Here is a 71,003-nt window from a genome sequence, read left to right as displayed (position 1 = left end):
CTTGTTGTTGTGAAGTTGTGGGTCAAGAATCTCCTCACAAGGCGCCTTTATTTCCCAGCCAGGACTGAGGAAAAAGTCTGCTGAGCCAGACAAAAGGGGGGAGGGGGGCAAATAAAACCTGCATAAGGCAGGAGCTGTTGCATCCATGTTGTGCTAAATGCTGTTGCTCTTCCATCCCTAAAGGTTATTGTCAAAACTTCGCTGAGCAGATGTTTAGATAAAGAAATCCAAAGATGGAAAGAAGACAAGGAACCAGAGAAGCTAAATGGGCATTTTCAGAGTGAGCTACTGGGAATATTTGTTATCCAGGTAATACAGAGCTATGTTAAAAATAAACAGTTGCATCCTTTACCTACTTAGGATTTGAGACCAAGAGTGGTCAATGCAGAAGAGAAAAAGGCTGAGTCACTTGTGTAGAATGGTAGCAGAGGTGGGTGGTACAGGGAGGCCCAAAACCATGGTCTGTCTTGGGCCTGCTGTACCATGTGATGGAGGCAAACCTCTATAAGCAAAGTGAGAAAGAAAACTGCCTTCATTCTCCCTGTGCAGTCTCTTCTGCATCCCCAGCAGCAGAGAGACAGGAGACAGACTCATTTGATTGAGAAATGGGGAGTCTGTTTCTTCCTCCCAGGGCAGAGCTGCCCCTTTCCACATTTAGCTCTCTCTCTCCTCTGGCTGCAGAGGATTAGTGGAGTTTATTTTTAAAAAATAAACCTCTCATATGTTGAGGTTGTTGTGATTAGATTGTTTATTTAAATGCAATCTAATGACATTCCAAAAAAAAGAAAAAAGGAAAAAAGAGACAAAACCAAGTGTCAAATTGCCTACTTTCTCAGCTGTTTTCTAGATTTTCTTCATGCTTCTTTTGAACCTACCAAATAAGTAGAGGTGCTTTGTATGGTTCCTGGTTCAGTTGCAGGGGGAGATGTGGGAGAGCTGAGTGCAGTTACCTCAGTAAAGGATCTGCAGCCTCGTCATCCAGTGAACCTGACCCTTTTGGAGCAGGTGACATTTAAAATTTTCTCGCTTGTTTGTTAGAGTATCTACAGTGGCCAGAAGCGAGCTGAGGACATCAGCAAAGCCATGGGTGAGGAGCTGTCCCGTCGGCTGCTGAAGGAGCTGCCAGCCTTCCTGAGGAGGTGAGGTGGTGAGGGGCTGTGGGCAGCGGGGCTGGCACAGCGCCTGGACAACCACTCACCCACCTCTCCTCTTCCTGTCTCCCCTCCAGCTACAGGGATGCCTTTGAAGACTTCAAGGAGAAAAGCAAGAAGCACACATACTACAAGCCTATACTGATTGCAAATATTAACAACTGCTGGAATTTTAGGTAAGGGTCCAAAAGAAAAGGTTTTGTTCCTTTCTCTGGAGGCAAGGTATAATAGTGTAATAGAGGGGAGGTGCTCCAGAATGAGCAGAGGTAGGTCCATCTGCCTGCAAAAGGGTTGGAGACCTCTAGATTTCTCTCTCTCTCCTCTGAGGATAGACTATTCTGACCTGGCTGATTTTTCCTTGCAGAGAATACACGGAGAAATACACGGCAGAAAAGGACGACAGTAAAGCCGATATCCTCAGCACTCTCACTGATATTGAAAACAGTGGCTTTGATGTGCTGCTTCAACAGCTCTTTGGCCAGCTGAAGGTACCATATCTGTGCCCCACACCCTCCTGCCCCATGGTTCAGCTGATGACAGGGCAGGGCATGTTGCCTGCAGTGCTATCTACTGCTCTGATTCAAATCAGCCAAGTTCAGAAGGGGCCAGGTCACAGGATCGGTCCTAACCCACGCTGCTGCCAGAAAACTCCCACTAAGCTCTCCTTGAGCAGTTCCTCAAGCCTGCAGGCAAAATGGGTGCAGTGACATAGGCATGAGTCTGCAGGTGAACATAAAACCTGCTGATGGCATCTGAGACAATGGCTGCAGCAGGGAGAGTTTCAACCTGCAGCTGTTTACTCTCCACACTGTAGGAAGCCATCACTAATGGCATAAACTGCAATTACGCAGCTTTTGGCTTCGTAAAGGTGACCTGAAGGGCATTTTTGCACTTTTGGCTTCCTTTTTTTTTTTTTGGGGGGGTTTTTTGTGGGGTTTTTTTTTTTGGGTTTGTTTTTTTTTTGTTGTTTATATATATAACACAGTCTTTTTAAATTAAGCAATTTTGGTGGAGGAGAAGGAAGCGTAGGAGTCAGGAATGTTCAGCTACAATCTCTCCTGCTTTCTCTGTTGAGCTTTTTGGAAGGCATGAGAGAACAAGGGTGGGATTTTTTTTCATTTTCATATTTATTTACTGTGGCTGAGAAAAATTATGATTGAAAACATCTTATAATGACTCATTTTTTTCCCCTGATGGTTCCATAATTCTCTAATCAGACAAGACAGTGAGGAAAGAAAAACGCAGAAATAATAAAAACATCTCAAATTTGAACCTTTCAAGTCCTTGGTCTTCTCCACCGTGAGGAACCATGAAGGGGACACAGCCCCTTGTTCCCCTGTCTGTGTAAGGCATCACCACACATCCCTGCACAGTACTACATGCCATGCTCTCACTACATAGGATACTCTACATGTAGAAATGACAAATATACATGTGCATAGAATTTGTTTGAAGTAGCTTAGCAGATTTTCCCTTTTTTTCAGCCAATGTACAAGAAGTTTACAGAGAATAAGTGGGACTCCAGCAATGAAATTATGAATGAGATCATTAAAACCACCAGCAAACATATTTCAGACTTCCAGACCTTAAAGGACCCATTTTACCATGTAAGTCCGAGAGAAATATTGGAGGGATTCTGAGATGCTGAGGCTGCATTTTCAGCTCTGATCCTCGATGGCTTGAGTTGCTTTGACCTCTGTTGAGCTGGTGAGCTGGCCCAGCATCAGGAAGCCTCTCAGACAGGGTTTCCATCAGCATGCAGTTTACTCAGATTAAGCACATAAATCTCACCCTTCTCTGACAGAAGCAGACTCCTGCAGCTCTGCTGCACTGTTTGCAGAGCAAACCACCCCTGATGTAGAGAAAGTGCTTTAGAGACCACCCAACACATGGCTTTATTTACAGATTTGGTTTAGCAATCTTGAAACAGACACAGTTGCATGGTTCAGTCTCATTGCTCCTTTGATTGCCCTAGGGACTGGAGGAGGTGGATGCAACTGGAATAAATCCCAGAGAACTGAGCCAGAACCATGTCTTCACTGGTGCTGGAGTATATATGAAATATCATAAAACAGTATTTGATTTCCTGCCTTTGTCTTTTTAGTAGCTGAGACAAATGATGATGTTTTGTGTGTTAGAGAGAAGAACAGGAAGGGCAGCATGAATTCCTGTTTCTCTGGAATACTGTTACTCCTCTAACACATGAAAATCTTTTCTGCGCTTTAAACACTTCCCAGAAGGAAACAACATTTGGAAATTCCCATACTTATTAGAGCACAAAGGAATTCTCAGCATCCAGGATGTGGAGTAACCAGTCTTGGGAAGCTGGCAACCAGGGCTGTTCTGCTGTGTAATCAGCAGCAGGCATTGGTGGGGCATGTCTCACAGCACCCAGGATGGTTTTTTCCTCCATCTGCACACATGGTTTGTTGTGTCCCCAAGCAAAAGAGAGATGGATGATGATTCCCTCCTCTCCTTCCCAACAGGCTATTGTTGAGAAGATCCACGCCCGTTTGGTTAAAGAGTACATCGTGAGGCTGCTGAAGAGGAAGGTCAGCCTGAAAACTCCAGCACAGCAGCAAACTCTGGCCCAACACATCTCCAAGAATGCTGCTGACTTAGAAGCCTTCTGCACCAGTAATGTACGTGAGTGCTTGCCGCGAACATGTCAGCACAGGGCACAGACACACTGAAAAACAGGAAGATAATTCTGGGAACTCTTGTTAACCTTTTCAACTCAGCTTAATTTCCTGGAAGGCAGGACCTTAGGCAGAAAGAGGTCTCTAAGTCCCTGTAGGCAGAAAGGCTCTCCTGTCAGCAACCTGCCCCTCCCTGCTTGAAGACACATGATTTCATCCTCCTTTGTCCCACAGGCAGTTTCCTTTTGAAGGTTTATATTAATAGGGTCAGAAGACTTAGATAGCCTTTTCCAGTTTCAGTACAGCTTCCATGAAGTCTGGGTTTCCTCTCACCCTTGATTTCCCTCACACTGCAGCTTTTAGGTCAGCCAGGTGCTAAAGCAGGCAGTGTGGGGTCTGTGGTATGCAAGGAATTCCTCCATGAGAGCCACAGCTGGACCACCCCTCTCTGTCCTTTGAGATCATCTCCCTCCTCCCATGCCTCTAATTTTGCCTGCAAAAAAAGCTAACAGCTAAGCCAAAACCTGTCCTCCACCACCCCATGCACGTTTGACTGGAGCAGGAACAAGCCTGAGTTTCACACAGTGTGGGTGGGAGGTCAGGCAGCTGCACCTTGGGAATTCCAATGGCAAGGAAAAAGTTCCAGCTGAGGCTTCTACCCGATTCTGGCAATACCTGGAGATGCTAAAGGCAGGGCTGTGTTTGGAGCTGGAGCAGAGCAGCACATGGCAGTGATTTACCTGGTCCATCAGACCTTGTACACACACCAGGCAGTACAGAAACCCAAGGAAAGGGAAATGAGCAGAGAGAATCTGCTGAGGTGGATGTGGAAGTCTCAGTCTTATGGCAAACTGTACACCATTTGTGTAAAAGGATTAAAAACCATCAAAAAGCTAATCCAATTTTTCCAAGGCTGCCTCAGGCAGAAACGTCACTGAAAACAATGAGGCACCTAAAATCACTGATGTGTCCTTTCCCCTCTCCAGGAAACAGCCTCAGGAGCCAGCTCCTGGGGTGGGGGGAGGTTTGCACCCCCATGATGTCCTGCTAACCACTTTCTCTTTTCACAGGGCTCTCAAGCTACGTGGCTGAATTCAGCACTCCCTAAACTGGCCGAAATAATCCGACTTCAGGATTTAGGTGCTATTAAAATTGAAGTTGCAACACTCGCCACTTCATACCCAGATATCCGGTAAGAGATGCTGAAACAGATTTGCTAATGCTCATATGAAATTTTAATTGAGCCAGGAATCAGTCAAATATGAATGTAGGCGAGGTCCGTATAGCCTGAGTCTATAAACCTGGGTGGGGTCTGCCTGCCAGGCTGTGACAATCCCAGTGCTATCAGAAAGCCAAGGAGATATGAATAAAAGCTTATTGATACATTCCAAATTCTGGCCTGATTTTCTCCTTTACCTTGGAGATTCCCTTCCCTACCCCAAACATCCCAGGGCAGTGTAGGGTCTTGTGGAGGACTGCCAGATGCTGAGCTGGCACCCACAGGGGCGTCAGCGCACGCCATAGGGAGGGGGCCACATCCTGGTGCATTGACCTTGGCACATGGAGGTGTGTGGGAGGAAATAACATCTGCCCATTTCTCTTCCTCAGTAAAAGGCACCTGGAAGCCTTCCTGCACATCAAAGCCAATTTGTCACGCAGTGAACTCAAAAGCATCCTGGGCTACTTGGCAGACAGCACCGCATCCACACAGCCCAGGGCCCCGCTCTTCTCCAACATAAACGTGTCCTAGACCAAGGCATCCCTTGGCACCACCCTGTGCTGGACTGTAGGGTGAGCTGGAGATGGAGACCATCCCCTGGAGCGATGCACGGCACACACTGCCACCTTTTCGTATGGAAAGTGCTTTGTCCCAGTCTGGTGCTCAGCATCTCCATGGGAATCATTGTCCTCTCTGTGGGGCTGGGCACAGGGTGCACCCATGGGAGCTGCAGTGCCCTCAAAGACCAGGGCTGCTCCTCACACCGGTCATGGATTCCCCCCAAGGTCTCCTTGGTGCCACCATGTTCTCTGCCTGGACACTGCCTTGGTGCTCTGAGCTCCACCTACCTCTCAGGGTGCCTCAAAGACCACATCTGCCAGCCCAGACCAAGCAGGTACCACCTGTGTAGCTTTTTGTCTTCTAAGGAAATAAAGGGAAACAAAAACTGAAACCAAAATTCAGAGATGTTGGAAAAGTCCCATGTGAGCATGGTTGTGATCTGCCTGCCTTTCTCGGAGCTGGGCAGGGCAGCTGTGTTAGGCTGGTGGGAGGAGGCACAAGGTTTGTGGTGAGGAGAAGCTGCAGCTCAGCTGTGGTGGGCCTCCTGCCAGCCCCCTTGGAGCAGCTGCAGGCTCTGACCCAGAGCAGAGGGGCTGCCCAGGGCCTTGGGGTTTCTGATGGAGAACTGGCCCTAGAGAGCGTGTGTTTCCTTCACCTCTGTGAGGTGGGAGCACCTGGGCCCTGGCAGCCAGCCCCTCTGCAGTGACCCCATCCCGTGCATCTGCACAGAGGGACCCCTGCTACCAGAGGCTAAGAGCGAGCTATCTATTGCAATGTGTTGTGTGGGCTAAGCCAGCATCTAGTGAAGCACTTTGGATATTACTGAAGCCCTCCTTTTCAAGGAGAGGACTTTTGCAGACCCCATTAACAACACAGGCTTTGAATGGGGTGTAGATCTGGTCTCCAATGTCATCAGTATGTACTGAGCACCCTGTATGTGTCACTGTTCTCTTGCTCGCTCTTTCCCCTCTTGCTGTGAGGTAGATACTATGTGAAAACACAAATGGGTCTCTTGTGAAACTGTGTTTTGTTTCTTACAGCCCAGTTTTTTTGGGAACTTAATCACTTACCAAAACAGCCCTGTGTATATTTGGAGACCTTTCCCTTCTGTTTTCCTCTATTTCAACTTTGGTATCAGTCTGTGGAAAGTCAGTCCGGAAGGAAGACACCTGATGACTGTGCAAACTACATAATGTATTTATATGTATATGCAGTATACCACCGGTGTATTTTTGCATCCAGTTTTATTTTTTCTCAGTTAGAGATACTAATTTGCAATGTTTATAATAAACAGTGTTCAAATATGCTAGCAAAGTGACTCATTTATTCCATCTCTGGCTGTTGTTTACTGTGTTGCCACATCTGTGTCCTCCTTCAAAGGGTCAATCCTTCCACTTCTCCCAGCCTGCTTTGGTGAATATCACCCACTGGTTCCAAGGCTGGACTACAGACAGGCTGGAAAAGCATTGCTGCTGCCCTGTAAGACATTCACTGAGCACAGTGGGCTGCTCACTAGCAGTGAGCCAGTGGCACACACTCACAGGAGTCCTCTGCCAGCAAGTCCTGTGGCAAAATTGTGCCCTGAGTGAAAAACAGTGCTTCTGCTTTAGTCTGCTGCCTGGCCACAGGCAGTACAAATCACCCTCTCCTTCCTTAAGCACACTCACACAAAACTCATATAGACACATGGTTTAAAAAATTATTATTTGAACACTTGTCTCAGCTACACTTTAAAGGCAAATGCCAAAATGACTTCTGACTGTGCTGAGCACTCACGGCAACTGTCACCTATTGGGTAACATTTTCTTTCCCAATTAGTGAAAGGTCATTTTATTGCTATAAAAATATGTATTTTGATTTAGAGATCTGTTAAAGGCTGACAGAAATGCATCATACAAGTGATTGTGATGATCTTTTAAAAATAAAAAAAAAAGATTCCAGCTACGCAAGTGCCCAAAGGAAAACAGGGTATCTATTTATATATCATAATTAGCATGGGTAGGGGAAAATGGTTTTCATACACATTTCATAAGCCATATGGAAGTGCATTGTGCAATTCTCTTCATCCTGCTATTAAACCCCAGCTTTCATCTCTAATGAGCCCAGGAAGCTAATTTATTTATCTTCCCGTATGATTCGACATTTACAATGGCATTTATTTATAGGTGGCATATTACACATAGCCAGGTAGTTTCAGGAGGTTGCACAAATGTCTTCTGATAACAGTGTTAGTTCAATATGATAAATAGAACCTCTAAAAACTAAGTAAATAAAATTTTCTGAGGTCAGTGTGGCTCGATTTTCTTTATCACGCAATCTCTGCTGATGCTGATGCCTGCCCCTCCTTGGAGGCAGAGCAGGTAGCCAAGATTAAAAAAATAAGATCAATTTTACAGAACAGTTAAGAAAGCTGGTTCCTGGGCACAGCTGCTGTGGCATTACCAGCTCTGCCTGTTTGCTGTCATCGGTGTCTCCAGCACATCCACCCACAACAGCCACCACACTGGGCAGAGGCTGAGCTCAGACATACACTCACACACACTCCTGGCTCCCTACCCATCCGTCCCACCTGGCACTTCCATCACTTGACAGATGACTTGCAATTTGCAGTGCAAAAGACACAAGGACACAAACCACAGCATAGCAGAGGTGGTCTGAGGCATTATTCCCTCCTCTGCTCCTGCAGGAGCCACCTGTGCTGTGCCAAGTCCCCAGGGACACCTGGGGAACCTCTGCCCTTGCTGCAGGGGAAACCAAAACCTCCAGAGAGCTAGCAGACTCTCCCCAAGTGTGAGTATGATGGAAAAAAAGCAGGAATGTTTTGTTGTAGCCTGCTGAGAAATTTTGGGATCTGCTGACCTGGAAATGAAGGGCTAAGAAGAGAATGCCTGCAATTCATTCTCTTTGAGCCTAGATCCTCTCTCTAAAATCCTCTGAGAAATGACAGCACTGGATTAAAGGCCACAGGACTTGCTGATGTGCTGATTTTAAGAAGGAGATGCACTAGAGCAAAGTGGTTTGGTAGGTGGGCTTTTCCAGGTGGAAGTCCTGGCTTCAGTGGTGTGCCTGGGTAACACAGTTCCTCACCTACTAGTTGCTGTAAAGCAGGAAATGTACATACAATTACATCTTCACCAAGGATGTGGCAACAATTTGCCAACATGCATTTTCAATTCTTGTATTTAGCTTAGCTAATATGAACTTTATTAGAAGAAAACCTGGAAACCCCAATCCAATGGGAAGAGACCTGAAGCCTGGCAATGCATCCCACCCCTGCAGTGAGTGGGATGGCAGAGCCTCCTTCCCAACAGGAATTAGGGCACTCAGGCTGCAGGTCCTGCATCTCCCAGGATGGTTTCACTTGCTGCCCCATCACGTGTCTCCACTTTGTGCAGCTTGGGTCAAAAGCCAGTACTGGGCACCAAATGGGCAGGAGCCAGCATCACTGAGCATCAGGAAGGAAGGATATTTTGGGAACGGGCTAGCGGTAAGTGAGCTTGAGTGTGGCACTAGCAAAATCATGCTTTCCTCTGCTGTAGATTGAAAGCCATGAGAATAATTGCTGCTTTCCTGCATGACTTAAAAGAGGATGTGGCCACACCACTACACTGATATCCTTGAAACACAAAACAGCTTTACTGTAGCCACAATAATAGAGATGGCAGCTAATGTCAGGGGATTTCAAGAATTACTCATCAGGAACTCATGCAGGAACTATGGATTCCTACCCTAGCAAAGAAGCAAATCCACGCTGATGGGAAGAGAAGTGAATCCCACTTCCTAGGGGGAAACCAGAGGAAATGCAATGGAGCAGACATACACATCAGGAGCATGTTACAGAGGAAAAGTGAACTGTGTCTTTTAAAGCAATATGAAGTCTTTAAGGTTACTGTGAAGTGAATGTTCGCACCTGCTGGACGTCATTTCTCCTTGCTACTAGGGGCTTTCTCCTCTGGAAATCAGGTTTTTTAAAAACCCTTTTGAACTGACCAGCTTGGAACCTTCCCTACAGAGACGTTTTTCATCTCTTCTCTGAGTCTTTTCCTCAGGTATTCAGTTCCTTCTTTCACCTCTCCACAACTCTCCTGATGTCTCCCAGCATTACCCAGTGAGGCCCTGGGACCACATTCTCTCAATTCTCTCAACCTTCCAGCAGATGGGACACACCAGGTCACATTATGTACCAGCGCCCAGAAAAACCATCATTTGAGGTTGAGGAGTTCAGTACTATTTATCCAAACAGTTTTTATCCAAACAGGACAGAGCACTTGAGCTGCAATGACTCTCATAATGGACTAATGAAAGAGGAAAACTTGTTATTTAGCAGAAAAGCTGAGCTCTCAAAAGTACTCCTTTCAAAAGGGACGAGGTTATAATAAGCCCTTAGGTAGAACAATATTGGTCCTGGAGTCTTCAAGAGATTTTGAGCCCTATCCCAAAGGCTTGAGGCCAACCCCCAAGTCCCACTGGCAAGAGCAGTGTAGCTGAGAGCTCAACCAAGTGCACGGTTTAGAGACAATAGCAGGATAAAGTTAACAGTGCAATGTCCTAGTTAACAGAGGGCTGTTTCTGCTCTTTGGTTTCATTGCAACCCCCTTTAATCTACACCAAGGCTGTAAGAAGTGGTGAAAACCCTCTGAGCTGTGGGACAGGACTGCCATCTTCATGCTCCTGCACAGCAGACCCCTTGACTCGGGCAAGGTCCCAACCTCACCTTCACTCATTGTGACACAGTCCCTTCACAATCTGCACAGAGCTATACAGAACCAAAAATTTTGGTTGAAGCTACCTCCTCCCCCTGTTCAACATGTGGGGAGTGACAGAGGTATTTCCAATGCCCCAAGAGAGGCATTCAGCCCTGCAGGACCCTGGCAGCCACCTGCTTGTGACAAGCTTATGCAGACTCTCCTGGACCACACCAGCTTTGAGGCAAGTGGGTGTGAAGGGAATGTCACCTGCAGGAGTCACACAGCATTCAGGGGTGTCATTGTCGTCCCGCCTGGGCACAGGTGGTTTGCAGAAAGGAGCTCTGAGCAGCATTGTGTCCCTCCTCTAGGATGCAAAAAGACCCCTAAGATTTACTGAAAAAGAATTACTGAAAAAGGGGAGGAAACTCTTGCACATGCCAGGTGAGCTAGACCTGCTCATGAACAAGCCTTGGCAGCTTGTGAAGATATCACAGGTCAGACCAAGGAGCTGACAAAGAACGCCAGCATGAGTAGTAATCCAGATAACCTTTGCTGTATGTCAGTAAGGGAAACTTAGGAGGCTGCAGAAGTAGAGACTGAGGTGGGAGAGCAACCTTCAAGTATCTGCCATGCCTCTGGCCATGTTCAAAAATCTTCTGTAGGTCTTTGTTTAACTGTCCAGCTCAGCATCCCATTCAGATCCATTAAAAATATCACCAAGACTAAAGTATTACTGTGGAATGCATGAACTGCTCAAGCTCCCATTTCTGTTTGATTTGATTTCTCTATGAAACCTCTCTTAAAGAGCTCAAATTGCATTTACTTGGGGAGGATTTTGTCAGATCAGCACGTACAGCATGAAATCAATAGCAGCTTTTGAAGAAAGACCAGATTCATGCATTGTCCAGAACAACCTCTTCAGCCAGCTTTCCTTGGGTGGAAACCACATTTAAGAAAAGGACAAGTTCTACCTTCCTTCCACCTACCTCAAAACCCTCCCCTCAATGTTCCCTGTGGACAACAGGCAAAACCCCATCTCCCCATGTAATATTATCTCTGTATAAAAACCTATTTCTGTACAAAATAACACTGCATCTATCCAGATATGATGTTATTCTTTCCAGTGTAATATTCTAATATCTCTTATGAACAACTCTATACTGCAAGCTTCAGCTTATTGTTCAAAATTATACTAATTGCCTATTTTCATACATTTAAATATAACTTAACTTGGAAAGCAAATTCCTGTTTTCAGTAGCACATGAGCAGTGCTTCCATGTTAACGTGCAAATTATCATGAAAAGAATCAACACACAGCAGATTTCTGCAAACTGTTTACCTCTCTAAATACAGAAATACCCTCTATAGGGGTGCTTTCCAGGCAGAAATGGAGGCAATACAATCTATAGGTTTTTGAGAGCAGATAACTGGAGTTGTGATGAATACACAGATCATTTCTTAGTCAAAGGCTCACGTATCACACATGCACACAGTGCCCCCACACAGATGCTACTACCATAACAACTGTTTTTCTTACAGACACTGTATGCAGCCTTTTGCCCAGTTTCAGCCCTTCAAAGAACAGTTTTCTGGAAATTCAACGCCTTTCCTCCACAGAAAGTGGGCAAATTCAGGTATTTTGTTTGGCAAATCAAACCGTGAAGTCTGGGACTCAAGAACTGGTTGTGCTGATGTGTGAAATCCCCCTTCTCTTCCCATGCTCTGCCACAGTGTGGGCTTAGATGAGTCCCAGCATGGGTTTTGGTCATATTCCTTCTGCTGACTTTCTCTGCAAGGAAAACATCAGAAAATTCAGGCCATGAAAGCTCACAGTGTTGTAGGAGCTTTAACATATTATGACAGAAATACAAACAACATGCAGAGGACTTCTCTGTCCTGTCCAGGTCCGTGAGCCATCAAGAACCTCAGCATTCCTGTTGTGCAGCTCCCACCTAATGTAAAAAAATAATTCAATAATCAGAAAACACGCTATCATCTTACAATCTCTACTATGTCTTCTTCCAGTACTCAGGACTGTCAAATGGGAAGTCCTGAAATTCTGAATTCTCTGCATTCTGAAGCTTTTGCTGTACAAATATATGCCGGGTACGCCCAAAAGGACAAGGTGGATGTCAGTCGCTCAGAGGGTGATGTGCCTGCTCTCTTGAGCCAGTGATGAGCTACGTGGTTTGTTTCTTAGGTGTTTCACCTGTGTGTCATCGGGGCAGCCTGTGAGCTCTGGTGCAAGAGGTGTTCTTCTTTAGGACAGACTGAGAAGTCACCAGGGCCAGGGGCAATGTCACCCCTCCTGGCAGCAGCAGAGCTGTTTGTCAGACAGCTGCTGAAGGAGGGAAATCCCTGCCTACACACATAAGATGGGAAACAACCAGCACTGCAATCAAGTGGTTCTCCATCTCCTTGATAAGGAGGGAACAGGAGGAGTTCCCAGGAGAGAGGTGATACATGTCTGGACATCCTGGGATGATGGCAGAGGAGGATGGCTGTGCTGTGGAAGAGAAGGGTGACATAGCACCAGGAAGGGAACCCAGAGCTGTCCTCTGAGCAAAGCTCTTTAAATACTGCCTCTGCCAGAGGATCCTCATGGGCACAAACCACTGTCTTGGGATGACTTTATGATGTGTATCCCATATTGGTGCCCTATGCCCAGAAACAAATTCTTGTGCCTTTCTATGCCTTTAAACTGAGCCTGAGAGGGGGGAGGAAAAACTGAGCAAAACTTTTTCAAAGCAGTTTGCAGCTTGTTCAAGGTCACACAGAGATAGAGACTTTTTTTTTCAGCTGCGGCAGGAGAGCAGGAAGGAAGGGAAGCACCCGGCTTGCTTTTCTTTCCAGTCAGCTTTTGGCAATTTTTTTCCTCAGCTCCTTTTTCTCTGGAGAGTTGAATTTTTGTTTGCCTGGGACTTCGTTTTTTTCCTTTTCTCTCTGCTGGACTGTTTCAACATCAGAATACATTGGGAGGACTTTCTACCAAGGCCTCGGCCCTGGAGGTGGGCCCACCACCCCGTCCCAGCTCCAAGGAGGGAGAGAGAGGTCTACGGAAGGACTCTGAATTTTCCCAGGTTTCTCTCAGCAGAGCAGGAGGTTTTATCATTTAGCATTATTATCCTTTTCCTGTATGTTTGTTAAATAAATAGTTTTTATCTCTTTCACTTTCCTTTGAGGAAAATTTATTTTTTCCTGAACCTGGTGGGGGAGGGGTGGTTGTAGCCTGCCTTCTCTCAGAGGATATATTTCTAGGTTTGGCCAAACTAGAACACCACAGCACAGGAGCAGGAAGAGGTAAGAAGCCCCTCTGGTGGAGCATTTGTGCAGGTGGTGACACTGGCATGCCTTTTGTGCCTTCATTTGCATCTCTCATGAGTACAAGCCATGGAGTTCTCAAGTGCAAGAACAGATTATGAACACCTGGCTGTGCTTGTGCTCTTACTTTCACCTGGATTGGGCAACTGCATCATGAGGTGACTGGGTAGCAATGGGCTATCCCAAACAGACCATGGCATTCCATCTCCAAAGATAAAACAAAACCACATTCAGGGATGGAGCACTGTAACACACTGGCCCACCTTCCTCAGATACTCCTAGCCAAGGGCACGACACATGAGGTCAGCAAAGGCATCTCCTGGGGGCCTGGGGTGGGTCTCCAGTACACAGCACAAGCTGGGGGCAAGTGTCTGGGCACAGGCAGAGCCACAGCAGGGACATCAGAACTGTGAGGGAAAGCCAGGGAGACACAGTCTTCAAGGTCAGACGATGACCAGCCTAGGATATATGGCTCTATATTCGGCAGTGATGCAATCAGCTGGAAGCATACACTCATTTTCCCTTGAACCGTAGGCAGGGCAACGGCTGCCAGATTTAACATGAGCACCGTCAGTGACAGATGATATGTTGTCAATGTTCAGACCATCTGACTCTCCTGTGTTTCTGTGTATTCCACAGTTCTTTAATGCATTTTCGTTTCTCTTGGAAAAACACAGGGGGAGAGTGGGTTATTTCCTTCCCCCTATATAATACCAAGCATGGCAAGAAATGGTGTGGTGTATCCACAAACTGAGGCAGAGGCTTCCTTTTCCAGAAGGGATTTCTTCATCAACCTGCAAAGCTTTGGTGCTGTCAGCTGCAGCTGTGCTGCACACAGAAGCCAGTCTGAGGCCAGAATTCTATCGAGGGTGAAGATTCAGGTAACAGTGTCTGACAAGCCAAAGCTGAGCTACATAGCAGGAGAACATGGAGAAAGGGGTGCCCTACCCTGCCCTCCACTGCCCCTCTGCCACAGGAACCACAGCCCTGCAGACACACCTTCACCAGTCTGTAAGTGATCAGTTCTACAAACAGCATCTTGTCCTAAACTCAACCCTGCCTTCAGTCACAGCATCCAGAAAACAGATGCCCTTCTTGAGCTGCTTGGCCAGAGCTCTTTCGTAGCCCTGATTTTAGCTGCCATCTACCCAGATCAAAGCATTTCCTTTAAGACAGAGGCGTGTGTTTCTCAGCATATGACTGCTCTCCCATCTGTCCTTAATGCAGTCAAATTAAGATAATGCCACTAATGAAGGTCATCAAGCATCACTTATCACCTCTTATAGCCAAACCAAACTGTCTAAATGCTGCACATTATGAAGATCAGTTGAGGGGGGAGCAAGAAGGAGACGGCCACAGAACAAGAGAGTGTTCACATGCAGTGCATAATGCTGGGACAGAAATGTCTCTGACTTACACCAAACCAGAAATATGCAGAATTGTGTCTGCTGGGGTCCCAAGGCATCACTCCCAGTGGGCATTGATCCTGCTGGCACAGGATCAGCTGATGGACTGGAGATCATGGGGATCAGCAGCCTCCATCCCCACAGGGTCCTGATGGATGTTTCTACCTTGCTTACCTCTGCAACCACCCACCTAAGTCATGAGGGAAATGGAGGAATGAACTGTGTTGGTGCAGCGTGGAGAGTTGGCCATGGGGAGCTTGGAGAGTGTCCTGTTGAGGTCTGGGACCTACTGCAAGAAGAAGTGAGCACCAAGCTTCCTCTTGAAGCCAGTGTCAGGGATACACAATGCTTGTCTCAGAGGGGACCTGGTAGCTCTGGAAAGCAGAGTGAACTTTCTCATTTATCACATGGAGGAAACAGGTAATCATCAGTAGTGTGAACTTTTGAAATCCCTAATGTGGCTGCTCAGCTGTGAAGAGGAGGAAACCTGTGCAGCCAGAGCCCAGGTAGCAATTGCACATTTGGTTAAAAACTTCTCCCAAGAAATATCTAGAGAGATGATGGTGAACAAACAGAGCACAGAGGTGCATAGGGAGCCCATGGCAGCTGAACATCCCTCAGACCAGCAGCTGCACAATTGCTGTCCTCAGCCTCCTTGGCATCGTGGGCATTGTGTTTACCCTGCAGAGAACCAAGACAGATGGCAATTTCATCAGCCCAGGAATGCACATGCCCTCTCAGCCCTTAGTCTCATGTTTCCTCTGCTCTTTCACTTTCCTTTCCTGTCCAACATGCTCTCTAGCCTGTATCTCTGTGGGGAAGAGGACATCTCTGTGGGGAAGAGGCCATTTGGGTCCCCAGCCAAGCCATGTTTCCAAGCACAAGCAGAGCTGTCCAGTGTCTCCGGCAGAGCAGTACACACATATATCATTGTGCCCCAGTCCAGCTGACATCACAATGTGTGTGCAATAGGTCAGCCCACATCAAGACAAAAATAAGGACCTAAGCATTATTTTTATTGGCCTTCCTCCACACAGTTGAATTGTGTTTGCCTCACTTCGTGTTTATTTGCTTTAACTTAACCCTCATTACAGGAAAGCATTGGCAAGAGAACTTTGAGCAATCTCAAGTCTCCTTAACAATGGCTGGGAGAAATCAGATGCAAACAGCCTGTGTCTGTTTTAGACTGCAGTCTAAAACCTGCAAGTTGGCTCAATATGATACAATCCATATTTCTATACTTATACTTGGTTTTAGCTTCACAAGTGATTTTGAGTCATTCTTTTCTGCATAGATTTAAGCACATAGATAATCTGGACAGGACTGGCTTTACAAATCTTTGCTATAAGGTGCTGCCTGCTTTGTATCTCCAGTGCAAAGCACTTGTCTGGTACCACTGAAACATGCTTCAGCTGACAATGTAAATGGAATCAAGCCAAGCCAAAAGATTCTTCAAGAAGTGGACTACACTTTTTTTCAGACCACATGCACAGCAATAGCCCTGCAGAATCCCACAGTGTTCCCACCAACTCAAACCCCACTGCTGTTTCAGTGGGAGAAGAGGTTCTTGCCCTTGTCCCTCCATGGAACAACCATCTATTTAGATGGTCCCTTGTGCCCAGGATCAAAGCTCGGTGACAACTTTATTCCCTCTGTGCACTGGGAAAAAGGGCTGATCTGCATTTTACAGACCACGAGATGAAACACAGATGTGCCTGGCCCTGGGACTCATGTTGTGGTCTCGCAGCTGGTTTTTGAGCCCGGGCCCAAAGGTACCTGGGCACTCTTTGGCCACCAGACCAGCTTACATTTTCAATCAGGCTAAGGCAATGAGTTTGGCAGTGGAGAAAACTAGCCCACCGCCCTCCCTCCTGATATCTACTGTGCAATACTTGGGGCATTGTGGTGCAAAAGGCGCCAGCAAGGAGATGCGAGATGTGACTTGGAAAGTCCCAGTAGTGCATGCTGCTGGGGCCTGGACAGAGATGACAGAGAGCATCCCTGTGGGACTTCTGGGTCTTGCATTCCTTCCCTGACCACCATGAATGGCTGGGTTTTGTTTTCTTTTTTTAACTGTTGCAAAACTGATGTGGCAAGGACATGAGGAATGGACAGCTCATGAACTGTGCAAATTAGTCTAATCACACTTCATGGGTGGTTTCAGTTGTACTGGACCATAGCCATTCTCATCAGGACTCCCATCAGATGATGCTGTTACCATATGTTGCCACCATTCTTGTTTATCTCCTCTCCTCCAGCACCTTTATCATCATCCATGCTGGAATCTGTGTGAAAAAGGAAAAGTCAACCTGGAAGAGCTATTCCTGCTCCAGCATGATGAAACACACCTCACCACCCTTGCAGTAGGACCAACAGATAATATTTTCCTGCTGCTCTTGCTGCCCCACACCCCTCTGCTGCCTACCTGGTGCCAGTCTTCACCCTTAAAAACAGTCATATCCAGGGAATAACAGAAATGATGGACACAGGAATCAGAGAAGATGTAAAGATCCTGCAATATCTTGGTGCAGCAAGACCACAGCTCTGCCACAGCAGGTCACTTCTCCCGTATGTTCCCTGTGTCACTAGTTGCTCAGTGGATAACTCCCATTTTTCTCTTTGTTGCATGGTCCAGTTTCACTTCTTTATCTGAAAGTTTCCAACCTCAAACAAAGTCAGTGAATTCTTACCACAGGATTTTACATCAAATTTTCCATTGTCCCTGATCATGTCTGTTCATGTTGAGCTGGGATGGCTGTGGTACTCCCTGGGCTGCCAGACACATACTGAACCTGCATCTCAATCAACCCAGGTTAATTGGTCAGAAAACACCAGGCAGCTATTTATGCTGGGAAAAGACCAGGATGTGGAAGGACATTAGGTCTTGAAACACTGTCTTTTCCCACAGAAGGATAGCTCCAGGAAGTTAATGCTTTGAGGCAGAATTTTCTTCCCGGAGCTCCTTGGTGTATTCCAGAAAGGGGTTGGTCTTGCTGAAGGATGAGTGTCACAGCCCTAGAGGTTTTATTTCTTTTGTAAATCAGCTTTTGCAGACTGGAACAAGCAAGTTTTTAACTACCCTACAGAAAGCAGGGACATAGAGAGGTTATTGTGTCCTTGGCCAAGGAGAGCAACCCAGCCAAACCAGGCTGGAGGGAATAACCCAAATTCCACCCCATGCCCCAGGGCAGCTGCCCACCTCCACACTATCTCAGGGTCTCAGGACCTGCCTAAAGAAACTCTACAGCTTTGGAACAATTTTGTTTCTGGGGGCTCCTGGAAATCTGGCAATTTATATCACTTTCCTGTATTCAAAGTTGTCTGTATCTCGCTCTGGAACCCATGGGCTTTGCACTGCTGTAAGCCAACAGCAGAGGCCAGCCCCACATGGGACCCACCATGTGAGGGTGACTGTCACATGAACAGCATCCCTAAACACATGCACTCCCTCCCACTCACAAATGGGTCATTTCCCCACCACAAAAAAAATTACTGTTTTTACCATTAAGTAACCCCAGAAAATCATCTGTTTACCTCAGCTATCATCTGTGTGTCCTTTCCACAGACACCATTACTCTCTGTCACAATGATCCTGTCACATATTGACTTTCCACTTTGAAAAAAGACATCTACAAGATCTAAAGCTGAGGACCCTCTCTGTACTCACAGTTTTAGCTTCAAAGCATGTCTGCTTGAAACTGAGTGAACAACTTCCAGGATGATCAGAAGCAAGGAGGAATGCCATTGTTATGGGTGCTGTGGATTGTCCCCATAGGATGTCTTCCAGACCACATCTGGGACACCCCTGGTGTAAGGCAGCAGTCTCACCAGCAAGTCCCCATCTGCCTCTCTACGATTCTTGTGAAACAAAATTCAAAATGCTGGGGACAACACAGAGGAAACCATCTGCCCTGGGATGCAAAACTCAAATGTAGTGTGTGGAAGGAGAAAGGGTAGGTCTGTGATATGCTTGGACAGACAGGTGGAAAGCCTTAGGAAACCTGGCAGATCTGTCTCCTTTGCAGCAGATTCAAGTGCAAAGAGCATAAAACTGTTGGGTGAGCCTTGGAGGAGCACAAAGCATCAGTAACCCCATTGCAGTGTGGCCCAATGCCCAGGAAGTGTCCTTCACTGGAGCAGGGACCAGCAAGCTCCCTCCAGATCAGGATCTGCAGGGCAGCAGGCACAGACCTTGCAGCAAAGGCAGCCCTTGGATGTCTTCAAATAACCTGGAGGATACCCACCAAGTGTGGGCCCCTGTGTCAGGTGTCACCAGCACCTGGCCAGCACCCCTCTGGCCTGTCTCATAGTGATTCACCAGGGAAGAACCAGCCCAGCCTGGCACCTCACCAACCCACAGGGGTTCAGGGATGGGGAGCAAGGGAGCACAGGGGAGAGGCTGTAGCTGAATGAGGTTTCCAAAAGGCACTTGGAAAGCTCTCGCCATAGGCTTGGAGAGAAACTGGGGAGCAACAGGTGAGTGAGAGGTTCTCACAAGGACAAGTAACAGCAAAGATGGGAAATAAGGTGAAATTTTCATACTGGAGGGCTGTTCTTCTATGTAAGGTTGTGCTGGGATCTCTGCAGAAACCTGGGCTAGGTGGACAGGCAGGTGACAGCTGTTGCAGATGACACCAAATGGCTCATGGCAGTAAAGGTGACCTTATGATGCTTAGCAAACAGGTGTTCAAGTGGCGGAGGAGATTATGCAAAGGGAAGCAAATTCTCATTTTACATACAAAACAGGGGAGCCAAATGAGACCCTGGGCAGATAGCACTGTGGAAATGTTACCTATGAAAGGAAGAGAGAAGAAACTTCAAATTCAATGTGAGGAGTTACTAAGAGAGGGGGGGGAAAGTGAACAAATCAGGAGCAGGAAATCATGTCATAACAAAAACTCATGGCAGCCCCAGCTCAAGAACTGGTCCAGTTTGGATCCCTCCACCTTAAAGAGGTGCTAGCAGAGGAGAAGGTCCAGAGCAAAGACATGGCAGAGCTTCTGGATGAGCAGGATAGGACTATTCAGGCTGGAAATGGGCCAGCTGAGGATGGGAGTCTGCAGAATAGTGGAAGGCTAAATAGGGTGGAAAGAGGAAAACTGTCTCTTCCCACACAAGTGGTATCAGATGAAGGCAGTAGGTACATAACCCAAAACCAGAAAACTGAAGCTTTTTTTGCACAAGGTGTAATTAGGCTGCAGCAGCTCCTGCTGCAGGATGCTGTGGTTACTAAAAGCTCAGCTGAAAGCAGGAAACAGTCCTGGAGAAGGGGCAGGAAGAACAAAACAGCATTGAGGGCTCTCAAACACAGACACTGCTCTGGCTCAAGAAATGTGTAAGCTGAAAAGTGTTGGGGTATGGGAGAATACAAGGGAGTGGTTCATGCCTCTCCCACCACTCCAGCTATCCCTGGGCATCTATTCTTGACACTGGCATGTAGAGGATGCTGGGATGGAGAGATGTTTGGCTTGAGCCATGCTGCCATCCTGCACCCGCTCCCAGATGCCCCAGATGTTTGAGGTTTGTGCATTGGGTCATTTGGCTCCATACTACCCAAAATTTGTGTTTATTTTAATAATTTTGGTGTAGTGCCCAGAGGTTCAAGAGAAGCAGTGAGTGACACTGTGAAAGGTCACCCTCAGACACTGCCAAACCTCATTTTCAATTCCAAAGGCAGTGTAAGTCAGATTGGTAAATCAGTCTTCTCATATTTCTTCACAAAAATCATCTTCTCTTCTCTTTCTTCTTGTCACCAGTAGAAAAACAAACCAAAGATGATGCTATGTAAAATATAGAAGATGTCTTTACAAGAGACCATTTATAAATTCCATAAATTGCATTTATTAATTCCAGTCAACTTTACCTCATAAAAAACTCCCAAATCTTTTTACTCTGGACTTAAAGGGAGCCTGGAGCTCTGCCTCATGTCCTCGCATGCAGCTGGGACATGTGTTTATGCTTCAGTCATGTCAACAAGAACAAACATTCCAAGCAAGCACCACTTCTTGGTTCAATTACTTGAGAAAGCAGGGCCTTGTGGGAAATTCCAACCTTGCCACAGCCTCTTGGGAGGCCTTGCTTCCCAGGAAGCAATACAAAAATGTAGGTCCTTGATGGCAACATGCTTCAGACTGGGAAGGATCATCCAGTGACACAGGGAAATTCCTGTCCTTCTATTCTGCTCTTATCTGGTCCCTGGTAGGGACTTTGTCTGTCCCACATAGTGTGGGGTGAAGAAGAAGACTCCTGCCTTTGAGGAGATGCAAACCCCTATAGTCTATTATGTTTCCCCTCTCTTTGTTTGTCCTTTCTCTTAGTACAATAGGTCAGTGTTGTAAAATTACAGATGTGTCCTTCACCAGCCCTCTGCTCCATCTACCTCCCTTGTTGCATCAAACTTGCCAAAGCCCACAGAGCTCTCATTTCCTGTTTATTTTCAGGCAGGTGAGAAGACATGCTCCATTACACATAAGCACTCACACAAGCTGTAAGTCAGTTTGGCCTGGCCACAGGGCTCAGAGCTGGAAGTGGGCTCTGGAGGCTCCACTCCACCTTCCACTCAAAGCAGGACCATTGCCAATACTAGCTCAGGTCATCCTATGGTTTTGCCTAGAGAAGTCTTGAACAACCTTCAAGTGGCAAGTCTGCCACCTCTCTGGGCTGCATCATCTCCTAGGGAAGAAGTTTTCCCTTGATGTTGAACCTGAACTTTCCAAACTACAACCTGTGCCCATTTTCCCTTGGTGTGTCACCTGCTGACACTGAGAAAATTTTGACTCTGTCACCATTGTAACCACCCTTCATGTGAGTTGATGTTAAATTATCCTTTGTCTTCCTTTTTGCCAGGTTAAGCAAGTCCAGCTTGTTCATGGTCTAGACCCATCCGCTGAACCCTCTGCTGACCACACATCCATTACTGGGACATGTCTCTCCTGCACGCAGGCATGGAGTAGAGACTTCAGTGGAGATCCTCCTGGCCAACAACAAAACTTTCCTTTCCAAAACTAGTGGCTGTTAGAGGACAGGCTGCTACCCTTGTGTCCAAGCCCCCTGACATCAGCTCTAAGCACAGCCCGGGGGTGATGCTGGAGGTGTCAGCTCAGGCTGGGGAACAGCCTTTGCTCTTGGTATCGAACTCTCAGCACCGCAGTGGCACAGCAGTGCTGCCCTGCCTGTGCTGGCAGAGCCTGGCAGTCCCAGGAGAACCTGGCCAGCACAGGAATTGTCTCCAGCCCTCACTTATGGCCGGGAGAAAGGCACCCATCTGCATCCTATCTGAGGTGAAAGGCGAATTTCATCAGTGCTGAAACCAAAGGAGCCCAGCATTGTGCAAAACATTGGAGGCTAACATAAACATCTCTGTTTTTATGAAAATGGAAATCAGATGGCACCTAAATGAACTCAGAGTGCTGTTCCTGCAGTGCAGTGTTCTGTCATTTGTCCACAAATGGAAGAACTGGGATCTTAGTAATTTGGATTTTCCAGCCAAATTACTCAGGACACGCTCTGCCTTTGTTGGTAGCTACAGCCTTGCTTTGACACAGTGCTTAAAGCATGCTGAAATATGAGCTTGTGTCATGTCTGGCAGCCTGGACAGTTTCAAAATCCTTGGAGGGACATGTGATTTACCAGAATCACTTCTTTTCCTGCATCCTTACAGCCTTTAAATAAAGCCCCAGCATTCTGCTGGTATAGGAAAGGGACAGCCCTAAACACACACCTTAACCCGGGGGGTTTGGCAGCTCAGACTCTGCTGAAGACCAGGACACAAATGAGCCAGACACCAGCCCAGGTTTGCCTGCAGGGCCTTGCAGTGAGACAGGACAGACAAACCCCCTGCACCTTCCCACAGCTGGGACACGCCTGACAAAACACGACAGGACATGCAGCAGCAGCACTGCAGCTTTAGAATGGAAACTAAGGCACAGCACTGATGTGTGATAGTTATGCCCAGGGCCGTGTGCCTTAGTGTCCCCAGGGATCCTACAGACTTTTCAGCCTGAAGCTCAGCTGCAGAAGTGGTTAATCTGGAGTTCACCCACTCAGGGTAGCTCCCATTTCCAAAAGAGCCCTGTGCTGAGCAGATGCTGTCAGCATTGGAGGCACCCATGGGGGTGCGGCATGGCTGCCCTCAGCCTCTGGGCTATCCCCCTCCTCAGACCTCTAATATCCCCCAGTCTGCTGTTTTGGAGAGACCACACTTTCCTTCCAGGATCCCCTGCTCTGCTGCTGTCTCCCCGACTCCTTCCAGAGAAGCTCCATTTAGCTGTACCTGGGGGCTGCCAGCTTCAACTCTAAGGATGCCCCTTGTGAGCCTGAGCCTCCACTGATGCCCTGGGAAGTGCTCCTCACCCCTGCATTGAGTACACAGGGTTCAGTACTGCTTTTCTGATCCCCCTCTTCATGGGTGGGAGAAAGGATCCAGCTCTGGGCAGAGGAAAACAGGACCAGGCATGGGAGGACCAGAGTAATGTCAATTCTCAGGATGGAAGGAACTGGAAAAATGAAGTAAGTGAGAGCAGGTAACAGACACAGATAAAACAGGAGAGACCCTGGGGCAGGTTGGTCTAAGAGGAAAGAGGAATTTAGAGGAGCAAGCAGCTCCTCAGGACATAATATTAAAGGCATGAAGAAACCTCCCAATCCAGTAGGAGGATGTGCAGCATGTTGGGAATTCAGCTGAATCATAAATTCCTTAATCCCTTGAAGTTCAAGAAGGAATTATGCAAAGAAAACAAGCTGTTCAAATTCCAGATGAATGTAAAACTGTGGCACAGGCATCTGGGGAGCAACTGGAAAGCTGAAGCACAGATGCCAGTACCGAGGGTTGAGAAACACCACAGGAATACAATTTTAAGTGGTCAGAGGTGAACCTGCTCCAGCAGAAGCCTTGGCCTCTGTCATCCCCCTCACCACTTGCCCAGCCCCCAAGAGCTGCACTAGCACAGGGGAGGTCACACATGCAGAGGGGGCTGCTTATGCCAATGATGCTGGCAAAAAGTCAGTGAAGTAAGATAATGCTAACAAATTGTCCACCCACTGCAGCCTAAATAAACCAGAGGCTTCCAGAGGTGGATTTCATCCACCCAACTTGTCCCAGCACAGCATATTTGGAAAAGCCCTCCTGCAGCCGGTCATCCACCTCAATGGCCAAGAGGGAGGTCACTCTCTGGGCAAGAGCAAGCAGTGCTGATCTTAAAAGACATTTCCTAGAAAAATATCAGTAGAATTAAAGAGTTTTCAGCATGAGAATAATACCAAGACAATACACCAAGACTGTTTTAATCAAATTTGCTCTGCCTAAATCTATTTGCTTTCCCTCCAGGGCAGGAGTTTCACTTGCCTGAAAGCAGAGCAGCTGCTGATCGCAGAATCGTGGAATGGGTAATGTTGGAAGGCACCACTGAAGGTCATCCAGTTGTTGGGGTTTTAGGAGTTCTCCTTCTGTTTTCTTTTTCTCTTAAAGAATTTTCCCCATACATGTTGCCAGGGGGACAAATTACTGGGTGCTTAAAAAAAACAAAAGACCAGGCCACAGGGGGAGAGGTCCAGCTGTACTACTCTCTTTCACCTGGGCTTGTGGGCGGTGAGTTCTCAGCATTTTGGATGGAGAGGGAGGCTGGAAGGAATTCGTCAGCACTGCAGACTTCTGCTTTTCCGGCTGCCTTCCTTCTGCCGGAGAAACCCCAGGATTCCCAAGCCCGCCTTTCCCTGCCCCGCTGGGAACCGGGCTGTGGCCGCCCTGCCCCCGCCGTTGCTTTGAGCCTTCACTACTCTGTAGCCCCGCTCGCCCTGCCTGCCCAGACCTCCGGGGGTTCCCGCCGCAGCTCCGGAGTTCGATACACCTCGTCTGCCACCCGGGATTTGTGCTCGTCCCTGCCGTTCCAGCCTGCTGTTCCAGTCTGCTGTTCCCGAGGGTCCGGCCGGACACTGGGATCGGCTGCCCAGGGGTTTGTGAAGCTCCTTTGTTCCATCCCTTCCCGGGATCCCAGGGCACCAGAGCCGCGGGTTTCCCGAGCTCGCTCCGGAGCGCCCCCTGCAGCCGCGGGGGAACCATCGCACCTGCCCTGCTCACCGGGAGCCGCCAGCGCCCCTGCCGGCTGCGAGCGGAACTGCACCCGAGGGGAAAGGGCCTGACAGCCGAGAAGGCTGGCACTGGGTTTGTGATTGTTTGCTGTTACTGCCATAGCTATTGTTGTTTGTTTGACTGGTTATACACATACAGATATATAATAGTAAAGAACTGTTATTCTTGTTCCTCATATCTTTGCCTGAAAGCCCCTTAATTTCAAAATCATAATAATTCGGAGGGAAGGCGGTTGCAATTCTTTTTTTCCATTTCAAGGGAGACTCCTGCCTTCCTTGGCAGACACCTGTCTTTCAAACCAAGACACCAATCCAACCTACTTGCTCAAGCAGGGTCCCCTGGACCATGTTACTCAGGATTGTGCCCAAGCTCCTTTTGAAAATCAGTGCTTAGTCACCCTCGCAGCAAAGAAGTTCTTATTCATGTTCAGGTGGGATGGTTGGGGCTGTTGACTTTAACAAGATTTTTAACGTTGTCTCAAGTACCATTCATGTAAATAAATGAGGGAGAGACGACTTCTGACCGTGGCTTGTCACAGGCCTAGGAAGCACCACACCTTTCTCTGGACATACAGACCTCGGGCTGGGAGTCCACTCTTGCAGAGGTTCTGGGAGGCAGACACAAAACTGGATAGAGATCCATGATCTGAGCAAAACCACAGGGGGTATTGACTGCAAGTCCACAGGATCCTCATCTGAGCCAGATTCATTAATGATTTGAATGCTGAAATGCAGAGAATGCTTACGAGAGATTCAGGGACTGCAAGCATGGTGGCCAGAGACAGGGGACAGAATCTCATCTCAGAATTATCCAGGAAAATTAAAAAACCAATAGAATGCAGTTCAAACACAACAAGAACAGCATATGGCAATGCAACAGAAGTAAACAACTGTACAAACACTGAGAGGAAATTACCCATTCAGTAATAACTCCGCAAAAATTCAAACACTCCGGACTAATGACAGGTCACGAACAGGCTGTGCCAGCACATTGCTGTGAGAAAGGAAATCTCTAGCTAGGAAATGCAAAAAGGAGTGACACTAGGACAACACGGAAAGAAACTCCCCTACTCCAGCTGTCATTGTCATAGCTTGGCTACTGTGCAGTGTCCGCTCTTGGCACTTCAGCTTCCAAAAGGCAAGAGGGAGAATGACTGACAGACCAGAAATGTGACATCTGAGTAAGCACTGAAGGAACCAACACAGCTTAATTTAAAGAAGAAAGTAGGCCTAGACAGGACGTTGGCCCTCAAAGAGGTAAAAATTGCTTCTAGAAAGAAGTGCAATAGCAGGATGGGAAGCCACGACAAAGCAGGGAAGGCAAAGCAGTCTTCAGGGAAATTCAGCTTCACAATGGTTTGATACAAAGCCCTGGTCGTGTGATGGCAGTTCTTCCCTGATCAGTCTCAGGAAACCACTCATTCAACTCTTCCTCATATGTTGTGAATGCCTAAGGTTCACTGGCAGCTCCACATTCCTCCAGGGTACTATATTTTAGGTAGGCAGTAGGGAAGATGATGACAGAGCTCTGTTTCTTGAGCCTCAGTCTGCCTCACAGGAAATGGGCACTTGGCTCCTGCAGTCATTGCCACTTCTCCTCCCTCCCTGCAGCAAGTGTTGGGTACACAGAGACATTTCCCACTGTGCTCACAATAATCCCAGTCCATCTGGCTATCAGGCACTCTTGGGGAAAACATTTCAGGCATGACTATTTTTGATTATGATATTGTGGTCTGAGTTCCACCAGCCTGGCCTTGTTTGGTTTAAGAAGGAGCCAAGAAAGTGCTGCTGACAGTTATCAATGACCATGCAGGACATGAAACAGCAGGAGGCTCCCTGTTACATCCCCACTGGCCCAGGACAACCTTTATAAAGAAACCACCACAGGTTTGAGCTATGACACAGCGCACCCTGTTCCTCATGGCATTCTCCCCTTGCAGCACAAAGTCCTGCCACAGGACTCCCCAGAACACCTGTTGTCCTCTGGGCACAGGCCTGAGCCAGGGCCAGCCAGGACAGCTGCAGCAGCCCCGGGGTGAGCAAACCCCATTGAGGCAGTGGAGCTTGGCTGCAGGGCTTTCCTCAGGGCAGGCAAGGAGGCAAAGCAAGGATGGGCACAGCTTTTTTGCCAGGGCTGACATTCCAGGGAGGAAAGACGAGTGAGTTGGTGGCGATTTTATGGGAGACCTAAGTGTAAACAGGAGAAGGGAGCCCCTCGAGACTGAGGGACCAAGGAGCCACCCCAGGGCTCAGATGAGTGTTAGGACAGGGCTGAAGCCCGTATCGGTCTTACGGTGGTCCGAAGAGGAGGCAGATTTGTCTCTGCAAATGAGCCCAACTCCACTGCCCTGAGTTTTAAAGCTGACAGTCGGTGGGACAGGGCTCAGGAACATCAGCTACCAGTTGCCAATGGGCGACAGTCGGCACTGGCGCTGGGCCCGTGTCTCGCAGGAGAAAGCCTCCCGTGCGAACCCTGAGGGGCATCCCCCGCCCCGCGCCCCCACGCGTGGGCCCGGCTGTTCCCGCAGGTTTTACTCCCATCTAGTGGCGGATCCCGGCTCCACACGGGCGCTCGGCAGCCGGGAGAAGGCAGCCGGGGGTCCGCTGGGACTGGGGCAGTCAGACCCTCGCTTTGGAGGGGACGAAGTGACACAGGCAGGGCAGGGCTGGGGGCTGCCCTGAGCGCGGCCCCTCTGCCAGGGGACCTGCTGGTGCCGGGCTGAGGGGTCATCCCTCAGCTGTGCTCAGGAGGGTTCTCCCCCCTCTTCCACAGATCTCTCAATAAAAAGCTCATGCTTAACATCTACCCCAGCTTCTCCCTGAGCCGCAACACCTCAGCATGGGTTATTCTTCCCCTTCCCAGACCCTCCTCTCCCTCCAAAGTTTGGATCGTGCTGGATGAGACCCCAGCATGGGCAAAATGGGCCACGGACCATGCGGCACCATCAGCAGGAGCTGCAGCAAGCGTCTGGGAATGAAGATTTGAATCTTTCTCAGCACTGGGCAGCCTGGAAGGGAATAAAATGACATCATTCCTCATAGCACAAGCTCATTTTGTCCGGCACAAAAGATCAGTGTGAAGAAGTTCAGAGGGTAGAATCCAGTGAAGAAAAAATCTCACACTCATCTGTTAACCAAGATTGACTTTACAATTTTTCCAAACCCCTGCAAGGGTATATGATTTAACAAACAGCTCCAGATAGTCTGCTCTTGCTAGTACTTTGTCCCAGCCCTGAAACACAGGTGTTTTCCCGGCATCTGCTTTAAACTCAGTCCATTTTTTTTAGCTGGCAGACTGGCACCCCTTTTAGAACAGCCCATTGTGGCAATATGCTATGGCCCCATACAGGCTGTGTGAGCCAAGCTGGACAGGACAGGTAACCACAGCTCCTGGGGGGGCAGCTCAGGAAGGGCAGCTGGGACCAGGTTGAAAACCAGGATAGCAATAGGAGACAGGAGAGTTAGCGGGTGTGAAGCTGGCAGCTGGAGCTCCGAGAGATGTAACCAGAGCTCCTGAAAAGCAAATAGGAGAGGCAAACCCATGCACAACTATTTATTTTGGCTGCTAATTTGCTGTCTCAGAAGTGGAGCCACACGATAGGGTGGTGAGGAGGCACGCAGGGGTGAGGGCAGAAACCTGTGGCCTTAGGTTGGATTAAGGCAACTAAAACCTTATCCTAAAGTCCTTTAATGCAGCAGGAAGCCTGGCTGCTGTGGAGTGGGAAGAAATCAGGTCCTTGGGTCCTGGCTCTGCAGCACTGCCTCCTAACCTCTCCTCTACACACTCACAAGCTCCAGCTGTTTCTCTAAAGCACAGGACACATCCCAACTATCCTGCTCATCACTGTCTTTTCCAATCTTCCCATAAACCTGCTGGTTATTTTGCAGGCAGAGACATCTAAGTTCTCTGTGCACCCTACTTTACAGCAAAGTTCCCAGCGTTTTGTTATCCTGCAAGTCTCACATTCTGGTAAGGGGCCACTCCCAGCCCACACAATTGATATTTCACGTAGGCATATTTCCCTGTAATGCCCCACAATAATAACGCAAATAATAAACATTAAAGAGCCACGGCCCTTTTTATGTTCCAGTGCCACTAGATGGCACCAGGAGTGTACCCTTCCCAGTCCGGGTGTCCACAGGGCCGCTGGGGGAACTGGGGGAATCCAGCCCAGCCCTTGCTGCAGAGCCAGAGACCTCAGCCCACGCCAGTGCCTCCTCCTCGTCTTTTCCTCGTGGACAGTAGGGTGCTGCGGTAAAGACAGGCATTTCAGCCTTAAAATCCAGCCTTTAGTGATGTGCTCGGGGGGAATAGCCTGTGGTGGCTTTTGCCATGCTGCCCATCACACTCACACCCCTTTCCCCACCCATGGACCAGGCATCACTCCCAGCTGGGTGCTGGAGAAGAAAGCCTCAAAGGTGGGTGCAAGTTATTCTGATTAATAGTGGGATTAACGTATGAGTTTCTTCCTGGGAGGGAAGGGAATAAAACACAATTTACTATATAACTTTTCAATCAGAAGGTTTGCCTTCTCTGAGTTCTCACAGTTTTAGAGATTGATTCTCCTCATGTACATTTGATATTCAACAGAGCTCAGCATGTACTAGAGTATTACCTGTGTTTTTCACTATCAAGCCCTCCATTCTCTGTCACATCCTTGGCAAAGCCACTAAGTAAACCAGGGAAGCACAGGTGGCGCCTCAGCAAATGTCAGGCCTTTCCTCAGATCTTGCAGCGTAATTAAGGAGCATCTGCTTTCCACTGTCCTCAGCATCAAGCACTGAAGGTGACCCTCGGAGACAAGAGCTCAAATGAGGGGACTGGCTGGCAAGCAGCACTTCAAAGAAGGCAGCCAGACCCTGGCCTCGAGCTGTGTGGGGGACTCGGGTGACAAATCATTGCTCATCACACAACCCTTCTGCCCAGTGCAGAGCTGGAGAGGTGATGGAGCACAGCTTCCAAAAGAGCCAGAGCAGCTTGTCACTCCTTCCTGCCCACATCCCAAGCCTGGCAGGTCTGGGTGATGGGTGAACACGGCAGTGGCACAACCCTTGTGCCGAGGGGATCCCAGTGAAGCCTTGGGTGCAAAGGGAGTGGGAGAGGGACTTTGTGCAGGGAACCTCTGAGGGATCCTGTCCTGCTTGCAGAGGTGGAGTCACTGGATGCAAGGCCAAATGGGAGATGCACAGCACAGCTCTGTGGTGGCGCTGGCAGGCTGGTGGCAATGGCAGGGCTGTCCCTGCCCACATCCCAAGGCCACAAGGTAATCCTGCAGAAGGATCCTGAGTGTGACCCTGCTTCCAGCCCTCTGCAGAGAGTGGTGCAAATCCCACACAAGTGCTTTAACCCCAGGTTAGGGTGAAGGCTAGAAAGAAGGAGGCTGGATCACTTGGGAAGTTCAGGTCACACAACAGAGTGGATTAAAATCCCTTATCCATTCCATCAAACAAGGAAAATCCCACATTCTCCTTCCCTGCAGCCTCTCCTCCCCTCCCTGATCACCTCAAACAGTCCTAGGGAGTGACCCAGCATTATCCCTGCCACTGCCTCTCCTCCTGGGGAGCCACGAGGAGCCTCCCCACACACCATCTGCTCTCCGCAGGTCACTTGCGGGTGCCCAAGGACATCCCACCCACACCATCTGCCTCCACACCAGGCCGCCTCTCCCCATCACCCCCCCTGCCCACTTCAGCCCACATCCCTGGGCCCTCTGTCTCTGGAAAACTTCACTTGTGCCAACAACACTAAACTTCATGGACAAACTCAAGTCTTTATTTGGTCTCTCCATGACTGGATGCTTCACACAGAGTGCAGAAACTTGCTGCTACAAAACCTCATTGATGCGCACACAGCAATGGCAAGCCTGGCATCCCTCGGGGCTCCCAGCTGCTGATTCCAAGCAGAACACACCCTTGTCTGGCTGCGGATGTCAAACGGCACAGACACACACAGACACTGCCGTGTGTGTGGCCAGAGCTGTCCGCATGCGGAAGGATTATTTTTAGCCCGACAGTGATCGAAATGTCAGAGAGGGTTCTATTTATTTTCTCTGGAAGGCTTGTTGCTTGAAATCCCTATTGGCAGAGGCTGACGCTGACCCTGCTGTCACAATAGGGCCTGCCATCCAGGTCTCTCATCCCTTCCCACCCTTAAAGAAATGTGCAGTTTGGCAGGAGGGGAGGGTGACTGGCCCAGAGTGCCTGGCAGGGCTGGCAACCTTCAGAAGGCAGGTGCTCATCCAGCTCTGCATCCCAACCCATGCCCACCCAGCCAGGCTGCAGCTCCCCCAGATTCCCCAGCCTTCCCACATCCCAGGGAAGGTCTCACTGAAGCCACAATGGATAGCTATAAAATGTGAGGAACACCAGCGCTGGCTTTTGGAGCAGCTGTGCAGTCAGGAGGAGCAGGCAGGCCACAGGCTCCTCTCACTGCCCTTCAGTGATGTGAAGGACGAAGTGTAACAGTGCCAAGGTCTCCTGGTGCCCTGAAAGTACACAGAGGACTCCCTGGAGGTGGAGCAACCTGTTTCTTCCTGCTCCTCTGACACTCACCCCACACTCAGCACTGCGCCAGGAGCAAAGCTAATGACAATTACAAACCTGCCCTGGCTCCTGTCCAGCTCACAGAACCCTGTCTGCATGCAGAGCTCTAGGATGGGACACCTGTTCCCTGGGGTGATGGCACAGCACTGCAGAATGTGGCAGCACCCAGCTGGGTCTGCATTTCCCAGGGTATGACACATCACGCATAGACATTTTATGCACAAATTTTCCCTTTTCTTGTTAGGGAAGCAGACTTGAGGGAGAATGGCTGCTCAGAAAAGCACTGGCACATCTGAGGTAGAGTTTGTTTGCTTGCTAATGGTGTCAGAGAGGAGCAGTCATGGCCTATATTCACACAACAGTGAAGGAGGGCCTTGAACTACACCCAGCTCAGGGACTGTGACCAGTCCATAGATAACCAGGAAGAAAAGTCAGTGTTTTCCCTTTGGAACTGCCTATTTACATCTGAAAACTAGCAGAGACCTTGCCCAGAGGCTGGGACAAACAGCTCCTTTTACTGCCTGCTTCCCATGAGGCTTTCCCCTCCCTCTCCAAGAGGAAATTTCCAGAAACTGAGGTATAAAAATTAATGCAAGACTATGCTCCAGAGCCAGCTGTAAAACTCATACAGGAGGAGTTTCCCATCCCACACCTCACCATGGCAGGCTGCCCACAAAGCAGGTCACAGCCTTCATGAGAGAGAGAAGAGGCATCTCTGCACCCTCCTTGTGCAGATCAGGCTTTGGGGGGTAGACCAAGGTGCCCGGACCTGCAGGAATTTCCAGCACAATGCGCCAGGCAAGATTCCCTAACAGAGGTCTTGGATCCCTCAGGAGGTTGCAATGCTGGGACACCATGTGGTGCAGCAGTCCATGGTTTCATTAGAGATTTCATGGAACGAGGGATGGAAACAGAGAGGAATTTGGTGAGGGGAAACCTTCTTCCTCCTCCACACTTGCCACCATGCCACAACCTGGGAATAACCACTAGGACTCAGCTGAGTGGCAATCTTTAAGAAATTTTGAAGAAATGTCTTTCTGCCATATCCCATTCATCCTTCTCCTGGAATTTACATATAAGAATAGGATTTGTGCCACATGGTTTTCCTGCAAATGTGCAGGAATTGTCTTCCATGGCTGACGGGCTTCTGCATGCATCCAGCTGTGTGTGAAGCTTTCAAGGAGCTGTGATTGCGTATTCTGGCACAGCGGACCAAGGCCTCATGTTTCTCCCAGCAGGCCTGAGGGAAAGCAAGAAAAAAGCTGGGTAATTAAATAGCACTCATCAGAACATGTGCAAGAGTCAAACAGCAGAAACATCCCTCCTGTGCACACTCTTGTATGAAGCTGTATCGACACTTACCTGCTGAAATCCTCCACTTCCTGGGCTAAGCAATCCATGGGCCCACAGCCTGGAGCAGCACCCCTGCTGCTGCCTGCCCTCCCTAGCCAATTCTCACTCCTCTTCTGGAAGGACGTTTCGTGCTAACATGAAACAACCAAAACCAGTGCTTTTCCAAAGTCCTGCCACCTCCATAAGCAGGAGGAACAAATGTATTCCTGGCTAGGAAAAAGTAGCTGATTTCCAGAGTGCCCACAGGTCACACCCCAGAGCATGGCAGCAAAATCACAGGGCTGGGATGGAAGGAGGAAGGTGGCACATCCCAGAACTAATTTCACCTTCACTGGTACCTCTGAGCTCAGATAAGGCCACCAAACTGTGCTAGACATGTGTGTCCAACACACTGCAGACTCAGCCAGGTCTGCTGGGATTTGGGAGCCTGTTTACCCAGGGGATTTCAGCAAATAGGAGATTAAGTGACTTACAATGCTTTAAAATCATGTTCCTCGATATCTTTACTAAAGCAAAAGTGAAGCTATGGGTAATTTCTTTAAAGGAGGGTATAAACGTGGGTGGCTGACAGCCAGTTCATTATATCAGAATCAGTTTTCATTAGCAGAGGAAGCTTGTGTGCTTATTAATTGTTTCTCTAATTGCTTTCTCTCCCTGCTACCAGGGCAGCCTGCTGCCTGTCTGTGCCTGGAGGGCAGAGTCCTGCATAACTCATCCCTGATCTGCTAACATGGGTAACTATAAATAAATGGTGACATCTGAGAGTGGAGGAGGAAAGGGACTGTGCTTCTCAACCTGAGATAGTCTAGTCAGCTTATGCAACAGAAGGTGACTGGTGACAATCTGTAGTTATTAACTGAGCAGGACTATTTCTGATCGCTGAGGGCTCTGACCTGGCTGACATAAAACAAAATTCCCCATCTCTGAGCTGGAGCTGGATAAACTTGGACTAACAAGAAGTTGCTAATTATTTAAAGTGAAGAAAATAGCTGTATGTTCTCCACTAAGTATTTTAAAACCATGAGGAGCTGCTTAACTTCAATATCTGCGGCAACTTACTCGCCCCAAAAATAAAAATGCCCATTTGTGACTACAAAGGAGTCCCTTGGGAGACTGAAAGGCAATTGCAAGTGCTCCAAATGAGCCTTGGCAATTCTTGCCATTGGATTTAACACCTTACAGTCACAGTCATCTCTCTGATTTTAACCCTCCTCCCTTCTGCCACCAGCTGCTGCTGCCAGCATGCAGTAGGCACGCTTGCCTCTGGCTCTCACAGCATGGCACAGTCACCTAAATGGGGCCAAACCTGGTTTAATTAATGCGGCTGCCATGGAGTGGGCAGTAGTGGGGCTCACATATCCCTCCCCTTGGCACCAGGGAAGCAGGAGGATCACTTAGAGGTTCCCTTGGCTTGCCCTGCTAGGAGGAAACAGTACTTGCCTGGGAGACCCTGCCCATGCAGAGGGTAAGAGCTGGGAGGGACAGGATGCTGCAGAGAGACCTTGCTGCAGGGACACACAGACAGGAGTGAAAGATGGGGAGAAAGAGCGCTGTATTCTCCTTTGTCCCTGCTGTAACCTGAATCACTCATCTGAGCATTCAGCACCCTGCACTGCCTAGAACATGATCCTCCAGGATGTGGAAGTCTGAAGGCAGAGAGGGGGAAGTAGAGCCAGGTAATAGACCAATGAGGACCTTGGGGAGGTGAAGCTACAGCTCCACCTCCTGCAAGTAGGGACGCCTACCTGCGCAGGTACCCGTGTTACACACAAGCACACTCACACACACCCACCATTGCTAGCAGCAGAGGCAGCCACAGAGTCCATATTTTCTAGGTTTTGTTTCTATATCTGCAAAAAGCAAGTTTGCTTCTGTTTCCGATTCCCTGTAATTATCGTGAAATGCCTTCAAGAGAGCAGCTCTGTCTTTTCGGCTGAGTGAGTCTTTGATGTCCAGCACTGCACTCAGGTGTTCCTTCCTTCCAAAACAATAAGAGGGCAGGTCAGTGAATGAGTCAAGAAAATAAAAAAAAGCTTGTTTCCTATCACTCAGTTTTGCTGGACCAGACCAAAGATTGGAAGCTGCTTTTTGACACCCTCTGGCTACCTAAGGGGGAGACCATATCCCAAGAGCTGTGTGGGATAGGGCTGAGCTCATGGGTCCCAAGCCCAGGGCACACAGCATCCCTGTGAAGTATTGAAAATGTTCAGCTCAGGTCATTCCTAGAAAAAGGCCTGTATCTATCATAAAAGGTTTCAGATAACTCAATGTATGACCATTGGGAAGCATTTCTGGTATCTTTTCTCCCCTCAAATGGAGCTAATTCTTGTTCATCTGGAAGGAGGATTTTGTTCTGCAGAGCACTGTTCTGTTGAGCAGGGTAACACCATATTGGATATAAGTCAAATGTAACCAAGCCAAACAGCTTGAAACAGAGAAATCTGTTGTAATCAAGAGCAGTGCATCCACTCACACCAGGAGGACCTCCTCTGAGATCTGGGTCTTCTGAGAATTTTCTATGCCCACTTCCTATACTATATATATACATATATATATATATCATTGCTATGCTGTATCAGATAAGCAGCTTTTTAGCTCAATAGCATCTTCAAAAGTAGTAAACTAAAAAAGAAGTAAGAAACCAGATGAAGCATAACATAATCTCTTTGTCTTTCTTTTTGTTTTTTTCTTTGCCTACAGCAGTCCTTCATACAGAAGTCTAGAGACTTCCCTTGCTGCAGGTTATACCATGACTGTCATGTTGAATAGGCACTGAAATAATTATCTACCATAAATTGTCTCCCCCACATTTGAAGGTATTTACACTTTTGGCCTTCACAGCATCCAGTGATGGAGAGCTCTAAACTGCAATCCTGTCAAGTTGGAAAAACACAGGCACTAGCACAGCACATCAGAACAAAAGATAGATGCAATAAACCACAGGCTTTGGAACTAATGCAGTTAGCTCAGATCTCTCCTTCCTAGTAAAAGCTGTGTTTCAATTCTATTAAGTTTCCTGCAAGAAATATAAGTGTATATTCTTGCTGAATACACCTAGAAATTTGTGAAATTAGTTATATAAGGTTCGGTGAAGTGTTGAAGCCAAAAGCCAAGGGTTTGGAAGTTATGAAATGCCTGAGTTAAGGATGTTCTTGAAACCTGCATTTGACACACATGTGCCTGTAAATTCTGCATTCAGGTAGTACTTCTCCACAGCATTTCTGCTTTGTTGACAGCAACTTCATCCATCCTTCACCTTCACAGATGGTTCCACCACCAGTTCATGTCGGACAAAGTTATAAACCAGGCACCAGTGAGTACATTCAAATGGCCCCTGTGCCTGGCCCAACACACTGCAGAAGTATCACAGGACTAATATTGTTGTAGGTCTTCTGGTGTCAAGTAATCATGTAAGAAAGCACAGAAGTCAAACCAATAAAAGGCATTACCCGAGGTCAGGAAATTCTTTTAGAATGGGCAGAAGTGCTATTTTCATCCCCTCAGGATCAGAAGTTTGAAGAAGTTCTAAAATTGCTTTTATGGGATCCTTGAGAGAACCAGCTGCAGGACCCTGGGGAGAGAAGCAATGATGTGTTCAGGGCAAGAGAAACAGCACACCGTGTTAAGACCTGGACTTGTGTCAGACTGGGAATCTCTCTGTGTGGCTTAGAAGCTTTGCAGGAGTGTTTGTGCACGTATAGAAATGTGGTTTTCCCCAGGGTAGCAGAAAAGAACCTGGAGAGCAGTCACAGACTGCTTCCAGGGTGTCTGGGCAACTATCTTCAGCAGTGCAGAATCCCCTCCTGCATTTGTTTTGGCAAAGTTGGCAAATGTACTTCATTTTTCCCTAAATTGCCTGTCCTTTCAGGGCCATTTCACCCTGTGAGACATGGTTTGCTTCTAGAGGTAAGCACAGCCCCGTGCTTGACCTATGTGAAAACAAGCTTTGTTGGCCAAACATACTGGCATTTCTGCTACCCCCAAAACAAGCCCAGGGACAGAAAAGCAACCTTGGGGACAGGATGAGGGGTCACAGATCCTCTAAGAGAAAAAAAGTGGGAAACAGGGCTGGACAGTGTAAAGAACATGACATGGTTGGTAGATGCTGCATACGATCAACTCCCTCTAATCTGCACACAGGAGAAAAAAGTCTCATCAAAAAACACACAGCATTTTTAGCAGAGCTGGAGAAGCAGAATGCAGATGAACCACTAAGAGAGAACTTCAGGTCTTGCTCACATTTTTTATCAGTGCAGTAATGCAATTAAATTGCTTCCCTGAATTATTGATGCCACCACATCAACAGAGACTCTGTGACAAAGCAAACCTGGAGAACGGGCTGCTAAAATGGGGCAGGAGAAGCCCAGGTTCCCCTGATCTCCAGAGGGCATTAGAAACAGCAGTCACATTCTCCATGTGACACCTCTGCATTGAACATAAATTAAAAATAATAGTAATACTTGAAGACAGCCTTCCCCCTCTCCCCCTGCACTGCAGGCACACAGCATGTCTAGCTCTGCTCAGTGCATAAGCTGTACTCAGTTCCTGAGGCACTGGTACTGTACAGCTTCATACTTGGCAAGCTCACTATTACAAAATGCTAATTAATTTGAAGGCGTCAGATTTAGTTAAGCACTACACAGACAGGCAAGGTCAGAGGCAAACAGCCTGCAGTCTAATAGGAAAAAAAGAGAGGTGTCTTGTCAGCAGTGTTTAAGTGCCTTTGACACGTAATGCTCTTAGAAGAAAAGCAAGGTATTTCCTAATGTGTTTTGGGAATGGAGGGGAAGGAAGAGCCTGAAGAGAGGGCAGGGAGCAGGTGCAGCCTATGCAGAAACTGCACAATAAATTCAGTCTGCAGCAGAGTACATATTTCGCATGCATAACCGTGTGCCTCATGACTGAGGATCAGGCTGTTCCATGCAAATCACTTGTGCATTTCACCTCCAAGGTTTTCGGTGCTCTCATATCAAGTAAGAAAGTGCACACACTGGGGACACTGGTGAAACAGTGCTAACCAGATGCAGCCCTTTTCCACCCAAGCTGAATGTAGGGTTTTAATAGATAAGTAGATTTCCTGTATCTCCTTTGCACTATTCCATGCACATTACATCCAAAGCTGATGCTGAGCACAGCATTACTGGTAAACTTCAGAGTTAAGATTAGAGAATCTTCCTGCTATTGCCCATGGCTCAGTTGCTCAAAGCATTGATTCATCTGTGATTGATCACTCCAGGAGAGGTAGGTCTTCAGCTAAAAGCACTGTCAGCTTCCAGCTTTCCACCATGAAACTAATGCATTCATTATAATGGGTCTGAGAGGATTTTAGAGAAGCCTACAGGCGATCATTTTTATTTCATTTTATTTGTTGGACAAGGTAAGAATTGCTGACAAATGGCTTGCAAGGGACTCATCTGTGAGAAAATAGATTTTCAGTCCCTAGCACTTAAATTGGCAAGTTGTGAGAATGACTCAGCATTTGTGAAATTATTAAAACCAGTATAGCCACGGGGGTTTATATGCCCTGTCCCAGATGAGTCCTGTTACCAGACTGACTTTGCAACTGCTGCTGTGCTGCTCAGCCCAGCCCCTTATGAAACACCATGCTTGGACATTCCCAGCCTGCATCTGCTAATGAGCCATGCCAGGGACACTGCACAGCAGTGATTCTCCAACTGGACCAGCCGCAAGAGGGGACACTGCTGCCACTGCAGTCCTTGCCCTTGGGTAATCAAAGGACCCATGTGACAGCCTGGTGGCACCCACAGATGCTGTGTGCAGCACTGCAAATGACACCAGATTATGAATTGAGCAAAGAGGCTTTTTTAAGCTTCTGAAGTTGTTTCTGCAAATCAGAACCAGCACTTCTGCACAAGTTTTCTTCAGAGGTGTGGCTCTGCTTTTACACCCAATCTTCTGCAATGCGCCTTTACCTCCTAATGGTGTGAGGTGTTTACCCCTGCAGGAAGACTCGTTCCTCTCCACAACCGTCAGCAACCACAACAGCATCAGCATGTTTTTGCCATGAGGAAACGCCACAGCACAGGGAAATGGCTCAGGCAGCCATTATCCCAGCTCTGAGGGGCTGGAAAGGGCCTGTGGGGAGGGAGGGGCTGGATGGAGCGATAGTAATGCACACCCCATGTCCAAGGAGGAGCAGCCATACAGGACAATCCACAGAGCAGGTGAAGATGTGGAGCAGCCTCTTTGGTTCATCACTGCAGAGGCTCAAGGGAAAGCACTGCCACCCGATGCCATGTACCAGAGGCCTGATGGGGGGAGCTGGCAGCTTTGGAGCTGTCTCACCAGCTCAGAGGAGCAGGCCTCATTCTTGTGTCAGTGGCAGCAGTGCGAAACTTGCCTCCTCCAGTCACACATTTCAAAACCATGGACTAACAGCTTCTGACAGATCAGAAGGGCTGTCAGCACATCTGACTGTCATTTCTGTGAAGCTTGATACTCCTGTGGTAAAAACTCTTAAGCTTTTTTGTTGCTTTCAGAGTCTTTTCGTCTGCTGGTATTGCTCTTGATGAAAGAGAGCAAAACTGTAACCATATCAAAGACTTACTAAGCACTCTTTAAAGATGGTTTGCATCATCCTATGATCTTCTTCTATCTTGTTGACAATCCTCCTCCTCTGCATAGAAGATGGTTTCCTGGGAGTGGTCAGGAGGGCCTGCATGTATTCTGTAATAATGATGGCATTGACAGCCTTGACGAGGGCCTGTTCCGGAGCAAAGACACCCAGATTAACTTCCCTGCACTGAGCAAGGTCCAGACCACACCTATACCAGGGCAGACAGCAGATATTCTGCCCATGCAGATGGCTGTCCCACTTCTTTGCTTAAGTATTAATTTTAAATTCTTGATCTAATACTTGGACAACCCCCAAGCTGTATGTGGATGACATAAACCTTGATGGTAAGTGCAGAGACATCCAGTCAAAAGCAATGGGACCAGTTAGCTGAGCCAGAGGTCACTCACACTCCAGAGCTGCAGTGACACTTGGCTTGGCTAAGAAATACAATCACCTGGGGAGAGCTTGGGCTATAAAGCTAGAGGCAACCTCCCTGGAGCATCCACACTAGACACAGGGCCCTTGGGCACACATTTGTGGCTGGGCACAGAGAAGTCACCTGGGCAACTCCCTCTGAGCTCCCACTACCTGCTGAGGAACCCCAGTGCAGAGGCCATGCAGTGCCCAACAGGGACAGTGAGTGTTTCTGAAGGGAGGTGGGCTGCTGCACAGAAACCACATTTCATTAGCAATTGAAATCAGAGCAGTTTTAGGCTGCAGTCCAAAGGTACAGGAAATCCCCAGCTCTGTCCAAAACAGACAAAGCAAGAGACAGAGAGCTCTGGCACAGCATTTCACCACTGAGCTGCTGCTTGCCCCAGCAGTAATGTGACATAATGTCCAGTGACAGGCTTTGAACAACAGCAGACTAGATCCTATTTTTTTCTCTTCCATTACCTTTTTCCATATTGCAAAATGTTAATTAAAATCATCACTGACAAAGAGACTGCAGACCTGGGAGTCCCCTGCTTAGGAGGACATGTGGCACACATAGCAGCAGCAAATCCAGCCTGCACACAAGAGAGGGTACACCAGGTACCAACCTCATTGCTGAAGAGATAGACTCAAGGGTGTTGTGAGATCCTAGACAAGTTGTTTAGGCTACTGTAAAGGTGAAAAAACTTGGGTACTTTGTGAGGTTCTCTTTGCCAATGCTCTGTGTGAGAGACTATGCCCTTTAAGAATCTGGACTTTTCACCCCTCTGTGTCCATTCCACATCAAAGGGATAAATAATCCTTACAAATAAGGTTGAAGCACATTAGAAGCTGAGAAGATTTCCAGTATAATGGTATTGGGGCAATGGTAGGATCAGAGGGAGCCTAATGTTCCCCTCTGTATTTGGGAGGTACATTCAGTTTCCCCGTTTCTTCACTTGTTGATTTCTCTGCTGAAATTACAGAAAGGTCCCAGCTGTCACTGTCCATCTCTGGTAGACAGGACTGAGACCACTAGATATTTAAAAGCCCATTTGACAACAGGCAAAACTGTAGTTTGGATTAATGTTCTAATATTGTGCCATCCAAAAATTCAATTATTAGTTTTAGTGATTTCACAGAATAATAGAATGGTTTGGGTTGGAATGGACCTTAAAGATCATCTAGTTCCAACCCCCCTGCCATGGGCAAGGACACCTTCCACCAGAACCGGTTGCTCAGTACCCCATCCAACCTGGCCTTGAACACTTCCAGAGGTGGGGCATCCACAGCTTCTCTGGGCAGCTTCTTCCAGCATCTCACCACTCCCACAGCAAAGAACTTCCTCCTGAAACCTAAACCTACTCTCAGTTCAAATCCATTCCCCCTTGTCCTGTCACTACATGCCCTTGGAAAAAATCCCTCTCCATCTTTCTTGTAGGATGATTTCCTGAGTAACATCTCGTTCTCACTTTCTTACTTATTTCTTACCTCATACATATCTGGTTTTTTCTTCCCAAAGGTCAAAAAGCTTTGCTTTAAGGATTCAAGGATGTGGTCAAAACCAGTGTCACACTTTTTGAAGTGGTCCGTCAGTGTTCCCTGAGGAAAAGAATCAGAGTCAAAGGGTGCACCTGGAGAGACACTGCACAAACAACAGACACAGATCATTGTGCCTTTGCTCTTCCTGCTCTTGGAAACAGACTCCTCCACAAACTGCAGCATCCTGTGCCTTTATTTCAAAGAAAAGCAAAACATGAAAGAAAGAAACAATTCCAGCTCTGGAAGGATGTACTAACTTCTTAAGCCCAAACCTGGAAGACTGAAAGCTGAGACCTAGGTCTCCTGTTCCTCCCCAGGATTGCCCATGCTCCCTGTCAGAACCACCCCCAGTTCCCATGTAGATGTGTGGGCCCATGGGACAGGCTGGCACTGAGCTCTGGAGACCAAAACTGCACGGTGTAGCCAGAGTTTCTCTTGTCATTTCTTTTTGCTGCCTTCAGCATGCCCGAGGCATCCTGTGCAATGAGCCTGAAGATGCTCAGGGGAGCCTCCCAGGGAATTGCACAGGATCACACACTTCTAGTAGCCTGGAATTCTGTGTTTTCCAGACAGAAGGGCGAAGGGTGTCTGGGCTAATAGGCTGATACTAGAAAGTGTGAAGGGAGGGGACCTTATCTCAAGGAAGGGACACATTTCTGATCAGCTTTCTTTACATCCTGACTACCTAGCACAGCCCTGGGCTCTGTGAGTTATCACTGTCATGGGAAGATGCCCAGCTGATGGGAATGAATAGGTACCAGGTGAAATTCAACTTTTGGGATCTGGGTACCCATCTGTAGCACAACAACAAACACACAGTGAAACTGGGATCCCAAAACTGGGAAAGGTGAAGCTGTCCATACAGATTCTGAAAAGGCAGAGGAGAGTACTGGTCTTGAAGGCCAAACTATGGCTTCACCCTTTCCAAATCATATCATGAGAGGGAAGTGCATGCCACTCATATGGTCTGAAAACAGTCAGAATTAAAATGTGTCTCCCATACCTTGACTTTAGAAGTGATGGTCTGCAGAAAATGCTCCATAATATCATCTTCCATCCTGTCTAGAAATGCATTTACCTTAACATTCTGGCCAGTGCTGACACTGCAAATGTATGTTAGCTTATGCCAGACAGTTCTGTTAAAAAAAATAAATATGGAAAGTATTGATCAGATCAAATCATGCTATTCTCTCAGATCAAAACTCTTTCTACTGTAACCAACACAGCTGCCTGGGTAATTGAACGGATACATGCTCAGGTCCAAAGCCAGCTCAGTGACCTGCATTTGTGCACTCGTTAAGACACTGCCACAAGGACATGAAAGCTCAGTGCACACAAATGCCACTTGTACCCATCACTAGTGAGATCAGATCAGTAAAAAATTTTAGTATTTTTAAAAACAAGTAAGCATGAAGCAGCCTCAACAAGTAGAGTCTGGGTAAGCATCTGTGTGCCTTCGACAATCTACAAATACAAGGCAAACAAATATCTTCCATCAGAACAGTCTTCCAGTCAGGAAATCCTGGTTAAAATTATCACCAGCTTGAAACCAGACATTTTACATTCTGGAAAGGCTCAGTGTACAACTTCATTCTCAGTAACACTGTACAGGATTACATAAAAGAGACTCATAAGTATTCAGTCTAGGATCCAGCATCAGCAACATGCAAATACAACAAACAAAGCAGCTACCTAGGCTCAACACAATGCTCTGATGTCAAGTAATCACTGTTCATATGTTGGATTTTGGCATTTTGTTGAGTCCAGAGATCCCCAGATAACTTTACACAGGAAGAAGAGAAGCAACTTTGTTTTCTCCGTTGCTGCAAGTGCTTCTGAAATTAGCTCGTAGGTTCAAACATCCTCCTCCACCCTTCTGTGCTTTATTGCTTCCCTCCTTCCTAGCAACCCCAGGGAGAGCCTGGTATATTCCATGGAGTTTCATTCAGCAAAGCACTTAAGATTGCACCTGCCAAGTGCATTAGCACACGTATCTCAACACAACCTTTATGAGGCTTTCCTGCTGAAGGACGATCAAGCCAGGGAAAGGAACGACATCACAACCCACGGCAGGGTTAGTCAGGATAGTGTCCCCACATGTGACACAGCACTGCTGCCTGCCTCCTGTTCAGTGCAAGAATGGGGAGATGGCTACAGCCCCTGCACCTGCAGGGCCTGGGAGCAGGCAAAAAGTGGCAGTACAGCCCTGCCAATGCAGCAGTCAAGGCCCTGGCCAGTCACCCACAGTCAGCCCCCATCTGAGTCTCCCTCTTGCTGGGGCAGCCAGGACAGCTCTGAAGGGGTCTTGCTGACAGCAGCTGGCTTCCTCCATGCTTAAAGGCTGGTGTGCACAGGGTTGGATGACCAGATCCAGCTGGAGGCAAGGTTGGCCTCATACTACAGTCAGAAGGAGATCAGACCAGCAGAAAACTCATTTTGATCCCCATGTCACAAGGCTGTTTTCTAACCTGAGAAGGCAGCAATTCTCCAGGACTCGTAAGCTGGTGCAGATCTGCGGGCAGCCATCAAGCTGGAGAAAGCTTCTTACTTCATCTTCATAGCTAAATTAAAACAGGAAAGAGTACCTTTAATCTGGCATGCTCCATAACATGTGTGACAGCAATAGCAAACTTAAGAAATATTCTGTGATTGTCTTTTTAGCACACATTTTCAATCCCCAAGGTGGGATCTACAGCATGACAAAGACAGTCTCTACCCTGCCCAGCTGGTGAGGAAGAGAAACACAGGAATGGCAGGGAGAGCCCTTGAGCTGCCTGGGTACCCCTGCCAGGTACTAAGAGGCAGGAGGTTGATTTGCAACACTTCCTTCTGGGAAGCAACTCAGGCTCTGCCGATAAAGCAGCAGAACAAAGTCTCAGTATGTATGAATAACCCACAAGGTCTATCGACTGCTTTGTCAGTCTCAGTCTCACAAACAGCTCCTGAACAACTCCATTTTATAGGAATTTCCTTCCTCTCATCATGTGGAGGGTCAAGGATCTTAAATCAACTCTCCGTCTGAAATACCACCTGTAACCAACAGTCCTGGCATTTTCTGCTGCTGGGGATACACAGGGAAAGAAATACCCAAGAACAAAAAGCAGATGAAGGGAGTCAGAGGAAGTGGTGAGAGGCAAGATGAGAAGACATTCATTCTCCTATGAGAACCAGGACAGAGCAGAGCTCCCCACCCTCCCATGGAGCCAGCAGAAAACACTGTGCCTGGAAAGCACAGCCAGGGTAGGAAGGTCTAGACCTGGGTACTGGACACATGGTTGCCCCTCTTCCCAGGTGTGTTTAAGGTCTGAGCCGCTTCAGAACATCCCCCAAGGCCTTATCCTGTCCCAGCTAGTCCAGATGCACTCTGTTCCTTCAGCTTTAGTCCAACAGCAAATACTGAGGACACAAACAGCAGTGAAGTGCTGTCTCTCCAGTAACAGCTTGATGGGAAACAGCCATCAAGATCCAGGTGAACATAGCATCACCAGCTGCTTCATCAGGGTTTCTTTCTTTTGAGCATTAAGAATGTCACCAAGGAAGAAAACAGCATCCTTCCTACCTCTCCAGGAATCTCAGGCACTCCTCCAGGCACTCAGCTTCCACCTTCTCGCTCAGGCTCTCACTGACTTGCCTGGCAGTCTCTGTCTTCTCTGTTAGTATCTGTGGATTTCAACATGTGAGAAGAGAACTGGCCAGGGCCATTTTTTCCCTATGCAGTGAACAGGAATACATCCTACTGCTTACCCTGCAGCAAATCCCTCTGCCCTCTAGGCAACAACTTCAGTTGAGAGCCCTTGTGGAAATAGATGTATTTTTCATTAACCTGATTGTAATGCCTGACCCCACACCTTTGCTACCACTGTTTTTGTTGTGGTCAGCAGGCCTGTGCTTGGGGAAAAGCTTGTCCCTGCAGATGTTCTCTGCTGGCCACATCCAGCCCGGCAGCTCAGCTCATCCGTAGACCTGCCATCTGTGGGAGCAGCTGTGCTTCCATCTGACTCACCCTCACAGACAAATTTCGGTACAGCCACTAAAAAGAAGGTCAGACAGATCTAACTGTGTGCCCTGCACCTCTACCAGGGTCTCTACATGGGGTGCCTGGAGAGGGCAGGTGTCACCTTCCCAGCCACCACCACTCACACCTGACACAGAGCTGTGTGTTAAACCCTACTGCACATGTCCTGCCCCACTGACCCCAGCTGGGTGGCCCAGGTGTCTGCAGGAGGTGGGCTATGCCAGACAGCTCAAAATTCACCCCATATTGGGCTGGCTTGAGCAGGTGGCAACCTAATGGTGCCCATTAGTTGCTCTGTGGAAACAAAAGCTTGCAAGGGGAGGAGAGCCAGATGGATAAAAGGAGACAGATGGACCCATATGCTGTGCTCTCCCAGTGTTCTTCAGCCAGGGACAAAGGGTGCCTCACACCATGAAGGGTTTTTTCCACTGCTTACAACAGATGTAAAAGCTCACCCAAAAGGACAGGATAAAATACACCACCCCAAAGTGTCAGAAAACCACGGCTGATGAGTTTCCATGACACCTTGTTCATTTTCTATCTGAAGCTTAAGTGTCAGCCTGAGAAAATTGAGGAGGTGGTAATTTCATAAGGCTTTCCTATTTATCCAGGCTTTTCCATCACCCACCCTAGAGCATTCAAACCTGTCAGTTGCATACACAACACAGTGAAACAGCTCATGCTGAAGCATGGCCAGATGTTACAGATATGAGGACTAGGGGATTCAAACCAGGCTTTGTCCTAGTTCCTGTTAGAAAATTTTTCACTGTGAGTCAGGAGCAGGAAAAGAAACAGCTTGGTAGCTAAAAGTCCCCCTAGCACAGGTACATCATTACTCCATTGCTCCAGCAGGTGCAGGGCAAGGCAAGGAGGAAACAGTCCCTGTTGTGAGCTCTGCATTTGGTGCCTGGGTTTGGGATTGGCCAGAAAAGCCAGTGCTTGCCAGCTAAAGCTGTATCCTCACAAGGAAAACCAGCTGCTGTTGATCTGCAATGCTTCCAAAGCCTGAGGTTGCTGCCATCCCAAAGGACCATGGAACTACTTCCCTCTCTCATGACCTGAAATGGGACTGCCGCTGGGGTGGTGGAAGTGGAGAAGAAAGATACAGTCATGGCAGCCCACAACCTGCCCCTGATCTCTAGCACCACTTGAGCCCACATGTAAACTCCAAGATTTATTTTAATCCTTCTGCCGGTCTTGATCCAAACACCCACTGCCCACACAGGTATGTGCTGCTCATCAATCAGCAGGGTGTGCTCCTGCAATGCTCTTGGAGCACTTGCCTTTGCTGTGCTCTGCAGAATCCCCTTGCTCTGCCTGATCCACCAGGGCAGCAGTCTCAGCAGGGACAAGCAGGGAGCAGCCTGCCTGCATTTTGCACTGCCAGACATGGGGCCCTGCCACAGCTCGGCAGCTCTTCCCCTTTTATAAAAGCACTTTGCAGAATTCACACAGGGCAGACTGGGTAAGATACACCACAACTTGCCAAAAGGTTACATGAAGATCCAGGTGCCTGTATGAAAATGCAGCTTCAGCTTGAATCAGCTCAGGCTTATCCTTAGTTTAGTAAGGCTTTTTTTTTCCTTATGTATGCCCAGGACAAAAACATGTTTGGGAGCAAACAGACACAGTTTAAGTATGGCAGCCAGCTTGCAGGATTTTAATACATTGAGCTTAGCCTGAGACATGCAAAACTGAGTCTTGCCAAATACCCACATACTTGTGTGCAAAAACATGACTGCCCTGAAGTATGGGAGCTTTTCAGTTCCCCCCCGTTTACCTCAATGACTGCAGCATCCGCACAAGGGGGTTTCCCAATATCAAAGGCTTCTTTCAGGGCTTTCCCTACTTCCTTCTAAATGACAAAAGAAAATGAAAAAGTACAGTTTAGATACAATGGCATTCATAATGAGTTAGCTTTCCCAGCCTCTCATTATGCATTTGGACTAGATGAAGTTCTGCTTCTATTTTTTTGGCTGTCTCATTTAACCCAAAGCCTGGCTATTTCCAGCTGACCTAATAACATTGTTCTGTTTTGTTCTACATTGTTTGTTTGAGTTTAAATGATTTGCAGCTTTCTTTCATCCCAGTGTCAGCTTGGGTTATCTACAGCCTTCCCTAGTTAGCTTAGCTCAAATGAAGGCGCCCACACAGCAAAACAATGCTTAGACACATCTCCATGCTGCCAGCTACTGTAGCTGAGATTTTCCACCCTTCCTCTCTCCAACCAGCACCCGCAGAAACCAGCAAGCATAAATTAAAACCATTCCCTTGCTTGAGCCAGGGACTTGTGAATGCCAAGAGGAGAGGGGTTAGTGTTTAGAGCTACTGTCATGGTGAGATGGGCCCCATGAGGCTGCACAATGGGAAATTTCCCAAGATTTGGCTGGCTTATGCTAGTTTGAATGACTGTAAAAACAAAACTAACACTGCAGAGAAAGGGCTTGTTGCTTAAAACATGATCTGACCTTTATAGAAGCTTTAAAATGAAAAGACTGGCTCACTTATTTATTTCATTTCTGAATCTTCCTCCAAGGAATGTAAAGTCTGATCTCCCATTTTTGTCTTTGTTCTTTTCTGGCTGATGAATTAGGAAATTTTTGGTTGTCAGCTGAAGAATTTAATTGAAAGTATATTCAAAACAACTGCTCTCCCATATTCACTGAAAAGTGTTAATCAAAGACAAGTAAGCAGTTGCAAACAACCAAGAAAAATTCCTTTCCTCACAAGTGCCATCACCTGACTGTGAGCAAATGTGTGAACACAATGTGCTGAGATAGCACATCCCAGCTGAGCTGCACAAACACTTCGAGCCTACCCCCCCTCAAGGGGACAAAGCAGGGCTTAGTGAGGAACTGCAAGGCAACTAATAATTTGTTGAGCCGCAGCACTTAGTTGTTTTGGATCAGATGATGTGTCTGAAATAGAAACAGCTTGCTTGTCCTAGCTCTTGTAGTGATACCAGCATCTCAGGCACCAAAGCTCCAACGTGGAGAGGACCAGAACTTCTGCTGTCATAAACAGGCACAGCTTCCTTCTTGTTCCTTCCTGTCTGACCAAAATGTTGCAAGGCTTCAGATCCGTGGATGGTCAGTACACCTGTGCTGACTGCAGAACATGAACTTCTCAGTCCTCCTTTTGTCCATTTGAAAAAATAGAGGGGTGGTGGGGAGAAGACACAGACCCAAGCGATCCTTTGCTAGTCAGTGTAAATGAGCATGAGAATGAACCCTGGCATCATGCTGGAAGGTCTGCCTTGCACTCATGTCAAATTCCCCAGTACAACAAGGGCAGAAGTGACAGACTGACAACCCAGTCAATTGCATCAGCATTTTCAGTTCACCAACTTTGCAACCTCAAAGGCACAAAGCTCCCTTGCCCCAGAGTGTCCAGGCTGAGGGGAATGCTTCCTGCATGCAGAGATGACCAAGTTCCCCACACTGGAGTTTGGAAGTGGTTTTGAACTCCATGTGGCATCTGAGATCTCAGCACCTTCAGATATGGTCACAGTTCTCACCACTCATTTCTGTTTCAAGTGCTTTTACTTTGCACAGATATCAAGCTGCCACACCCAGCGATAAGCCAGGTATTCATAAGCAAAGCAGACCATGACTTTTTCTGGTCAGGATCTTTTCATTCTGAAAAATGTAGTCATCCATTGAAGTGGCAAAACACACACCACGTGGTTTAGTCACAATTATATATGACAATTGTTCAGAGATAATGACAGGATTTTTGCTCAATAGCAACTTCCTGTATATTAGCATAATGAAGGGCTGAATTACTCTAGAACCAAAAATAGAGGGATAAAACAGGTTTTATAAGATGTGCCACTGAGCTGAAGAGACATCAATAATTTTTCCATATGGAGTCAGCTTATGTCCACTCAAGCTCATTAGCTTGAATCTGGAGCTGGTCCCAAGCTGGCCAGGTTTGAAGCAAGCTGGGGCAATGCTGTGCTACACTGTCCAGCACTTCCAGCTCTGTTCTCTCTGGACAATGCAGCACCACATAGAGCTACAATGCTTCAGGATCCAAAGTGGCATGAAAACTCAGGGCAGCATGGCACAAGAGCTCATAACCACTACCAGATTGAGGTGAGTCTGCTAAGCACACAGTGTATCAGGAAAGCAGAAAGCCCATGGTTAAGCAAAAGCATTCTTCAGCTATTACATTAGAGAGAACTAAAAAAAAAAAAAAAAAAAAAAAAAAAAGTTAAATTTCCCATCACTGTTAGTCAGCCTCTTTGAGGGCTTGTCAATGACTTAGTGACTTGCTCTAGGATAACCTCAGTGGCACTGTCCTAAGTCACCTCCTTCTTTGAAACAAATGATAAAAAAAGAGCTTAATAACACGTGGTCTTCTCCAGGGTAATGATTAGAAACAGCCCATAATGATACTTAAACACTGAAACCAGTAGGCTTTAAGCACATTGTCACCAGCTGGCACTTCTGCTCCCGTGTTTGTGACTACCTTCGTGTTCTCCCTCAGGGAATAAGTCTTGAGGAAAATCTGTGCAATTTAGAGTACCTTCCCTGGGATGATTCAGCAGTTTGCCATGGAATTTCCCCTCCTCTGTTCCCCAGGGGCTGGTGGAAATGGAAAGCAAGAGAGCTGAGTGAGGTAACTCTTGCAGTTTCATTTCAGCTTTAGCTGAATAAAAGAGGCCCCGCTGAGTTTTCCAAATAACATGGTTTCCTCTGGAACTCCCCGTTGCTACAACACATCTTCCTGGCTTCATTTGTATTCCACATGTCTCAACAGAATTCTTCAAAGGGGGAGCTTTGCTGAGAGAAGAAAGAGATACTGCAGCCTCAGGGCTGGGGTCACCTGTGGGATCACAAGGCAGGATTCTCTGCAGAGGGCTGCTGGATGGGCACCAGCTGCACATTTTGTTGTGCTGAGTTCTGGAAATAATCTTTGCTTTAACCTCAGCAGAGTCAGTTCAGTAGGCTGGAGAGAACTGTGAGGGGTCCACGCACAGACAGACTTAGCAGCCTCAATATCCTGCACAGCTGAGGCAAAGGGGCTGCAAAAAACCCCCCAACTGTTGCACATGATGGGATCATTAACAGATGGAGAAAAGATGAACAACATCTTGAAATGGCCCTCAATATGGAAGTGGGTTTCACCCATAGTCTCCCTTTCCTTCAGATAAATGCGCTTCTGAGCAGAGCAGGTTGCAGCTCTCTGAACATGCAGCAGTGGAACGAAGAGAGATTTGCAAATGTCGCAGCATTTCCTTGAGGAGGAGCAAGGACAGGCCAGCATCCCTTTGGCAGCAGGGATGGATCTTCACATCTGTGCTCTGCAATGAAACTTGGTGAAGATGGAGACCTCGGGGCTCACACATGCCTGAGCAGAGCTGGCTATTTAACAAGGGCACCCCTTAATTTAGGACCTGGGGAAAAGAACAGGCAGATTGGGGTAAAACTCCTGAGTTCTTACCAGTGCGATTGCAAGTAACTTTTCCTCAGTCTTCAAAATAATCCACATGAGGCACTGCGCACCAAGGGAAAGGCTGTGCTGGGGGATGTGCCCGGGTCTCTCACACGCCTGGCTGCCACTGTGTACAGAAACAAGAGCTCAGCCAGAGGGCAGCTTCCTGCGGGTCCACAGCATAGCCTGCCTGGCACCCCCTGCCTGGCACCACGGCCTCACACGGGGCAAACAGGGTGTCCTGCAAGGACCCAGCAGTGTTTGTCATGCTTGGGCAGCCACAGCACAGTAGATGATCTTTACAATGGCCTTTTGCCAGCTATTCTTTTGTGCTGTTTCTTTTCCTTCTTCCTACATGTGCTGCCCAAGTTAAGATTTTTGCTTGTTGCTTCCCTCTCCCCTTCCCTCACTGCTGCTGCTGAATTCCTTAGGCTTGGGGAGAGTCTCCCAAGCACACTTGCATGGGTGCACAATTTTGCAAGTGTCACATAGTCTCTCAGAATGGAATAAGAAGCAGGTATATACCAAGACAACTGCATCTATTCATGAGCTTTCATGGAGGTTAACTGTATTTAGACAGGAAAAATCAAATGCTGAAGTCTAGAATCTTCTCATTTCCACTTTTTTCACTGCCATCTGACTAATACAGTTACTGGTCTTACTTGTTTGGTTGGTTTGGTTTTTTTTCTTGAAGGAATTCAGCATTTGTATAATACATTTTTTCCTATATTTGACTTTCCTTTATATATTTAAATTACATAATTTTTCACCTCCAATTTTATTAAATTTTCAATATTTCATCAATCCATTACTCCAAAGCTTTACCATTTTAAAAGCAGCAGCAAGTGGTACTCCTGACCCCTTGCCTGATGATGGCCAGTGAGTACCTACCACACTACTTCCCTCCTTCAGGAGCTGGCTGGGAGAAGAGCCCACCTGATAAACTGCTTATGAGCTACTCAAGGGTTTATAAGTGTAATTAATACAAGAAACAGAGAAGCTGTAGGCTTGGATGAAAGCAATCAAATAATCCAAAAAGGCTGAGAACTATTAGGGCATAAGTAGATTGGAGCTGCCAAGCAGCAATTAAACCACAAACACAGAGAATCAAACGCCTCATCCACCATAAAAAAAGAAATCACAAGAAGGTTGCAGGCTTTGATGACACCCACAGACTTTGAATTCACATTGGGCCAAAAGGTCCCAGATGTGCCACTCTTCAGATCAAAGGGAAAGCCATATCTGTTTCCCCAAACTTGGAAAGGAATTTAATGATCTGTTACATGTTTTTCTAGTGATCTGAACACTAATGAAGGAAATACAGAAAAAACTGGAAAAATTACAAGCCAGATAAAGCAGTGTGAGAACCAAGGGCAGAACAAGAGAAATCTATAGCGTACCATGCTGACATAAAGACCAGGGAAAATTACTCTGGGGTAATTGGGGTATTATGGATCTTGCTAAAAAAGGCTTGATGCAAGGAAAGAAATTGTTCAATAAAGCAGAAAACTGTGCATGTCCAACAGGCAGAGAAATACCTGTCCACCCTAGGTAAACCCTGAATGTGGTATTAAGGATTCAGAAAGAGGAAGTACTGCAATGAAAAAAGGCTCTGATTCTGAGAGCACAGTAGATAAAAGAGACAAGTGGGCAAATCTAAACTCAGCAAGAATCCTGATCATCACAGCATTATCAGGAAGCAGGGATTGTTCTCAGACATGAAAAATAGAGATACAGAAAAAATGAAGGAAAAAGTCCCTCAGACATACCTTTTGTACATTTTAATGCTCCATTCATAAATTAAAAGACATTGGCTGAAGCTGAGACAGTTACTGTCAGTAAGTGTGGCAAGGTGAGAACACAAACAGGCATGACAGCAGCGGGCATAGGTGACGAGCAGCCCTGCTTCCTTGAAGACATCACTCCTGTGCTCCAGGCTGGGGAGAAATGTTGTTTCCAGATGACTCAGGTGCTGTTTTAGTGCAGTCTCATCTGTGTTAGTAGAAGAACTAAACAGGGGAATCTGGGCTGCCATGTACTGCGTTAGTTTTTCCTCCAGATCTTTTCTCCAGAAGTTTGGACTCCAGGTGGAAACAGACTCCATCTCTCGGCTGTTGCCAAGCCACTCTGCTTCCTTCTGCTTCTCCCACTTCAGTGATTCCCCCACTGACTGCAATGGCTCCAGGAGCATCCTATCACTTCCACTGAGCACTTCTCCCACTACAGTCCACATTCGTTCAGCCAGCAGTGCATAAAGTGATTCAGACTTTCCCACACCATCATTTCCAGAATGATCCAGATTATAAATTTGATTACAAGCTTCCAGAAATTTTCCTTGCTCAATTAATCTGCAGATGGTTTCCTCTGCAACAGAAAAAGAACACAACTTGCTGTTTGTCCACTTACCTATAGGACCCATCACTTTAATATCCAAGTTATGAAGTATCTAGTTTACATGTATCCTGCAATTCCTCAGGATCTACTCAAGATCAGCCCACTTAAGGTCTAGCACTAGCATCTCCCAGTTTCCTCAGGGCAAGCACATTTTTGTTTCTAAATTTCTTTCATCCTTTCTCCTCCAGGTTAACCAAGCCTGCAGATTAGTCTGCAGCTTTCTGTCATCATTCCAGAGACCTCCTCACATGAGCAATGAAGGTTCATTAATTACAGTCTTTCCTTAAGAAATGTACCTTCTGTCCAGAAGAAAAGCATTAAAGAAAGGACATCTTCTGAACAAGCCAACAGCTGAAAGTCAAGCCTGGCAGGAATTCTCTGCTTCCTCTACAGAAACCTTGGCAGGACCAAAGTGCTGCAAGCTCCCTTGGAAGGAAATTTTTCAGTGTTGCTTGTTTCCAAAGTATCTTACCTTGCACATTCAGCGAACCAACAAGTGTTAGATGTACTCTCACAACAGCTGCACAGAGCTGCAGGGTTTTTTTCCACGGGTTTTGCAGATTACAAGGTTGAGCAATGAAGGGCTAAGATTTGTCCAAAGGTATCTGGAACAGAGCCCAGAGGACAAATCGAGCTTGATGAGAATGCAGGGAAAATTAGGTAAAGCCAAAAGCAGTGGGACTTAAATAATTCAGGATGCAACTTTGGGTGTATAGTGAAGAGTGAAAAAGCATGAGCTTCCACTATATTTTACCTATATCCTTCCTACCTTTCCTCTATGAAAACATCTCATATATATAGTAAGAATTAAACTGAACAGGACTGGAGGGACGAACATGACATGAAATGCAGAAGGGATGAGGCAAGGATCTCCAGCAAAGCAATTGTCAAGTTATTCAGGAGGGGTCTGTAAACTGCACCTGTCCTGCCTCGATACATGCAAGACATAGGAGATGTTCAATTGGCACAACCAGCCAGTGTACAACCCACCTCCCCCTCCCATCTGTGGAGGAACAGCACAGTCACACCAATGGGGTGTCAGTCACACGTACATCGTCTTTCTCACAAGACACATCAGGAGTCTTTGCAGGGATAAAGATAAGAACAGTAAAGAGAAACATTTTGAGGCAAATGGAAAGTGAAATACAGAACAGTCCAGAGTAGCAAGTGTATGGTTCAGAAGGGACAAGAATTCAGGACAAGGATGGGGAGGAGGAGAGTGGAAAGAACCTAATCCAGAAGTTAATGAAAAACAAGAGCCTGCGGGGCTGGGAGGGGCAGAGAAGATCCAGGCCTGGACCCAGAGATAACTTCAAGGTTACCTGCAGGCATCCTTCTCTCAACTCCCTTCCTACCGGTCGATATCTTCAGCAAATTCCCTGACACATCCTCAGCACCAGCCTTCTCCACTGTCTCCTTCCCACCAACCACAGTCTTCAGCAATTTGTTTGCCAAGGTTTTCAATTTCCCTTTCCTCTTCACCTCCTGCTTCTTTCTCTCCTCATGTGTGGCCTCAGGCAGTATTCTTGCATTTTCCCCAGCCATTTTCTCCCCCTTCTTGTTGCCTCCTCCCACGAAGGCTGCCCAGGAATACTTTGTTTTCCTCATGATCCAAGCAGATTCAGGTGCTTTCTGTCCAACTGGGAATACTATCAGAAGAAAACATGAGAAACACTTCTATGCAAAGTAATCTTAGTATCTATCTCCCAAAGAAGTTCTCTCTTCTTCTGATTTATTTTTTTTTCTGTGCAGCTACAGGCTTCAGCTGCCTTTGAAAAAGTCTAACCTGGTTCCTGTCCGTGCCAAGTGAGGACACTTTTATAGGCTTCCAGCCCTCTTATGTAATCCTTCCCTCTTCTAGGAAAATAATGTCAGAAACCTCATACATAATCTAACCACAACCACTGGGGGAAAGCCAGGGGGATTTTTGGCATTTTCTAAACTATTAAAACATCCCTGCACTGCCATTTATCTTGATGACAATCCTATCAGTTATGGGGAGTTGATTAGTAATAGTTTCTATGGAGCACACATCCTTTTCCACCCACTGCACATGCCTAGGCTGCACCTGAGTTTTTCCTTGGCAGGGAGATTACACCTGGGTTTGGAGAAAAGTTTTTCCCTCACCTCCCAGCAAGCCTAGCGCTAGCCACCAGGGATGTAAAGGCCCAGAGAATGGGTGTTCCATGTTTTAATAACACCATTCAGAGGAGATGAGTGATCTCAGCCTTCTGGAATGTGCAATACTCCAGCAACTATGTACACTATTATGTATTATTTTAAATTTACATACACACACATGGATATAAATGGCATAACATTGCAGCAATCCACCATATACATGTGTGTGTGTGTGTGTGTGTGTGTATGCACACATATGGATCACTTCACCAGCCAGTATCCACAAGTAAAGAAAAAGGGGATGTATGTCTGCTTAGCACGAGGTCTGTATTGGGCTGCTAAAGGTTCTGACCATAAACACAGAAAAAATTCCTCCACAGAAAGTATCCTTTAAATCCAGGAGCTTGCATTTAAAATAGATTTCTTTTAAAGTCCCTACACTTCTGTGAGGACTTGGAGAGAAGCTGAAATGCTGTCCTTACCACACCATCCTTGCAAGAGAATTACAAACTGGGTTTAATTCTCCATTCCATTATCATAAAGATTAAATCAAGAACTTGAGGATTTTCATCAGCTGAGGACAGTTTGTATTAATCATTACAAGCTGTATTGATTCAAAACCATACACTATGCAACAATGATTTTGGGGATAAGAATTTAGAGGGTGGTTTTTCCACACATCATCTAGACTGTTTCAAATATGTGAATTCATATTTCTGCGTTTAATGCCTGCAGTTTCTTCCAAGATTTTCTACATTTTCATGATTGTAAAATTACACTAGTTTCCTTCTTGGAAACCAAGTAAATGTTACGTTGTCCTGGCTCTTTTATCGGTGCTTAATTCCACCAGCATGTTATCACAAAGCTATTTGATTCATTAGTAACAATAGGGAGGAGGAAATAAATACGTTTCAGTTGGAAAGAGAAACAGAAATTCCAGCAGTGGTCACACATTTGAACTGCTGCCAGTAGGAAATACTGAGGTTGCAAAATACAGTGTTTTCCCAGCTTGTGAATAAAGTTGAAAATTAGGAGGCTTTATACACATTCCATTTTGACCTTAATTTTCAATCAGCAGAAGTCAAAATGTTTCATTTGGAATGTTATAGCTGCACAGTATATGGATACAAGACGGAGTAAGAGGGTCAGTACTGAGAGAAGCATTCCAGGCATGCTGAAACCCTTCAGCAATATTTTCCCATGCAAATTCTAACATAATATGTTTAATGTTTCACTTTTCCCAACAAGCCTGTCTCCAACAAAAACCTAGACATTTCCCTAGACTTCTCTGTGGAAAGAAATTAGATGTCAAAGCACCAGTCCTGAAGGCAAGATTTTCTTCAGTACACAGATTTTGAACACACAATTGCAGATCGTGCCCTAGACCGTGGCAACATGATGTGTGGGAATTGCTGTGTTTTCCCAGAAAGTTTCTTTCAAGGGAATACAATACAAGCCTGTGGAAAGTGAGGAGTGACTGCAGAGACGGACAGACATCCTGAGGCTAGGACCATCTCTTCCTCCATGAACCACTTGACCCACTCAATCAAGGGAATGTCAGACACTCCCCAAGATGAGAGTGTTCTCAGAGCACAGCCCACCCGAGCACTGCAGCACCAAAACCCAGATGGCTCCTCTGTCCTGCCTTCCCCTCACTCACAAACCAGGGCAACCAGTGTGTGTAGGCAGGGCAGGCCATGGCCTCCAGGAGCAGGCAGTCCAGGAGCATCCTGTGAAGGGGCAGCAGGATGGGGGTGGTCAGTCTGGCCGAGGGTGCTGAGCCCAGCAGCAGCAGGAGGTGATGCCCCAGTGGAGCAGCAATCCATCGTTACCCACTCTGCACCCCCTGCCCACAATTGCTTTGGCTTGAAGGACATTGTCACTGAGGGGAATGCGCTCTCACAGAAGGGGACATTCCACAAAGGAGCTGCCCAGAGGCCACCAGCAGCCTGCTTTTCTGGGCCTGTGTGCCTTAGCAGTACATGCAGGGTGTACAGGTCTCTGCCCTCTGTCTCTAATGTTATTTTACTGCTCAGGCTAAAATTCTGCGCTTAAAATATGGGGATGATTTGAGTCTCTAGGAACATCATCTACCACACTGCTCCCATGGATGGTGTTACGCTGAGACAAGCAGAGCTCACAGGGAAGCTACACCTTTACATAAAAGTGTTGAGACCAAACTAGAACAGAGGTTTTTCACTAAGAGTTTACATAATGCAAAGGGGATTGTTTGCTGTCCAAAACCATTGTTTTGAGCAGATGAACTGGGGCACAGCCATGTTTTATCTGCTCCTTCCATGGGCTCCTGAGATACTCACACAAGGGGAGCCGTTCCAAGGAAAGAAGGGCAATAGGAAACCACAAGGACACAGGACCAAGAGCAGGGACAGTTCTGCTTCTGAACAAACTCCTTTGTCAGGTGTACCAAACAACTTTTTTCTTCTTCCAAAGCCACTTCTTGGAAGCCAGCCCTCTCCTTCCTGGTGTTTCAAAGCCTCCATTTATCCACAGTGGGATGTCCTCTAGCAGGGTCATTCTCCCTGCCATGACCCTTGCTATGCCTACTGTGAAAGAGGAGCAATTTGTCTCCTAGGAACATCCCCAGCATTCAGGAGTTTCCCTCATTGCCTGGAGTTCCTGGAAAAGTCCACAGCCTCCCCACATCACTGAGACTCTGTCTTCCTATCTTGGAAAAACTGTAACTCCTTTGTCTTTGGGATTTTCCATTAAACAAGTGAATATCTTGGATAAATTTTTTATATTGTTTCTCTGTTGACTTAACTCTTTATCTTGCTGTTTCCCATTTCTTCTGCCTGTATAGATAAAACCTCGTCATAATAAATGGACTGTGTGCCTGACTCGAAAAATAGCTGTTTGGTCTGGATGCTAATCCGATGAAGTCAGACTACTAGCGCTACAAATTAAATGACTTTGCAAGAGTCCAATTACATTAATATTCCAATTCCAGCAATGCAGTGATGCCCCTGCTTCCTTTGCAGGGACACTATGCGAACACAGTCAGGCACAGACAATGGAAACTTTGTGCTCAGTAGCATCTGCTATATGAAATACACTTGGTCCTAACAGACAGGTGGATCTGCAGTATGTGGAGAGAAGGGGTTTTTTTCACCTCCTTCTTTTGTTTCCAGAACATGCTGGTACTTTCCACCACTTTGAACCAAAGGTATGAAACATGGCAGAAAGGGATATTAATTATGATGATAAAACCTGCAGAGTATGGCACAGAAAGATGTTGGCTCCCTAGGATACAAATCCATGCAAAACCACTCTGTGAAGCTATGCTGTAGTCTGACAATGTGCTCCTCCACTCACACACAGCATCTTTGATTTCATCAGCAATCAAAGAAGAGCAAGTCTCTATTCCAAGCAAGGAAAGTTTTTTTGGAGAGAGAGAAAACAAACAAACCAACAAAGAAACAAAACAAAAGCACCTCCCCCTCACATTTGACATTGCAGCTGGCATTGCCATCACAGTCATATGCAAGAGGTGACTTTGTCTATTGTGCACATTTAGAGGTTTATCATCCTGTGGAAAATTAATTCTTATTTCCTAAGGAAGCAAGACAACACAGCCAGAGGTTGCATGTATCTCTGTATTCATGTGATCCCCTGCCCTAATGCACAAGAGTGGATTTTAAGTCAGTTTTAACCAATTTTAAAGCCAGTTTTAACCCAACTGACAGAAGGTGGCCCACACAAAGTAGTACATCCTTACACACTTTGTAAACATACATGTCTGAGGAGAGGATAGACCTTCACTGCTCCTGCTAAGGAAGAAAACACAGCATGAACTCAGCCTTTATTTCACATCAGACACTCCACCCAGCAGCTCAGTCTGAAGATACACAAACATGGTTTCCTTGTCTCTGTTGCTCAGCAAATCCCTGTACTCTCCAAATAACCTCTGTGTGTGCAAGAGCAAATAAAGCAGCACAAATATTTAATACAAGTGGCCTCTCCTATAGCAACAGATGAAAGAAAGTTGCTTCTCTACAGTGACTCCTGGTGCCAGGCTGCAATCTCTCATCTGAGATCTGTGCTACCCCAAACAGGCCAGAGATTTTGGAGAAAAAGGGAAAGAAGGAAGCTTCTTCCTTTCTCTTCCTGAGTGTGTTTGCTTGAGTAGCTTTTCTCTGCTCAGCCACTGATTTTTATCCAATTTTGAAGAAGTTAATCTGAGACTTCTGTCCTTCTCTGGATTTGTTTGAAATTGAAGGAATTTGGTTTATGAGGCGAGGACAGGCAGGTGTATTGACAGAGAGGCTGCATGGTCCCAGCACCTTCAGCAACCACACTAAAGTCCTAAGGACAAGTTCCGAAGAATTGGATACTGCTCCTTCCCCTGCCCTGAACACTGAAACAAAACACTGGATGTGATATAAAATTTGCACTGCCTCTGTTTTCCCTCTGATTGTGAGGACCCAATTTCAAACTGACCTCAATTTTCACTTAATTAGTAACCTACTTTGCTGTTCCTTTAGAATATTTTTAGCTAATTCCTGGGGATCTTGCCTAATTCTGTTTTCTTTTCTCAGAATGAAACAAGTATTGCTTTAAGGAAGATGCTTCCCCTTTTGACAACAATGACAATAGTAGTAATAATAAATAAAACACACAATCCCCAAAATTTTAAAGATGAACTGTACAGAGTCAAGCAATAGGGGCGTTTGAAGTGGCCCTAAAATCCTCGCATTGAGAATATCTTAATCCACATAGTAAGAGAAGACTAAAGCAATACTTTCTGGAGTAGCAACTTAGTCTTCAGGAAAGTTTTCTGCCACAGAAAACACCACAGTGCTGCAGGCTGCCAATCTGGTCATGTCCTAGAAGAGCAGCCACCCAACAGCTTGGTTTCTAATCTTACGAGTTATCTGAAGACATCCAAGGAAGGTTCCAAGGGCAGCTTTGCCAGAGGAAATCTACAACTTAAATGCTGTTTAGTGTCCTAGGAATGGAAAGAGATTTTTTTAAAAAATTAATAATTCATATTGTTTGCTACTATGGTGAAGAATGCATTACCTCAACAACTGTCATGTCTCATTCAAGATGATCTATTGTTTTATGCAGTGGGGCTTTTTTGGAAAGTTTGTATTATGAATATTCCATCTACATTTGGACAGACAAGCCTAAAATTTTGAGTCTCTTCATTTGCCTTAGATTGACAGGATTCCTCTGTGCATTTTCACATCAATTCTTTCCAGAAGTAAAAACTTTAGGTTCAGCTTCGCAGGAAACTTCCTACACACATCTGTACCCTACATAGAGCAGCATATGCTGAGATTTGGGACTGAAAATCCACATGACATCATTTGCATGCTTTTTCTGCTGCCACAAGAGGCCAGTGATTGTGTAAATTCCAGTCTTCAGTATTTCACCCCCAAGTGTACTGACATGGCTCCACAGGCACATCTGCCAGACACCATCTGGAGGCTAAAAATTATAACTACAGATCAGCTGCCAGGATACCCTGAGACTTCTGACAGGAGCCAGGCACATTTCAATACTAACAAAATATCAAAATTCAACTGTTTCTCCACTCAACATTCACTGCAAGTGTGTCTGGCTACAAACTAAGGCAGGAATGCCCCACGCACCTGCACTGCCAAAGAGCTATTGGATGGGACATATTGATATATTAATATATTTGAATAAATATAGATTTATATATTACCATATCGACATATTAATATGTAATGTATTAATATATCAATATATTAATACATTTATTAGTATGGGGTGGGGTATATTGACAATACAACTCAGGGCCCTTATCCTCATGGCTGAACAGGTTATTTAGGAGAGAAGTTAGAAGAAAAGAGATCAGCTTTTGTATAGACAACCTTCAGAAATGCTCTGCACCAAGCATCTCCTGTTGTCACTTCTGGACAACCTGAGCAAGAACTCCATTCCCACCCCACAGTGAGCAGCAACCTGGTTTAGCCACTAGCCCTGGTAAAGCTCAGGATATCCAAGAAGGTGCCAAATCACACTGTTAAAAGGTCCGTTTTGAGAGATTTTTGCAATCTTAGCACTGGAGCTAGCTAGCTACAGGGAAGGACTTGCTATAGCAAGAGGCACCCAAAAGGGTCCTAAGAGAGAGCTAGTCATCTTCTGAAACTACTTCAGAAAAATACCCTGGGGAGGAACTCTTCATGAGCACAAAGAGAAGCATTAAATTTTTATTAGCATCAGTTCAGGCTGAATAAAGCAGGCTTCCCAAACACATGGTGATAAAACATTTACACTGCATCACTGGGTTTTCTTCCAAAACCAGAAAAGCATTTAGAAGAGAAATGGCACTAGAAAATTCAGCACTGTTTCATGATGTGGAAGCTGCCCAAGAGTCTTCGACATTTTCTGACTCATTCCTGTCTGTGGTGGGCAAAACCTGGGGAGGAAGGAACCAGCAAGGTAAAGGAAAGGGAAGAGTATCTGTAATGCATTCATCTGCTGTCAGTATCAGGATATATCTCATCTTTCCACTGCTTCCCACGCCTCAGCAGAGTGGAGGGAGCACTATATAAAGATCCAGAGACTCTACCCCAGCTCCCGAGAGCTGCACAGCACCAACTGCCAGCATGCTGGCACAGTTCCTCTGCCGCCTCCTTCACAGCCACTCTGCCTCCTTCATCGCTCACAGAAAGATTCTCCCTGCAAAGGAGAAAGATGTGGTCCTCGAGGATCCAAAATTAGGTGACTTGTAAGGATGTTTCTAAATTATTGAGCAAATTAAAAAAGGAATTGCTATTTTTTTCCCATCATGAACAAGCACGTTATATGCGCTGTTATGACCTTAGATCTCCAGCACATATTATTTACTGGCTGTCAAGAGCCAAGACTCTTGAAAATTAATAAAAAAGAGCATTAAGGCCACATTCCAACAAAGGATTTAAGTAAGTGACAATTTCCTTTTGTTTCAAAGAGAATATTCAGCCTCTTACCTGTACATATCTCTTTAGTGAGCAGGAAGTACTGGTGCAGAGTGGTGTTTGTACGCTCCATGGCTACATGAAAACAAATGCCTTGGAGTCAACAGCCTCTGAAAATGACATAAACTGCCGACCAAGTCAATACAGCTGATCTTGACACAGGACAGAATCACTCTATTTTCAGGCAGCTGCCTTGGTCACTAAGGTTATTTTCTGCACAAGTTTTTAATGTGGAGCTTCCAAGCCCAGCAATGGTTATATGTTCACTGAGGTCTCCTTGGCTGTTACCCCACTCTTCACAGTTCAATATACCTTATACATGTGGGAAAAACAAGTGAAATGGCAGCAAAAATACAAGCTTTCATGCTCAAAACCTGGTTTACATTAGGAGAAAGGTGACTGCGCTGATTTTGTTGTTGAGGATAAGAGGAGGAACTGGGCAGTCCCTAGCCCTGATTCCTACTGACCTTACCATGGTTAAACATTTAGGTCTACACAAAAGGAAGGCCAAAGAGCTGTAAAACATCTTCTGGATAAAAAAGTCTACAGATCCCATTTGTAAAAGTGGGACCTGAGTCCTTCATGTCTGTCACTGCCTTCCCTCACTCTGCATATGTAAATAAAATGGAGAAAAAACGTATTAACATTTTCTTTCCTCTTCCAGTCTCAAGGAGCCATCACACCCAGATAAATCAGGAACTCCAAGCTGTACTGTAATTTCATATAAAATATATAATACAATGGGTCTTCTGAGGTGCAACCAGTTCCAAGAAGAAGCAGATTCACCTTGTGATTATTAATTTATTCTAACATTTTTGAAAGGAAGAGATGGGGAGCAATATTGATATGTATGGCAGGTACTGACTAATATCTAAAACCTTTGGCATTACCATATGTTCCTGGAAATAACTGCCAGTGCTATTAGTTGCTGTCATGGATGACAGCATGTAAATGACTATCTAATCTGCATATACAATTAAATAATTAGATGCCATATGTAAGAGCAGTTATTTATAGGTGCAAAATGAGAGAAAAAGTTCAAACTCCATTTTTATAATATATGTTCTCTCAAATCAGATCGTCTTGACCACAGATACAGATCCTTCATTACTGAGTGCCCTACCTTAGGTTAAAAATAATTAAAATCACAATTAATACCTCATAGTATTGATTTTCCCCTGTGCTGCACTGATTCAGTAAAGCTTCGAGCCTGCTGGCAAGATGTTATAGCTGCTGTCCACAAAATGTCTGTCAACTTCTGGAGCTCACTATGAACAAAACAAGCCAGGGAAAAACCCATCCCGCTGAAGGTCCGTCCGCTGCATTCAATGAAGGCTTGATCTATTCTTATGAGCAGCTGACCTAGATTCTCTGCTTGAATGAGAGCATTTCCTAGTATCAAGGCTGCTCAGAGTCAGAAATTCATGTATTGCTTATCATGAGAGACGGGGGAAAAAAGGAAGAGGATATAAACTTAAGGGAAAGTGATGGCATCCGTTTGCCATAAAAGCTCTATCCGTATCCCCACAAAGCACTCCCCAACACACTTCTGCTCTCACTTCAGAGTCTGGAAAGGGCTACAGCCCTCCTTACAGCACATGTGACAGGCCAGGCAGCCACGGCTCCGTGGAGAGGCAGAGATGTGCCAAAGCTGTGGAGGACACGCCCGCACTGCGGGGTGGCCAAAGCTGCCCTGGGGCCACCTGCAGCTTTCCGGCAGCTCGGAGGCAGCTCCTGCCGGCCGCGAGGCTGTGCTGGATCAAGGACTGCTGCTTCACATCATGCCAAAAGGAAATGAGCCAGCGAGGGCTGCTGAGCCCTACACTGCCAGGTCGTGGTGGGATCCAGCTGCAAACACAGTACATCCATTACCCTTGGGAAGTTAGGGAGGCCTCAACGAGGCAATGCCATGTCCTACTGGTGGGCCATGCAGGACACTTCTCCTTCTGCCGGCTCTCCAACACATGGGGAGTGCATCCTGTGGCACTCAATAACGTAAAGATAGTAGTAGGCTCAGAGGGATAGGAAGTTGGGTCAGCCCTGGGGAAAGGACCTTTTCATCCTGCTTCTGCTGCTGATCCACTTTGCCCTCATCTCCCTGAGATCCTATCCTATACAGCCACTCCACATGCCTGTATCAGAAATCTTGCATATTAACCAATAATACTCAAAAGACCACTGATCTCTGAGGGTGATCTCCAGGAAATCCAAGGGTGTCCATCACTGTGACAGGTGCTACCTTGATACCAGCCCTTGATGGCTGCTGTCACTGCTGTCATTGATGCTGAGCTGCCCACAGAGAGCAGTTCCAGGTCCAGGCCAGGGCCTGAACAACATCCACTCAGATGGGATGAGAAGGACTTGGCAGGCAGGGGCAACTCTCTCATGTGCCCCAAGGTACAGCTCCTGCCCCAGGGCTATGCTGCAGTGCTGGCCACAGGGACAAGGACAGGAGCACAGACTGAGTCCTCAGGGTGGGCAGGAGCTGGGCAGTCAAGGGTAATTTCCTTCAATACCAAAATGTTTCAATCTGCGCCACAGATGAAGACAGAAAGCTAAACTTGCATACCCGAATTCAGGTCCACAGATCACAGAGGTATTCTGCCCATTCTGCAGACATGAACATCCCAGACTGAGGTGGCAGAAGAGGATTTCTGCTCATGTGGACCCTCACTGACTGCACCACACAGATGCAACTTACACATCCAGCCTACACAGAAGGCAAGTGACTGCTGTGGGCCATGCTGCAAGTGAGAATTCCCCCAGCCCCTCTCCTCTGAAACCTCCAGAGGGGCCACCAAGAATCACAGAATCGTGGAATATGCTGCCTTGGAAGGGACTCACAAGAATCATCCCCCAAGAAGTCCAGCTCCTGGCCCTGCACAGGACATCCCCAAGAGTCACACCATGTGCCCGAGAGTATTGTCCATAGAAGAGACTATAAGAGCTGTTTAATCACCTCTCAATTCAGATCTGGTTCAGCAAATGCAAAAACTCCACCAAGCAATGGGTTTTCCTCACCAACTTTTTTTTTTTTTTTTGCACATGGGCAACATGCAAACTAGGTCAGTATTATTCCTACCAAAACACTTGCTATGGGTGTTACTTTTAGAAAACCATGTGATTGTCTGACTTTTATTTATGAGCACACAGAAAGATCCACTGTATATTTTCCTGTCTGTCCTGTTTGGGGTGGTTTGTTTTTTTAGTTCTTTGGGTAGGTTCCTGAGATCTGGGGCCTCTTTTTAAAAGGCAAATTCAGACTATCAAGAGACCTTGCAGGTCGCATGCCTTGGCAGTCAATGAAACAAAGCACAGGCAGCAGTGAGCAAATCAAACCAGACAAGAACACGGAGAGACTATGAAAAAGCAAGACAGTGACACAGGTAAAAAGGGATGAGGATATGGAGCAGAAAAGATGCCAGGGGTCATGGGAGATGGGGAATCAGGCAGAGTTGGAAGGATAAAAGAAAATGCATATCTTCACAACTCCTGAAAGGGTATACCCAAGACCTCAGCAATCAGACAAAAGTCAGCAGGAGAACCCAGTTCAGTGAACAGAAAACTTGTCCAGAGATTCAAGTTTATTTTCTGAGAGCTCTTCTTACCTCCTTGGCACAAACAAAACAAATCAAGGAAACAAAACCCTGCACCAGCTTTTCATTCAGCAGGTTAGTGGTCACAACCCTGACAGATATCCATCAGACAAACAAGCCAGGGGAGAGGGCCCCTATAGCCAGCACCTTCTGTGTCCAGATATCTACTTGCCTGGCTTTCACCTGGCCTATCTGGGGAATCCAGAGTTTTTGCCCAGTGCTTAAGTCATCAGACTATCCAAGTTCTGAGGAGGTGAGTCTTTCCACAAACTGCATGGCCATGGCCAGTGTGAAGAAGTGTACTTCTATAAGCAGAAAAAAGACACGGGAACAGGCACTGTCCTTCCTCTCAAGTGAATACAGATACCTAAAATAGGCCATTCAAGCAGCACACCAGCACTGCCTCTTTCTCTTCATCAGCAGCAGAAGGAATTCAGAATGCGTAGCTCAGGCACTAATGTGTGTATGTCAGAGCAGATGAACCACAGCCTAAATTTCCAGAAATTAACCACAACAAAGAATGTCAGGAACCTGTCTCCAGGCCCCAGGAACCCGTCACCCGTCTCCACTCACAGGAAAAAAACAGATGTATGTGATCTGGGACAGCAGGGTCAGCTGTATGGCTCATGAGTCACGGCTGTGATGGGCTGCAGATCACACAATGGAATGGGCAAGAGTTGCTTGCTAGGGTGAGTCACCTCAGCAAGAGGGAAGTTCCACATAGAATCCTCCTTGCCCACCTCCCCAGAACATTACCATCAGCCCAGAGCTTCTGCACAGCTGGGAAACAACTCTGGTTCTTGGTTTCAAAGCTGAGCAAGGAACATCGGAATTTGCTGCTGAGAGGATGAAAGCATGGGGACAATCTTCTCCTGCCACAGAGAAAGGGAAGAGGTTGAGCTGGCTGGGAGAGTCTGGTGTTTGCTGACACCTTTTCTGTCTCTGTCTCTGCCCAAGACCTGCTGCCCCAGAATTAGGGGCCTTTTGGGGTCTCAAGTGCCTCTTTGGCAATCCACCACACATAGCAGACTAAAATTCATTAAAGTTGCTTTCATCTGTCCTTTGCTATTGATCTCAAGCCCTGAAGCTCCCATCCCAAGCATCCTGCCTCCCTCAGGTAACTGCTGGTACCATCTAGGTACCTGCAAAAAGGAACAAGAACTTCAAAAGAAACAACACAGGCAGAGACAAAGACAACTGGAGCAGATCCAACTCACCTTCCAAACTCCAAATAACATTTCTTCCTCCAGCAAGACCATGCTGCCACAGAGCATCAGGTACACACTGCAGATGGAGTTACACAAACTACATCTTCCATGCAGGGCAGGCAACAGCAGGTTATCCTGCAAAGAGAAGCAGCACAAATGAACAGGGAAAGGGCAGGCCCCTTACACATGGCACAGCGTGGGCACTCAACTCTGTGTCTGAGGCAGAGAGCAAGAATGATATTCAGGAATGCTCAGAGGTGTTTTAAGAACATGGGACATATTCTGAAAGCTGGAATGGCCTGGTTAATACAAGCTGGCTGGAGGGTTAGCCATGCTTCACTACATTCAACTAACATTGATGTGCCACATGTTTCTAATATTGCTCCTGGGGAAACCACTGGTTTGGGACAAACATTATGAAGACAGCTTCTTATACCCCAAATTTTCCATTTTTTTCCACCCCTCATATAATACTCACACACAGAACACTTCTGCTGTCTATAACCTGCAACACCTCGCATGTGATGTTGCACTGAATTTTCTGTAACCATATTTTCGGGGGGATCAATTAATTCCCATATACTTAATCAGTACATGTTTATATAATTACACATGCATTCTCTATCTTACTGTTTAAACCAGCAGGCTAATACTCCCTTGAAAAAGAACTGAAAGCAGCAATTATTCACTGCACTCTTTAATGGCAAAAACAGATTTGCAGCCATTTCAGAAATTACACAGTCAATAGTTGGTGCCAGAGTCCCATTTAGCTCAAGAGCCTTTTGTAACAACAAACAATAGCTTCTTCCTCATTTATCTGGCTTCCCTTAAGAGGAAGAATTCATGTTACAAAGGAAGGGCTACATAATCACGCCTTACTTGCTCAAGGTACACAGGACTTTTACAAGTCCCTTAGAAATTTCAGTATTCACAACACCCATGGAAGTTATGAGCAGCCCAAGGAAAACAGTCTGATCTTGGTAACAGAAGAAGTACTAATGAGTGCAGGACAATAGGCACAGGCCAACAAAAAGCAGAAGGAAAGGTGTAACGGGAGCTGGGTTATCAGCTGTGCTGTAACAGGAGAGCTGGTGCAGGCCTGCTCTGTAGCCCACCAGCACCATGCATGGTGTCTCTCAAGGTCACAGAGCCACCCCAGAAGCTGAAGGTGGTGCAGAGGTGAGAAATGCAACTCCTCTACTCCTGCTAAACAGAAAGCACCAGTCCTCTCCTCCTCTCACCAAAATGATGTTCCCCTCACTGTTACCTTTCCTCATGGGAATGTTCATGTGTCATTCCAGTACAAAGCTGCTGGGAGACCAAGTTCAAAATCACATTAGACTCATTCTTTAAATATCCCTTTTTTCTTTCTTTTTTATTTTTTTGCAAGCATGAAATGAAGACTTTGTGTCTTTTTCAGAGAGGGCAATGTTTTATTTAAAAATGGCCTGCCAGCACCATGAATTTTACATGACAGAAGCTCCATCCCACAACATATTTAAACCTCTCCTTGTTAGTCATCAGAGCTCTGATCAATCAGCCAGAAGATGTGGCACATCCCACCAGGACTCCTGGCACAGGGTCCAACTAATGTTGTTCACAGGCCTATCCCTTCTCCCTACTGACCACCCTTGAAACACAGCCTGCCCTGAAGCACTGCCTTAGAGGAGACAGATCTGCTGCATCAGCTCCTGCCTGCAATGTGTCCCACTGAAACGCCCCCCCCCACAGGCTGTCTGGAGTACACAGATGTGAGCAGAGATTTGGCAGGTCTCGCGGAGCATCCTATCTGTTGCAAGGCCTCTGTAGGTCACAGATAAGCAAACCCAGGCAAGGGTAATGCTGGGCACATAGATATACAAGCAAAACAAGACAGGCAGCAGATGTCTTCCCATGATTTTGCATCTAGTGCAGAACTCACTGGTGAATGTGGAGTCATCCTTAGTAATGAGTGTCCAGAAAGCCCAGATTTTACAGTAAACCGAACATATTCAATTCTCAATTAGCCATGGACGGTTAGCTGGGTTGGGGATTAACCAGACACTCCCTCCCCATAGCAACCACAGCTACAGCACCAGGGCACCACACATAGAACACGAGCCCCTGGGCTGTGCCCCACTTTCCTCTCAGCAGGGTAAAGCTGTCCCCACTCAGGACAGAAACTGGCAGGTTTCTCACAATCCTTTCACCTGTAGAAGACCTGAATAAGTACTTATCCCCCAAATAACATATAGCCTGTACAAGCCAGGATCTGTTTTATCTAGGTTACCCATGCCACATTTTCTTCAATGGCTGAAAGCTGACGATAATTACATGAAGCAGCCAATACTAAAACAAGAACACACCACATAGCCTGCAAAAGCTGTCCCAAGCACTAGGCAGCTGGTGTGCTGACACTGTTGCCTATGTGCTGAGTAATGATGTCTCACTATTTCTTTGTGCTCCCTTACCCATCTCTTTCCATCTGTTGTTCCTTGGCATCCATTTGGATCATATGCTGCTCAAAGCAGGGCTTTCTGTTAGCACCTAGGAGATAATCTGTGACAGGGCACTGCAAAAATCAGTCTGGTTGATTCGTGTGAGTAATTAGTGAACTGGAGTCGATGCTGTCAAGGACACGTGTATGAATGGGTTAAATATGCTGTGTCTGGACAGAAAATGTGACTCGTAAGTGTTACTAACATTATTCTTTCTCATGTCCATAAACCTATGTAAGAAATGGGAGAAATGGAGTGGGTAGAAAAAGACAGCAGGCTGGCAGGCAAGTATCTCTCAAATACAAATGCACTAAATTATGGGTACATAGATCAGATGCTGAGGAGAGCAGAGCATTTGCAACTCCTACACACAGCCCCATTTCTTCTCTTATAGCTATTAACTTTGCATGCTTCTCCATTTTTTTTTCCTTCATCTTTCACATACATAGCCCAAGACTTGGATCTTACCTGCACGTATCCCAGTGACTTCCTGGCATGTCACGTGCATGCACAGCTACACCCACACATTGAGGCATCTCTTTCTCTGCCTTCTGTACATGCTGATAGTGCAACTACACCAGTCACCAGGACAACAGTCACAGCCTGTCAAACTGATAAGAAGTTGGTTTGTTGGGTTCATGCTCTGAAAAGAGCAAGACGGGGGCAATAAATGTAATACTCAGCAGAGAACTACAAATGACATTTGGTTTTCCCCTTAGGGAGCTGAAATGAGAACGAACATGAGAGTAACAAAGAAAGAAGAGAGTCTGAAGAGGCTTGCTGTTTAACTTTTAAAGCTCCACAGTTAATGGGAAATGGAAAAGATTCAAGTAAGCTCAGATTCAAGGAGCTCAGACCTGGGGCTTATCTCAGCCCTCTCATGAAAAGGCAAATAGTTCCAAATTCCCAAAAGTGACCAAAGCTACTGTCACACCAAGGGGCTCAGAGGTTGTCACTACCGGACACCAAAGTAGGGGGCAACTAAAAGAAATAAGCACTTACATTGCTAGAATTGCCTCTCACCAAGAGCAGCCAGGACTGCTATAGGACTGTGCCACCTCAGGCCAATGCCCAACATCTCTCTTGGCTGGATCTGAATGAACTGCAGGAGGAGGAAGCTATCTCTTCCCGCAAAACAGCCCCGCCAAACAGTGCCGAGCTGAATACAGAACTGGGGCATGCCATTCAAGAAAACTATTTTGCCAAAGAGGCATTTTGTAGTTATGGAAGTCAAGTTGTCATCCAAATTTCTGAATGCTGTCAAATCTCAGGGAAGCACAGAACTGGTATCTCTCACCTGCAG

The 71,003-nt window shown here is 46.7% G+C and overlaps 2 protein-coding genes across 5 annotated transcripts in view; one reads left to right on the top strand and one right to left on the bottom strand.

The window, feature by feature from the left end:
* Positions 1 to 6,879, top strand: part of LOC125327939 (tumor necrosis factor alpha-induced protein 2-like) — a 17,819-nt gene extending 10,940 nt beyond the window's left edge. The window contains exons 5-12 of the mRNA XM_048308016.1: positions 184 to 309; positions 1,039 to 1,139; positions 1,229 to 1,327; positions 1,516 to 1,639; positions 2,636 to 2,758; positions 3,638 to 3,793; positions 4,861 to 4,982; positions 5,399 to 6,879. Coding sequence (XP_048163973.1) covers positions 184 to 309; positions 1,039 to 1,139; positions 1,229 to 1,327; positions 1,516 to 1,639; positions 2,636 to 2,758; positions 3,638 to 3,793; positions 4,861 to 4,982; positions 5,399 to 5,540 — 993 coding nt within the window. The 3' untranslated portion in view covers positions 5,541 to 6,879. The remainder of the gene's footprint in view (positions 1 to 183; positions 310 to 1,038; positions 1,140 to 1,228; positions 1,328 to 1,515; positions 1,640 to 2,635; positions 2,759 to 3,637; positions 3,794 to 4,860; positions 4,983 to 5,398) is intronic.
* A 23,943-nt stretch (positions 6,880 to 30,822) lies between these two features.
* On the bottom strand, positions 30,823 to 70,803 carry LOC125328121 (exocyst complex component 3-like protein 2). Of its 4 annotated transcripts, XM_048308369.1 has the most exons (15): positions 70,703 to 70,803; positions 70,169 to 70,311; positions 67,233 to 67,358; positions 66,589 to 66,887; positions 52,724 to 53,318; positions 50,964 to 51,081; positions 47,296 to 47,370; positions 45,060 to 45,160; positions 43,969 to 44,061; positions 42,504 to 42,636; positions 41,450 to 41,560; positions 39,536 to 39,691; positions 36,417 to 36,538; positions 34,760 to 34,945; positions 30,823 to 32,854 (listed from the first exon to the last, which is right to left on the bottom strand). In XM_048308369.1, the coding sequence occupies exons 5-14, from the start codon at positions 53,185 to 53,187 to the stop codon at positions 34,765 to 34,767; spliced, it is 1,554 nt and encodes a 517-aa protein (XP_048164326.1). In that variant the 5' UTR covers positions 53,188 to 53,318; positions 66,589 to 66,887; positions 67,233 to 67,358; positions 70,169 to 70,311; positions 70,703 to 70,803; the 3' UTR covers positions 30,823 to 32,854; positions 34,760 to 34,764. The 4 variants fall into 4 exon arrangements, with proteins under 4 accessions (XP_048164326.1, XP_048164325.1, XP_048164327.1 ...); XM_048308368.1 differs by lacking the exons at positions 34,760 to 34,945; positions 66,589 to 66,887 and adding an exon at positions 54,671 to 54,997; XM_048308370.1 differs by lacking the exon at positions 66,589 to 66,887.
* Between the last annotated feature and the right edge of the window lie 200 nt (positions 70,804 to 71,003).

Source organism: Corvus hawaiiensis, chromosome 6 (genome assembly GCF_020740725.1).
Source record: "Corvus hawaiiensis isolate bCorHaw1 chromosome 6, bCorHaw1.pri.cur, whole genome shotgun sequence".
Classification (NCBI taxonomy): Eukaryota; Metazoa; Chordata; class Aves; order Passeriformes; family Corvidae; genus Corvus; species Corvus hawaiiensis.
The sequence above is the reverse complement of the archived record's forward strand: the minus strand, read 5'-3'. Positions and strand labels throughout refer to the sequence as shown.

What these genes read in the sequence shown, in the direction of transcription:
- LOC125328121 (XM_048308367.1), bottom strand. Translation starts at nt 54,956, where the DNA reads ATGAGGAAAACAAAGTATTCCTGGGCAGCCTTCGTGGGAGGAGGCAAC. An exon ending in AGCATTAAAATGTACAAAAG is followed by an intron (nt 51,082 to 52,723) that starts GTATGTCTGAGG and finishes TTCTGTACACAG; the next exon opens with TGGCAGCCAGGCGTGTGAGA. An exon ending in CGGATGCTGCAGTCATTGAG is followed by an intron (nt 45,161 to 47,295) that starts GTAAACGGGGGG and finishes TGAAATCCACAG; the next exon opens with ATACTAACAGAGAAGACAGA.